This window comes from Lytechinus variegatus, chromosome 14 (assembly GCF_018143015.1).
Source record: "Lytechinus variegatus isolate NC3 chromosome 14, Lvar_3.0, whole genome shotgun sequence".
Classification (NCBI taxonomy): domain Eukaryota; kingdom Metazoa; phylum Echinodermata; class Echinoidea; order Temnopleuroida; family Toxopneustidae; genus Lytechinus; species Lytechinus variegatus.
In genome coordinates this window covers 1,591,000-1,663,088 of record NC_054753.1, presented here as the reverse complement: position 1 = coordinate 1,663,088, position 72,089 = coordinate 1,591,000, and the positions used below count along the sequence as shown (strand labels likewise).

At 38.4% G+C, this 72,089-nt stretch overlaps 3 protein-coding genes across 3 annotated transcripts; 1 reads left to right on the top strand and 2 right to left on the bottom strand.

Annotated features, from left to right (window-relative positions):
* Positions 1–4,012: 4,012 nt before the first annotated feature.
* LOC121427681 lies at positions 4,013–8,928 on the top strand. The gene is made up of 5 exons (XM_041624201.1): positions 4,013–4,305; positions 5,913–6,037; positions 7,143–7,264; positions 7,746–8,067; positions 8,466–8,928. Exons 2-5 carry the CDS (start codon positions 5,920–5,922, stop codon positions 8,669–8,671), a joined length of 768 nt encoding a protein of 255 aa, XP_041480135.1. The 5' UTR covers positions 4,013–4,305; positions 5,913–5,919; the 3' UTR covers positions 8,672–8,928.
* A 3,005-nt stretch (positions 8,929–11,933) lies between these two features.
* Positions 11,934–14,749, bottom strand: LOC121428141 (THAP domain-containing protein 11-like). The gene is made up of 2 exons (XM_041624734.1): positions 14,448–14,749; positions 11,934–12,612 (listed from the first exon to the last, which is right to left on the bottom strand). Exons 1-2 carry the CDS (start codon positions 14,659–14,661, stop codon positions 12,125–12,127), a joined length of 702 nt encoding a protein of 233 aa, XP_041480668.1. The 5' UTR covers positions 14,662–14,749; the 3' UTR covers positions 11,934–12,124.
* An 11,164-nt stretch (positions 14,750–25,913) lies between these two features.
* Positions 25,914–71,178, bottom strand: LOC121427342 (ribosome biogenesis protein BMS1 homolog). The gene is made up of 24 exons (XM_041623684.1): positions 71,077–71,178; positions 62,292–62,519; positions 61,287–61,477; positions 59,471–59,550; positions 59,018–59,206; positions 55,753–55,895; positions 54,080–54,201; positions 52,725–52,924; positions 52,009–52,341; positions 50,738–50,924; positions 49,912–50,013; positions 49,251–49,414; positions 47,819–47,900; positions 46,106–46,383; positions 42,222–42,308; positions 41,508–41,609; positions 39,854–40,034; positions 34,907–34,965; positions 33,508–33,630; positions 32,521–32,668; positions 31,890–32,065; positions 30,661–30,837; positions 29,792–29,890; positions 25,914–26,975 (listed from the first exon to the last, which is right to left on the bottom strand). The coding sequence occupies exons 2-24, from the start codon at positions 62,462–62,464 to the stop codon at positions 26,877–26,879; spliced, it is 3,495 nt and encodes a 1,164-aa protein (XP_041479618.1). The 5' UTR covers positions 62,465–62,519; positions 71,077–71,178; the 3' UTR covers positions 25,914–26,876.
* Between the last annotated feature and the right edge of the window lie 911 nt (positions 71,179–72,089).

Genomic DNA, 72,089 nt, shown 5'->3' with positions numbered 1-72,089 from the left:
TCATTAAAGTTTCGAAAAATAACTGATCGTTTATAGTGAATTCACACTCACCTACTATTCGATTATTTGCATCAAAATTTACTTCGTCTTTCGCATAAAACACAATCGTATCTTTTATTACTTTTTTAATATTAGAAACAAAGTCATCATTTTTCAATAGTGAATTGTTGAATTTCCAAAAACCAGGACCTCTTTTAATCTTATTCAAGTTGAGACTCAGACAAACTAAAGAATGATCTGTGCGATAACCGGAGAAAATGCCAACTTTCTGAAACCCAAGTGATAGTTGTGGGGAATTAATGGTCAAACACAGATTTCCGAACTTGTTTTGAGGGGTTGATATAACTTCTCCTTTCTACAACTTCTACTAAATTCTGTACCCTCATTTGTCATGTTGTCCCAATACATGAATCGTCGATATTGGGAAATTATGATGTCACTCACTATTTCTTTTGTTTTGATTGTTTGAATTATACAATATTTCAGTTTTTACGAATTTGACGATTAGGACCTCCTTGCCTGAAGCACGAAATTTTAAAATAATGGAATTCCACCTGTTCAGGGAGGAATGAAACTTCATTTCACATGACAATGACGAGAAAATCAAAATATTTCATATTTCAAACAATAAAAAACAAAAAAAAATAGTGAGTGAATGACATCATCGACTCTCTCAATTGGATGTAGCTGGCTCGTTCATATAACTGTTTTTGTGAGATGAAGCGAAACTTTGAAATGTCATAACTTTCTTTTTTTACATCCGATTTTGATGAAATTTTCAGTGTAATGCTTGTTGAATTTTCCTCTTTTTATTCAAATCAAGTTTTTGTTGGGGTGGACTTGTCCTTTAAATAAAAAAAAACTGTCCTATTCATTTCTATGGAACTTGACAAATTTAGGGCTTAGAAATTGCGCATAGAATTGTTAATTACTTGGCACCTATTAAATTTCCCGGGGGTGGGGTTCACGGGCCTAAAACATTTCCCATAGACTTTCTCTCTCTCTCTCTCTTTGCTGTGAAACTTTTGTAGACTATTTCCCTCAAGCCCCTCCCCTTCCCATTATACGCCAGTGATTAAGATTGATTAAAATTGTTTTTTTTCTCATACTTTTGTTCCCGAAAGAGGGTCTGAATGAGAGAAAATAATAAAATAAAATTTTAACGAAATGTGACTCATCTTCTCGGAGTTTACCCGACCCTCTAATCCATCGCCCTCCTTTGATTATCAATATGAAGAGCTCACTTGCAATAAGGGTTAGGTCCATTTTTCATCAAATTTGATTTTTATATCTCGATGTAAAGATTTTTAGTAGCTCTATAAGATGAAACCAAAGAAAAGTTGAAATTCCTATTAAAAAGTGAACTAAAATGGTATAGAAAAATCACCTTTTTTCAAAAGGGGTTAGGTCCATGTAAGTTTAGTTGCAAAAGGGGTTAGATCCACACAGAATTTTTTTAGAAAAGAATATCTTAAAAAATATGAAGATTTCATGTAAAACCAATTTTATGTTTTGATGGTAGGGTATCATGAACATTGAGTTTCGCGTAAGAATATTGCAATATGGGAGAATTGAAAAAATGATTTTCTTGGAGCAGACCTAACTCCTTTTGCAACTAAACTCTTCTGGAGAACTCATTTGTCAAAAGGGGTTAGGTCCATTTTTCATAAATATTATTATTGTTTTCTGTCTCTAAACCTCTATATTTTTAGTCACCCTGATGATATCAAAGAAAATTTGAAATTCAAATGAAAACGTGAATGAAAGTGGCAAAGAAAAGTCACTTTTTTAATCAAAAGAGATTGGATTCATTTTAGTTTGCTTGCAAAAGGGGTTAGGTCCACAATGATAATTTTTTTAAGTATATAGAAAAAAAATTGAAGACAGGTAGATTTCTTTTATACCCAATTTTATGTTCGCATGATAGGGTAGTACATCATGACAATATTTGGTTTGTCATAAGAATATTGCAATAAGTGAGAATAAAAAACATTGTTTTTCTCGGAATGGTCAAAAGAGAACCTAACCCGGCGGCCTTTTGCAACTAAACTCTTCATATGAAGACTTCATATAAATTTGGCGTATCGTAAGGAGATACGCATGTCATGACAACAACCCTTATAAATTTTAATGGTATATTTTAATCTAAAGGGGGAAAAGACAAGTGTTTACCACAAAAAGGTAATCGGATATGTTTTTTCAAGACGACATCCGGGTACAACCGCTGATTAAATCTTAAATTACATCCTAAAATAATACCTAAAATACTCAAAAGCGGCTCAAGGAATATTGTAAAGCACGTTGACGCCAAGTGATTATCAATTAAGAAGACAAAATGTGATGCAAAACATTGGAGGGGCTGGATTTTGCTGATAAAAGTGCCCAAGATTTATTATAGGAGAGCGAAGCGAATGAGCGCTTAAAATTATTCAACCCAATGGCCGTAATAATCTGGTTAAGATTTGAAAAAATGCCAGATGTTAATGGACGTTATTTTGATGAAAAACTTTACAGATGATGTTTTGTAGATAGGATATTATGCTGCTAATGATAATGATATTACTACTATCATATTACTTTGAGAACTACTACTACTAATATATACTAATGAGAATAAGAACAACAACAATAATAGTTATACAACAACAATGATGAAGATGATGATAATGGTGGTGGTGATGATGATGATGATGGTGGTAATGACGATGATGGTGATGATAACAGTAGTAACAAAAGCTATAATTCTGTCGTCCATAAAAATGCCAGACCCTCAACATTATATTAATAATATTCTATATGAACCCTCCCCTGTGACCACTTTAATGTTGACTACATATGTTCTAATTCTTGTTATTTGGGTTCCAGAACCACCTGTATGACATTAGACAAGACCAGACATTGGAGAAAATATGAGCTCTACATGTAGGAGCATTTCGGGTAAAAAGTTGGCAACCGGTCTATTTCACACAATAATGTGCTAAATACGATAAGACCGATTTCCAATCTGATTTCTCATGTTTTGACCACTTAATTTGCAAAAAACAAATTGACCAATTTCTATCTTATTCGCTTTTACAGACATGGTTACGACAAGATCTTGTATATTATGTGTACCATTATATTCGTGAAATAAGGTTATTTCTATTTGTGATTACTGAATTCGAGTGTGCAACATACAATTTTATGAATTCGGCTATGAAAAAGTTAATATTTTTTTGTACATGTAGCATTCGCGTCATTATGAATAATATAACCCACTACATGAGTATCAAAGTCAGTGCTTAAATGTATTTTTTTTTCTTGTGTATTTCCCCATTGCTTTGCTTGTTTGTTACGAGATCTGTTCACATGGACCTAGCCACGGAGGATTATCTATTGTTACTGGCGGGAGCTGTGACATTGCTCAGCACGGCCCCCAGTAACATTAGAATAATCCTCCGTGGACAGGTCCATGTCTGTTCAAATATTGATTATCAAATACGGAAATTAATTAATTCAATGAGAAGGGTATTTGTACCAGAAATAATCAACTTTTGTGCTGAATTTATCAAATCATAGTATAATATTGCTAAAATGCAAAATGTGCATAATTAATCAGAAATAAAATCAACAAATTTACAGGAATATCGCACATTATGTAAGCAGGATTCTGCATTTATCCACTTGATCCATATCAATGAAAGCAAAATGATAGAGAGAATCCAGTAGAAATAAAATCGCGGCAAATTGTTGATTTGACAGACTTTCTGTTTGTACCCAATATTATAGGTGGTCAAAACATTAAAAAAATCAACTCTCGAACCGGTCTAAAATCAGATTCAACACATTGTAATTGTGTGAAATAGACCAGTTCCCAACTTTGATACCAAAATGCCCCTAAACGTTTAGGTATGCCTTCTTTTCTATGTCAGGTAAATAATGCATGATGGAAAGTGGGCGTGGTTTATGGGTTCGCGTCTGTCTTAAATGTTTTGCACACGAGACTTTTCTTTTTAACAGACCAACAAGTCACGTCCATTGATGGGTGGAAGTGGCCACTAATCAAATCAATGAATTTCGCGAATTCATATACCTGTAATATTAAAGCATATCTATTTTCTTTACCCGGGATCCTACGGCTTCACATATAGAGTGAAAGTGGGCGTGAACAAACCCTTTACTTTGGTTGTTTTTTATCATAAAAACGCCTATCACAGCGACTCTACATTCATTCTTTGTTAAATTCAGACAGGTTAACATCAGAATAAACTGCTCGAGAAACAACTCATTTGTGTATAAATCTATTAAGAGTTTTCTTCGCAGAGGGTAAGTCACACAATAAAGTCGTAATATACGTTTTATAATGCATTGTTTATTACGATATTTTGTGTTCATACTGTAGCAAACCCTCCATCGATTTAATATGATTCTATTCTATTTTATTTACCACTAGAAAATGATACAAAATGACAACACAGTAAGAAATGATAGAATCGCATAATTCATTGGAGGGATCGTCCTGCTCATCTGAGCTATGACATCACAACTCTTTCTGCCGAGTCCTCCTTCGTTCATTCAACCGTTATTCCTTTATTTTCATTCTTCATACAATTGTTTATTCATTCATGTAATATTCATCTTATTAATTGACTTTATTTGTTTCTCATTCATGTATTTATTTATTCACCAATCGAAATAATAAGTGAACATGCATTTGAATAAATAAATATATAAATATATTGATTATGAATAAAATTAATGAATAAATATTTTATTAACAAATTAATAGATTAATCATTCATTCACGATTTTTCATTAATTTAGTACATATTTATTCATTTATGTATATATTCATTCAATGGTGTGTGGAGGTCTATCTAAAACAATTTTGGAATATAATCTTCTCTCTCTCTCTCTCTCTTGGGGATGGGGTTTATATATCGTACAAAACTTAAACATCCACTGCAAGCATTCGATCTCAACCGACGAATACACTACCCCTAACTATTAAGTGAGGTGCATACAGTAGCGCAATTTAAAAAAAAACTGAGGGGGTCAGATATGGCGTATCTGGAATTTTCATAAAAAGTTGCGTGTGAGCAAAGCGAGAAAGCAAAATTTGCACATAGCTTATTAAAAAAAAATGTCAAATTTGTGAGATAGATTGTGATATAAAACTTAGAAAATAATATCGCATTTTACTCTTCTCTCTTTCCTTTCTGTTTTTTTTTGGGGGGATCGGGAAAAATTTTGGGAGGCAAGCGCCCCGAAAGCCCTTCAGCTGTACGCCACTGAGGGCAAACGACTGTATATGGCAGCCCGGTCTTTTTCCCAGTTTGTTGTATATTGTAGTTTTCGGTGAACACTGTCGATGCAGCAGCCAGCAGTGATATTTTAATGAATTGGTATGATTAATCATTTTTGTTTAAACATTTTCAATCATTTACCCATATATTCAGTTTGCATTACTAATACCTCAGTCACATTTGATCTACGGCGGCCGTTCGCATTCGGCGAGTAGAAAACAGCCATTTTATTAATTTTTATTCAAACCACCTATGTAGCTATTTACAAAAAAAATGTTAGAATGGCTGTTCGTACTCGCCATACGGGCGCAGTAGATCAAATGTGACTGAGGTATTGCCGGATATCAATTGTGATTGAGCTCCTTGAGAGAATAACCTACTTGTATAGGCCTATAACAATACACTAAACCCTCACCCCGAACGCTTATATTTTTCAAACAGTTCTTTTCTTTTTTTTACCGATTAAAAAAACAAGATTTCACTTGCATGGTACTAACACAATATTGAGGACCCATCTTTTATTTTTATTTTTCGTAGTATAAAGAGATTGTACGAGAAACCCACATCTGAAGTCATTTGTCGGAAGGAATATCTGTTAAGTTCTTTCTGCGTCTGTTTTGTTGATAGGACAAAAATGGCATCGAATCTGTGCATCGCTCTGATCTTGGTTATTACTTTGATTGTCAGCACAATGGCCCACGGTCCGGCACTCTACGTTACTGGCGAAATTATTGCGTGCCAATCAACTGCAGGTATCGTATCTTATCAGGGGCGGATCCAAGATGTTCCAAGGGGGGGCAAATTTTTCGGAGGAAAATGTTGACACGCCCCCCCCCCCCCCAAAAAAAAAAATCAACCACAAATTAAGGATATTTCGTACTCCAAAAAATTTGAGAGGCAAAAAAAAAGTTTTCAACAACAAATTAAGGATATTTCGTATCCGAAAAAATTTGGACAAGCAAAAAAAAGGGGGGGGGGGTTCCAGGGGCCACCCGTCTCTTTAAATGGCATTTTTGCTTTACAAATTTTAATTTTCCTTCTCAAAAGGGAGGAGGGGCGGTGCCCCCCCCCCCGGATCCGCCAAGTGAAATCAGTTGGAATTCAACTGGTATAGAACTGGAATTAGCCGCACCATCCAGTTGAATCATTTTTTTAAATCTCGTCTTCGCAACAGTTTTTTTTTTGTTTTTAACTGGTTTCAACTGGAATGAACTGGAACCAGCTGGATCAATTGAAAGAACGGGTCTTCAATATAGGTATATTCAACTGAAATCAACTGGTTTGAACTACATGAAAATTTCAGGAAAGTTGTCAACACTGAATAAATTTAATCGTCAGCTCCGCCAGAGTTTCAGTAAAATATTCGGTATTGCTTGGATGAGAATCACTGGTCTCTGAATAATTACGATGGCCAGTACAATGGTAATTGTCTAATTGTCAGAACTGACACTTTAGTCGGATCCCAGTCGGATACAATAGCGGACTGTGACCCGGAGGAGACAAAGCATTGGAGGGCCACTGTATTGTTTGTGAACAATGCTGTGCCCCCCCCCCATGCTTTGTCTCCACCGGATCACGGTCCGCCACTGGGTATATATACTGACCAGTCTGTGGCGTAACTAGGAAGCAGGATGAAAAGGATGCTTAGAATATGAAGTTTACAAACGTAAATCAAACAAATAGTAATCAGAACTGGAATCAAAATGGAATTAAGATCAGAAAATAAAATCTGCAGTAGGAATAAAAACTCACTCACAGACTAGCCAAAGAAGACTGTAAGAATTGATAAGACAGACGTCGCTCCTTCTGATTCGTTAGCAATATTAACATGCAAAATTTCTTTCTTTTCTTTAACAGGAGACTGTAGTACCTTTGGAACTCCAAACAACCCAGCGTTGTCATGCCAACATGTGAAGGATGCGTGCCCCGATGCTTCCAGTGATTTCTACCATATCGAATCAGCTGGCCTTTACCGAAAGGTACTGGTTACCCTAACTACTGGAGTGTTCCAAGAAAATTGTGATCAATAATTTGTAGGCCTACATCTATTGGGGTGGATTCAACAGTTCCATGACATTTGCCCTGGCGACATTTGCTCTCCAGCAAATTCTACAAAATAATAGAATGACCAACGTAAACACTTAAACCTAACTATAAACCTTCCATAAAACCATATTGCAACCCTAACCCTATATCTTCAACGAATTAAAGCCGGGAGAAATTGTCGCCAGAGCAAGTGTAATGTCACCGGAGTGGTCAGGTTACCATCTGAACATTAGACTAAATGGCAATTAGACTAAGTGGGTAGTAGACAAAGTATAGTGTGGACCAAACTGAAAACAGACCAAATGGGTTTTAGCCTATGTGGTATATTACAAGATCGGAGACGTAGTCCAAGTGGATAAAAACCGCGGTTCAATCACCATCCAATCTTTTTCATCTTGTTATTTTAACCTGCAGGTGTTCTGCGAGATGGACGTCGAGGGAGGTGGTTGGGCCCGCTACGGCCAGTCCAACCAGGGAACCGAATGGAACTACGTCGATGAAGACACCGTCGAGGTCACGCTCGACATCATTACCCCTTCCGAAGTCAAAGAGATGATGGATCTTAAATACAATCAGTTCCTGGTCCAGACTGACGTTGCTTTCCAAATGCGGGCCGATGACAGCGTCAATCCTTCTCGCCTCACCACCCGATCTATTCCTTGGCTTGAGGATACACCTCTGTTCATTCCTGATTACGGCAACGACCATACTCGTATCGAATTCCCATCCGGCAGTGGTAAATACCTTGTTTTTTATGTGAATTCTCCAGACATGTTCCACGGGTGACACTGATAATTTTTGCCCCCCCCCCGTCTTTGTTAATATTTATTATTTTTCATATTGCTACCGGTGTGCTGTGCACATGCGTGACTCCCCCCCCCCAAAAAAAAGCGTTTAAAGGGGTGTTTTAGGAGCCAAAATGTGTAAAATAAAGCCCGTGAAAAACTTCTTTAGGGGTTATTTTGCACACAGAGAAAAAACTTGTTTAGGAGGTGTTTGGAAATAATTTGGTCACGCATGTGTACAGCAGTACATTGGACTCCCCCTCGGGATGTTTCACTTCTTGTTATTTTTCAGCGATGCAATGTGTATGTATTTGAGCCTATTTTCCTTTTCCCCCCTCCCATCCTACAGTTGATCAAGTGACATGCATCCCAGGTGGTACCAGCAAGTGCGGACAGGGAGGGGGGCTACCACCAGCTAATGGAATATCAGGGCGTTTCTTCTTCCAAAGGCTCTTCTTCTCACCCCGGGGTGCAGGTTCATCTGCCCACAATGACCAATGGACTCGCAACAGATACACCTGGAACGGAAGCTACTACTATGTGTATGCCAAGTAAAAGGTTTTGCTTTGTGGCATTCTGACAAAGTTCAAGTGAAATCTATTGTTTGCTTCATATGTTGAATCCTCAAATTTACCTTATGCACACCTAAAAGTATGATATGCAAGGATTACAATTTCTGCTTCATATCACAACATATCAGCTGTAATATAAATTTAAAACCTATATTGGAAACCCTTGATTAAAATTAACATCACACTATTTGAAGCCTTAATGAAGTCATCCATCTATCTAAAGTATCTGAATCTAAATATTATCTGATATCACAAAGTGCCTTTTATTTTAGACATTTTGCCGTTCATACCCATGGCAGTGTAATAATTTCACGTGTTTGCTTTTTAGGAGAAACCATGAAAAGGGCTATTCCACGGTTACTCACGTTACATTTGGAGACAACTTGACTCATACTTGGAGCTGTAACTCCATTATTATTGATAGGAACTAAACATCTCCTTATCACAACAAAGTACACAGTCTGACTATCCTTTGTATAAAAACAAAACTTGGGAAATTCTATTATGCTCCTGGCAAATCTTTGGAATGTGTCGGTTACTCACGTTACATGATTTGGACCAACCTGTGGAATTGCCCGAAACATTTATTGAAATGTTTATTAGTTTGTTTCATACTGTGTAATTACCTGTTGGAAATTGATGGAAATAAATATCATAGGAACCGCAGTTCCAAATGTACATGACCTCACTTCTGCAAAATTTATGCTAAACAGTCATACTTTCTACATTTTATTGTATTACAGTAATGAACAGTTCAGTAATGTTGACATTATAGAGACACGTAATAAAGCAAACATTGAAACAATTGAAATTACTGACTATTCCTTGAGTTACCGGTATATTATTCATCTCAAACTTTGGTTCATTTCTACTAGATGTTCCTTGAATTTTCCGAAAGGGTGTGTTATATTGCGCAAACTGATGCCGCAAGCAATAAAATAATCATCTGTGGGTACTACAGCTCTCAAGAACCAGGTTCGATTACCAAGATGAGAGAATTAATCTCAACCTGCCTACTCTTGCCCCAAGACGCCAAGTCCTGAAACTTACATCCTACTTTAAAGTGGTCGAGGGGTTGGTTCCTGCCCTTCCTGTTGATAAATTTCTTATTAAAGCAAGACCTAAGCGTAATATCAAAGCTAAGAAATTTGTAAACTTTGATGCTACTAATGTGGTAGAGAAACAAGTAACAAATAACTCCCAAGTGTTTCTAAATAAGACATTGTAGCACAGAGCAGTTAAGAATTGTTTTTTGTGAATACAACTTTGGCCTGTAATCAACTCCCTAATGAAGTTGTCAGCACTACATGTACATCACCAGAGGTGTTTAAAGCCAAGATCGAAGTAAGCCACCTACGTTTCGACTAAACTCATTTGCGCCCTCTCCTAACCTGGTGCATTATACCCAATGTAATAGTCCTGCACACTATTACATTCAGATCCAGATGTAATGCAGAACACCATCACTATCCCCTACATGTACACACACACACACACAGTAAAGCATGCATGCACAACACATACCCAAAATAAAGCAGACAAAAATGTCCTGCAAAATCTATAAATATGTTGACAAAAATGTCAATTTACTTTGAACACATTTTATTTTTGTAATTTCGCCAACATGCAAGCCAAAACGTGCATCAGATATTTCCTATTTTGTTAAATTGGGTGGAAATAATATATATCTAAATAAATAGAGTAAAATTCACAAAGCAAAGCACTAAAAACTTCTTCAAAATGTGACAACAATCAACATTTTTATTAAAGGAGAATGAAACCTTTTGGAACAAGACAGCTTGTGTGAAAACAGAAAAATCAAAGAAACGGATCAACGAAAGTTTGAGAAAAATTGGACAAATAATGAAAGAAAGTTTTGAGCATTTGAATAATGTGATCACTAATGCAATGCAGATCCTCAAATTGGCAATGCGACAAAGATGTGTGATGTCACTTATGAACAGCTCTCCCCATTACTTTAGTATATATTTCACTTAATCTGCCTCTTTTTTCACATCTATCAGTAGAGCATACATTCTTTCTATAGGAGGGCATGTAATACACATTTTTAAAGAATACATCATGGATAAAGAGTTTGTATCACCATAAGAAAAAGCAAAAAGAGACATTTTATGGGTATTTTATAGTCCATCAAAGGGAAAGTTGTTCACATGTGACATCACCCATCCTTGTCGCATTGCCAATGGGAGGATCTCCATAGCATTAGTGATTGCAATATTCAAATGGTCATAAATTTCTCATTATTTGTCCAATTTTTCTCAAACTTTCTTTGTTCTTATTCTTTGATTTTTCTGTTTCAACACAAGCCAACTTGTTCCAAGGGTTTCATTCTCCTTTAAAGTTAAGCATTATTTCGTGAAAACAATCTTGAAATATGGAATACATGTATGTATGCTGTGATGGAATGCAGTGGGTTGGCTGATGATGTCGTGTCCAATCTTTCCTTTTTCTTATGTCATTACATGAATAATTATTTTATACTTCCCAGGTTCCATAAAGTGTGTATAATAATAATAATAAAGGTATATTTATCCAGGGAAGCCACTTCAGTTCTGAAAACTGTTCTCCAAGCGGGCCCTGCTATTATTACCCTGGCTTTAGCTGGGCTGCCTTGGCGCTCAAGCAGTCAACAAATTTCTTCCTACTGGGTACCCATCCACCTCACCTGGGTTGAGTGCAGCACAATGTGGAAAAATTTCTTGCTGAAGGAAATTACGCCATGGCTGGGATTCGAACCCACAACCTTCTGTTTCAAAGTCAGAAGACTTATCCACTGGGCCTCTTTTAACAAAATCAGTAGCTAATACACTTATTTTTCAATCTTGGAGGACTTATAGCCAATTGTCAATAGATATTTCAGTGCCGTTGATGATGGTTGCACATTCCTTTAAAACTTTATGAAACAGAGAATTTGGCATACTCACACAAAGTCATCATGACTTGGCTAGTTTATATAAGTCAAGCTGTCTTATTCATTATGTCCAGAACCCGATGAAAACTTTTGAACACCTTGGACTGATGCACACCCAATCCGTAGGCCAAACAAGTTTAGACATACATGTATTTTAATCTCTGAGCTATGTCCAAGAGCACTTGCCTGTATTTCAACATGTAGACCATATGGTGAGCATACTGAACAATGCTAGGGCGGAGCTCTCTTTCGCGCAGGTCAACAGCAGGGCATGCCTCAATCATTTTCAATCAGACACCTTTTGCCCCACTTGTTTGTGATTGTAAGGAAATAGCCCCACTGGTTCTTGGTCCCAAATCCAATTCTCTGAACTTCTGAAGTAACAAAATCAAATAAAATAGGTTTAACCTGACTGGCTACAGAAAGGCAATCCTTGCAATCAATTAAGGATTTAGGTTTAAAATTCAACCTCAAGAGTTGCTGGATTTTTCCCTTGATTTGACATCAGCTGACACCTTGCGCACCTGGATCACTCACACAAAGGTTTGTCCGCCTAGCAGTTGACATTTTATTTTTATGTCTGAAGACTACACGCAGCTTTGCCCTGCCAGGTTTTCTTGAGTGTTGGAGTGATTTGACTTTTTCTCTTAGATCAAGAACTTCAGTTCTGAGTGCAATGTTGTCCTGTTCAATCTGCTTGTACCGCTCATGGATCATAGATACATCCTGGGATGACATGTCCGTTTGGCACCCCCTGTTGACTCTATTGGTGTCATGCTCCTCATGCCGTTGCTTATCATCCGCTGCTGGTTGGGAATTCTGCCTCAATTCAATCAATGCCGATGCGGCGGAGATATCATCTGCCTTGCGCTTACGCTGTTTTGTTTGTTTACCTTGTTGCAAGGGTGAGGAAGCGTTGGAGGTGGTATACCCCATTCTTTGTGTGGGGGCCCAGTCTGGATGGTCCACGCAATGCAGAAATGATGGCTTGCCTGTACAATAGGAGAAAAAAGGTTAAACAATTGTAAGTTAAAAGAACTACAAATAGCTCGGTACATGTACTGGGTACTAGTTTGTAAGAGGAGCAGAAAGTAAAATGAAAATTCAAGGTTACTAAAAAAAAAATCAAATTTTGAGATTGTGACTTGCACTTCATGCCAAATTAGAAAACCCCATCCCTTATAAAGTTTGTAATCACTTCAGTTTTGCCTTCTTTTATTTAAAAAATATGACATACCACTTCAGTACATAGCTATAGGAATACCTAGGCAAGACTCTGAATGAAGGCATGTTATGCCTGTGCATCCAGTTCTACATTTGTCCTCCTTAAGATGGCTGGCTCACTTTCAGGAACAGGTAGGGATGTGTGAGTGTGACCCCAAAAACTGAAATGAGTTGCTTAAGAACTAGATGGCCCTCTGCAAATGGGGGGTGGTGTAGTGACCAGCCATATTTTAACTGCATGTAGACTTTTTTTTTTTCAAAACAAGAGTCAAGACAGTGTTTATATTTTGTTTTTAACTCCATCAGTAAGTCAGCAGACATGCCCATGCATGAAGCCAGTTCCTTTTCTTTTGTTGTTTATTCATTGATTAGGTTTCTTCATTTATGGCAGTGTATCCTATTGCCGGACACCTTTATTTCAGTGCTTTAAAAATGACAACTAGAGGAAATACAATGAAGAAAAATTATACCCTGCTATTCCAAATATTCTGAAAATTATGAATATGATGAAATTATTTCATATTTTCCGTTTTCTTTGCACCGCACTTGCCGCATACCCCTCCGCGAAAAACAATTATTTTCGTGCGTGGCATATTACATCATAATTCCGGACGCGCGACGGACGGGTAAAAATATTCTTGATTATAATGATGTAAGAAAGAGTTGGTGTGATTTTTTTCATGATATATCATCTCATGAGTAAATTCTAAGTTTTTGTTTGCTTTTTTATATCGATTTTGAGCAGATCTTTGTAATAATAAATTGGTGTTTGCTAACTAATTTCATTTTAATTTTTTTCTTTTGATTGCGTGTTCGATATGGCACTTTCCAGTATTAATGCTCGTTCATATCGTGACCCTCAGTCAAGTTCTATCGATGCGCAGACGATCGTTGACGGCTCTCTATCTATCTACCTCGCGCACGGACGGCCGAGGTACATACCTTGAGAACTAGCCATCGACGATCTGATCGATGGAGCGGACGAGATTGAAATTCGGCGAATCAGGCCCGAAATTAGGTCCGTATTGCCATCAGAAAATAGATCAATTGGGATCAATTGTTAATGCAAAACTATGTTATATTTTTAGCATTTTCTGTCAATTTAGAGAAAAAATAAGGTAAAAGTTGGATTTTTCCGCCTTGTTTTTGCAAACTTGTTCTTTGAATTGATCTGTGAAATCGAACTGCAGAAGTCTTACGGTACAAAATTGATTTCGTACGCAGTAATATGCGCGTCCGGAAATATGATAGTGTCCGGTAATACAATACGTGACTATACATGTATGCAGACATTCTTGACCTCATTTTTCAAACATTCCTTGAGCTGAAATGTATCACAGGAAGTTTTATTGTGTATCGCACAATAATCACATACCGGTATTGTCATTAGACAGTCTATTTTGATTTGGTTCGCTGAACTTAAATTAAATTAAAATTATACTTAGTTTATACAAATTATAGAGATCTATTACACCAATCAGAGCTCATCTTCTTACATTGATTAAATCAGCCAATGAACATCATTTTAAAACTTGAATTTTTAAAGAGTTATACTAAGCCACAGTCAATTGAAATTAAATTCATCTAGGGCCTATATACGTACCACTGATGAAATGTACAGAGCATACACGCGAATGCTTTGCCGGTTCCCATCCAACGCGTTTGATGTTGGAAAGCCACTTTTCCCGTCGCTGTTTTGAGAGTTTATGCGAGTGTTCACCTTGATGATGCAAAACCGTCGGTATACAGTAGAAGGACAGGTCCCTTTCCCGGTTACTTCGATTCGAACACCCCGTAACACAGCAAAAATTCACCATTTCAGAAAGATTTCTAGAAGACTAACGGAATTCTTTCGATCAGTTCTGCTCTTGCATCGATCGTCGCTTGTCCTCTGAGTGAGGGCGTACTTCGCACGCTCAAGACGTCACATGCATTTCGAGCCTTCATTCGAGGAGGTAACTTTTTTAGTCTGCTGTGCAAACCCTTCACTCGAGTTAAGGGTCTGAATGTGCAGCCTACTCATGCCTTATGGACTGAAGGCCGGCCCTCCTGAATTGGAACAGCAAGTTTTGTATGTGCTAGTCTTTACGTGGAGACACACTTGCTGATCATAGTTTCAATCAGGGTCTGTGTCTGCAGACTAGTCACTGTTTGCTCCGGTCGTCAGTGGACATTGGCAGAGTAGGCTGCACGCACACCCCTTGAGCCACAGGAGTTGTTCCCCCTCATACTCATAGCCCCCTCCCTCCAAAAAATTAAGGAAAGAAATGAAATTGAATGAATAAAGGAAAAGAAAGAAAGAAGAAAATAATAACGGATTTATCAAAGGAATTAAGAAATTATACAGGAAGCCAAAAGGAAGCAGGGAGACAGAAAAAAGAATGAAAGGAAGAAAGAAAGGAAGAAATAAAGAATGGAAGGAAGGAAGGAAGAAAGAAATAAAGAAAGAGAGAGAGAGGGAGAAGGAAGGAAGAAAGAAAGAAAGAAAGAAAGAGAGAGAGAGAGAAAGAACTTTCCCTAATTCCTATTACTTGATAGGTTGAAATTTCATAGTTGAAACTGCTGAGGTTTTCTTTAAACGATCCCGTAGGAGCGCCGGCACTGCGTAGGCGGGGCATTTAGCAAAATTTTGATACGATCCCAAAGAACTTTGACGGTATAGGACCCTCCCTGTTTAGAACAATGAGCAATTGCCAAATAAAAAAAGATAGCACAATGTCATATCTATAGATCGAGACAGGCAACACCCGCATCAACGTTTGTCAAAACTGTTCATACAGCCAGTAGAACCCGTATAACAAATATGTTCAGTAACTGAATAACCCCTGAAGATAGACAGTCAACTGCCCGAAACATCGAGATTTCTATCATGCCCGTTATACAAATCAACTCACCGACTCGTCAAGCCATGCAGTCTTCTCTCATACACAAGCCCCTCCCACGGTCTCACCTCTCCAACTCAACCAGCCTCAGGCAAGCCTTTTACTCAAGCCTCTCATCTTTGGTTCATGCTTTAATTTCGTCCCGTCTCGATTTTGGTAACTCCCTTTGGTTTAATCTACCCCAGAATCAGTTAGTCAAAGTTCAGAAACTTACAAAATGCTGCCGCTCTCATCGTTTCTCTATCCACCAGGCGCACTCACATTACTCCTATTTTAAGATCCTGACATTGGCTCCCTGTAAAACAACGTATTATGTTCAAGATTTTGTTGTTAACTTTCCACTGTGTCTAAGGCTCTTCTCCCCAGTAACTCATTTCACTGATCAAAAGTTATACCCCTTCAAGATCCTTACGTTCCTCCTTTTCCAATTCTCTTGTTACCCCCAAAGTTTCCAAATCCTGGGGGAATAGATCATTTGTTTACTCATCATCTAAGTTATGGAAAAGCCTCCCTGAAAACATCAACCAGTGCTTGACATCTTAAACTTTTAAACTTTACATTAAAACATTTCTCTTCAATTCTTCTTAATTTCTTTTATAATTTCCTAAAAAGCACCTTGAGCACTCTACAGAGTTGATTTGGCGTGATATAAGTCGAATTATTCTTATGATTATCCTGCCTAAATGTCCTACTGAAGCTGTCCACTCCTGGGGACCGTTGATTAAAACTTTTGCCATAAAAAACTCTGGCAAACAAAATTACGCCATTGAAGATTACACATTAATAAACTCTGGCAAAAAATATTGCCAGTTTTGTATGGCAAAAGTTCTATGCAACAGACCCCTGGTTCAGTCCTTGGACTACACTCGTGGGCTCATAGTTAAAGAAAACTACACTTTCTCGCCTCTCTGTTTCATTTCTACCTATATCAACTCGCACAGGCGGGGTAGCAGGGGGACGGAGGGGGAAGGGGTCCCGTCCCCCCTTAATTTTTGGTTGATAACTTTTTTTATTTTGCTTTTCAAAAAATTTGGGTTAACCTTTTTTTTTGCTTGTCAATTTTTTAACTGTGTCCATCCCAACTTTTCAGGTGGACCCCCCCCCCCTTATTTTTTTTGAATTCCGCCGCCAATTTCCACTTGGTCTTTCCAAGACATTCACTCTTCTGTGTTCATACCACCATGCAAATGTTCAAATAACATTGTAATTGTTCTTCTCATTGATATTTTATGTAACTCTGTATTCTCTATGTATTGGAAATGCCAAATAAAATAATGAGAAGAAAAAAGATAATCTCTTTCATTTTTTAATTTCTTGAATTCTTACTTATATATTCATCAATTTCTTCTCTCTCTTTTTTTTTTGGGGGGGAGGCACTCTAATCTGACACCTTGGGCCTGTTGTATAAAACTTTTCTCATAAAAACAAAACTCAGGCAAATAAACAAAAATTGTGACAAGAAACACATTAAAAAAATGCCTGATTTTTTTCTTCTTCTATGCAACATGCCCCTGTGGAAAATCACATAGAAATAAATAAGCCCAGGAAAATAAAAAAAAAATAGCCCTGGCAAATTCACTTTCACCACAATGCTAAAGCTCCTCTCATCAATGGAGTATATTCAGCCAGTACAGTAGGTTGGGAAAAGTAACACCCCTCCACCTAAAAAAAAATGGGGGGGGGGCTGCCTGACACTGGCCTTAATTGACAAGGCAGGGTTCCCAGTTTTTCAAGAAATCAAAATTCCCTGATTTTTCCCTGATGAAGTTTAAAAATTTCCTGATAATTATGTAAACCAATACCCAGTTTCGCATGTTCTCTAAGTTGATGCAGTGAATTACATGCATTTTCAGTATATAAACATGTATGTAAAACTAATTAGTACCGTCATAACCAGTCATTCGATGGATGTTGTTTTGATATGCAACAAAATATAACAGAGTCTGACTGACTACCGTGCTTTCAACTTTTGGGCCGATCAAATTTCCCTCGATTTTTCCCTGATTTGAGGTATTTTTTTTATCTAATTCCCTGATTTTCCATGACTGGAAAAAAAAAGAATATTCCCTAATTTCCCTGATGGGCTGGAATCCCTGCAAACATGGACTCCAAATTGTGAATATGGACTCTTTGATGATCTGTATGAAGCTCTTACCACAAGAAAATAAAAATCATTGTAGCATACATCTCCTTTGGCGCATACATTCGTAATTCCGAAGGTTCGGTTATTCCGAAGGTTCGTTATTCCGAAGGTTCGTAATTCCAAAGGTTCGTTAGTACGAAAACGAAATGAGGTTCGTAATTCCGAAGGTTCATTAGTCCGAAAAAGAAATGAACAACGAACCTTATTTCGTTTTCGGACCAATGAACCTTCGGAACATCAAACCTAATTTCGTTTTCGGATTATCGAACCTTCGGAATAACGCCACAAATGTTCGGATTAACGAACCCTTTTACGTTTTCGTATTAATGGACATCGAGGTATAGGCAATTTACGTGTTTCGGAATTACGAACCTTCGGAAATTAGGAAGTGTAACCCTCCAGAGGAAACCACAACTACATGAATATCTCAAATATTCTAGCACACTTACCACAATAATTAAAAAGAGAAAGTTGAATATACATGTTAAAGCCCGATAGGTCATGAAAATACTTACCTGATTTTCTTATTTACGAGATAACTCATACATCTACTTGATTTGCTAGTTCAGCCCTCTGGACTGCCATACCCGAAAAGAACTCCCAAGGATTTAAAAAGCGCGAGCGCGCCCTCTCCCGTTCAGGCTTACTACCCATGATCACCGCGCAATTAGCGTCCATCTTCCTCAACTTTCGCAAGCCCATACGTTGAAACATGTTGCTACGCAAGGCGGAGGGTCGGTGGGAGGGTATCAAGTAGATGTATGAGTTATCTCGTAAATAAGAAAATCAGGTAAGTATTTTCATGATTTACTTCAATAACTCCATACATCTACTTGATTTGCTAGACCAACACGGACTCAAACCGTAGGGAGGCATGTTTTCAATTGTAAGCCTAAGAAAATTTAAAAAACAAAAACAACGAAATTTAGGGAGAGGGGGAAAAAGCCGCAGCTGCTTTAAGCGCCGAAGCAGCAAATCTCGCCTCGCTGGACGGGATGTCCTTCAAGTAGAATGAAGTGAAGGAGTTAGTTGAGCGCCAAAAGGCGGCCCTCAAAATGTCCTCAAGAGGAATGCCCTGTATACTCAGGAATACTCAGTATCATGGGCCCTCGGTCTAGTGTCAGGAGAACAGCATCACCTGCTGACTAGAGCGTAAGATTCGGAATTTGTTGAAAATTTCAACAAGAATCGTGATCGGAAAACTGAAGCTTTTAAGGCTCAGTAAGTGATCAATCGACCAATCTGAGAAGGCGAGATATCTCAGAACCACTACAGAAATTTAAGCGTGCCGCTTGCTAGTAACTAGCATGCGACTAGCAGGGCGCTCGCTTAATAAGCGAGTGCATGCTAGCGAACAGTCCCTGCTCGCTAAAAGATCGCTTAACTATTACTCTGCACGCATATCACACGCTTATTAAGCTAGCCGCATGCTAGTTACTAGCATGCCGCAAGCTTGCGCAAGCTAGTCGCACGCTTCCCGCAAGCTTGGAAATTTCTGTAGGGGAAGCCTCCGCGTGGGAGAAAGCGCCCAGAATTCGATATCTGTCTCAAATGCGTGAGGGCAGAAAATCTGCAGAATTCTGATAGAGAGCTGTGGTAAAAAGTTACTAGCGGTCCGAAGGGGACCAGGAATGACGGAGAGTAGAATAGAGCAGTCTGGTCAAAACAGCTCAACCGGGCGTGTCAGGGAAACAGCGCGGTACACATCACGACAAAAGTGTGTTAGACCGAGTGATCGAGAGAGAACTCAGGATCCCCTTTCTCCCATACTGATTGAAGCACCCATCTGAGGGTGCAGTGCCCGCGGTGGAAGAGGTGGCTTGGCTCAAGCCACCATCGCCGAGAGAGCCCGTGAGGCTAGGCTGCGATGGCTGTCCGCTGGGCGGGGGAATCCCTAGCAGCAGCAAGCGTACGCCAGAGGGAGCTGGCGGAAAAAAATCTGTCACGATATTACATGTAAACGACCATCAAGAGATGCTCTAAACGAACAGACATCGCCAGATATGATACCTCAACCGTTACATTCCCAACGGAATCGAATGAGGTAGCAACGGCCCTGTCCTATCAAGTTAGGGACGGAAACTGGCTAAGAGTGTCGAAGTCCTCGCTTGAAGAAACAAGCGAAGGAGACTTGAGGAAGTAATCACAAAATTTCCATCAGTCTGCGGTGATAACCAGTTGTTTATGAAAACAGTCACAAGGCCTGTTTCTCAGGTGATCGTAAGAGCAAGCACCGCCGGCGCCGGTTGCGGCAGCGTGGAACAGTCCGATATCGGTAAGATAAGGAGCTCCAAAAAGCTGCGGGGGGCGGCAAAAATGACGCCCTAAGCAGCGGGGGACGAGAATCTAAATTTCTAAAAGAAGAACTCCAGTGAAGTAAATCACTTACATGGAGAGACTCATCCACAGTCGGCCCGAGAGAAGGCGGGTCGTAGTGATCGTGGTTAGGAAGGCATAAGCATGGCATAAGCATACATCCATCCACTGTTACATCATCCTCGGTCGTGCGGTGACCCTGGCCACATGCCTTGCATGGAAGGAGGATGAAAGCAGCATGCGGGGCGACTCGAGTGTGCCGTGAAAAAATTTCTAAGAAAGAAGCCGATTCGACAAACGGGCACGGTAAAGACATCCACCGTAGACCACTCCGCACAAGGAGGGAACGGCGGAGACGCCCGCAAGATTGACCCACATAGAGGGCAGTCTATAAGATAGACAGAGCTCGACCGATGGTCTGGCGGTGTACAGTTTGGTGTGAACTCGCCGACCCGGTACGGTGGGTGTGCCCAGAAAGTAGGCATAGAATGCCGACAGAGAATCCTGGGGCTTTAAACAAGTTTGAACGCACGTACATAGCCAACAATCTCATGAGATGTACGGCGGTTACTTTCCTCCGAGATGATGTTTACCCAACCGGGAAAGACTCGGGGAACAGCTGTGAATGTCAACAGGAGGGATATCTAGCATATGAAAAGCTGATTCCTTCCACGTATTCGGTGCGGGTGCTGCCGGCGGTGTCCGGGGGGACGACCGGTGATGGCAGCTCGGGCAGGGTTCGTACGAGCCGCCCGAATACGAGACAAATAGGTTAACATAACCATAATGCACCGGGTGGTGAAGGCATAGCGATTATTAAGCACAGGAGAACTTTTAATCGCCGTGACATTCAGATCCGATATACATACTCATAAGCTCGGAGAGCTATGAGATAGTGAGACATACCGCTGAGCGGTGATGGTGCTCATATCAGAGTCGCCCTCTCTTCAGCGGCGATCGCTGGAGAACGGGTGTCTGTACTAGCCCTGACTCTGGCGTTGCAAGGGTAGGAGCTAAGTAAGACAGGGCACCCTTACTTTCGAATAGAAAGTGAGGTTCAGGCCAGAAAAGCGACGGTCCCGTCGCCTGGGCGGACGGTCCGCGGACGTGATAGGTTGCCCTCTCAAAGCAGCCAAACATTCTCACGAGAGAAGTGCGGCATGCGGTATGTAAGAGATTCATACCTCCAATCTACGGGCCCGCTTAGGGGGAAGAATGGAGAGAGTTACCGCTGAAGGAGTCGTCGCCGTATGTGAGCTTGACGTAGAGGGCGAATTCGGGAGTACCTGCATAATAAACGCCCCCCCCCCCTGCCTCTGCCTTCTCGCTAGCCTCGAGAGGCTTGAAAATTTCGAGACGGCGGCGCCGGAGCCTGGCGCTTCCGGGCAGCAGCAGAGCGGGGGTGGGTTTACACCCTCGGAGCTGGCGGCTTCCTCGTCGTAGGAGCCGCCTCGTCTAGAGCGACCCCGTCACTCTCCGAGACCCCCAATTCGGCCGATTGAGCTCGGAGCGCCTGAAGAGGCGGGGCGAGAAAATATGGACTCCCTTGCTTCATCAATACCCCCGCTCGGAGGGTAGATGTGAGGTAGATACTTGTCAAGCAGCGCCTGAGCGCTTACTGAAAAGTCGACCGCGGGATAGGGGTTGTCCTCGCACTGTCCGCCTTCGAGAGACTCCTCGTAAAGGGAGTCTCGCTCTATGGACTGAACCGGGGGGTTGTCCAGTAAGCGCCGGGGTGGCCCCGCGTGTCGGCTGGGACACGTGCTCTGAGATCGACGAAAATGCTGGAAAGCACACGCGATCTTGGGGCACCCGGTTAGTCGGTGCACTGGCTGGCGATTTAACAGAATCGCTCGAGGATTTCCCGGGTGTCTGGTGGTTATTGCCCACTTGTCTCGCTTGATGCTCAGGGGCATCAGCGGGGTGAGTAGACGTCGAGGGTGGGGTGAACCCGCACTACTCGAAAGCAGAATGTAGCAGCATGAATAGCTGTGACATCTGACCACCGACACAAGGGTCTGAAGGAGGGACGCCCATGGCAACAGGGCTGGCCGACCTCACCTTCGACCTCTTCTTCTTCGCGGCCTCCGCCGGCGTGGCCGGGGCAGAAGAAGGCACAAGAGGCACGGGTGATTTCTTACGATTTGCCGCCCCTGGCAGGGCGGCCGTCAACAACGAAACTTCACCCGAATCTGACGGGGTCAGATTGTGGTCACAGTCTGATGTGTGACGCCTCTCGCGGTAGCAGAATGTAGCAGCATGAATAGCTGTAACATCTGACCACCGACACAAGGGTCTGAAGGAGGAACGCCCATGGCAGCAGGGCTGGCCAACCTCTCCTTCGACCTCTTCTTCTTCTTCTCTTTCTGCGGGCTCCGCCGGCGTGGCCGGGGCAGAAGAAGGCATGAGAGGCGCGGGTGATTTCTTATGATTTGCCGCCCCTGGCAGGGCGGCCGCCGACAACGAAACTTCACCCGAATCTGACGGGGTCAGATTGTGGTCACAGCCTGATGTGTGACGCCTCTCGCGGTAGCAGAATATAGCAGCATAACATGTATGACTGTAACATCTGACCACCGATACAAGGGTCTGAAGGAGGAACGCCCATGGCAACAGGGCTGGCCGACCTCTCCTTCGACCTCTTCTTCTTCTTCTTATTTTGCGGGCTCCGCCGGCGTGGCTGGAGCAGAAGAAGGCACAAGAGGCACGGGTGATCTCTTACGATTTGCCGCCCCTGGCAGGGCGGCCGCCAACAACGAAACTTCACCCGAATCTGACGGGGTCAGATTGTGGTCACAGTCTGATGTGTGACGCCTCTCGCGGTCAGGGGCTGGGCGATCTCTCCCGATGCTGTCAACGGAGGACGACTTATACGGCAGAGATCCTGACCTGTGCCGGGGGGAGAGAACCGCACTCTCCCTCCGGACTTCTGGTGACCCGGTAGCCGGTGGGTCGCATAGCCCTATGGGTGCTGCGGCGGCAGGACCTAGTTTAGGCTTGGAAGCCTTGGCTACCACTTTTTTCTTTGTCCGAGACCGTGGCACCACAGTCTCGGCCTTCTCTCATAGCATCCGACCGCAAATTCGGAATGCTGATCGACGCACCCTCATACTCACCGCCGCCGGGCGCTCACCGCGGCGTCCCTCCTACTCGCCTGGAGGTGGCCGACTTCTGTAAACTTGCAATCGGGACGGTCCCCGTGGAGGGCACCAGGTCCTCTGGGGCTGTGTTAGTCCCATTCATCGGTACCTCTCTCTACCCTGAAAAAAGAAAAAACAAGAATTTTTCTTTTTTTTTTTTTTTTTTTTATTACAAAGATCTCGCTTAGATTAAAAGTGGAGACCGGAGTGGTCTTTCCCTCCTCCTATAAGGAATTTGTTTGAGCAAACAGAACAAATCAGGAGGGGAGGGGTAGGGAGGAAGAAGAACCTAAGAATAGTTTAGGTATCTGCCTGTAAGAAAATAGAAAGGAGGTCGGAGACTTTGAAAAAAGAAACTCCTACAAGGTTCCCCTACTATATTCTCTTTTTTTTTTTTTTTTGTGCCCGAAGGAAAAATTTGAAACAAAAATTCAAAAATGAATGCAAGTTCAGAAGAGAACGAAGTTTCCACCTGCGAAGAAACACAAAAACAAGAATTTCAGAGCAGGAAGAAAAGGGATTGAGAGACAAACAATTCCAGATAAGAGAAATTTTACGATAATTTCCAAGAGGAAAAATGTAACCTCCTGTGGAAGGTAAAGCAATTCAGAACAGGAGGAAGGAGGAACGTCTCTAGTAACGATTCCAAGAGGAAGAACGACACAGTAAATCCTCAAAAAGAAATCGTAGAGCCCGCCTGTCGAAGTAAAAGATATATAAGACTAGGAGGGAAGAGGGAATTGAACGAAGAAAACAATTCCGGGAAAGGTTAAAAAAAATTCTTTTTTTTTTTTTTGGGGGGGGATTGAATAACCAATCAATCAAGGTATAATTGCGTAAGCCGAATTAAACAATCCCCGAAGCGTCTGTGAATAAAATATTAATCAAGAATTTTATTCAGAACAGAAAGGAAAAGGAAATGAGCTTTAAGATCCGCCTGTGAATAAAATATCAATCAAGAAATTTATTCAGAACAGAAGGAAAAGGAAATGAGCTTTAGGATCCGCCTGTGAATAAAATATCAATCAAGAAATTTATTCAGAACAGAAGGAAAAAGGAATTGAGCTTTAAGATCCGCCTGTGAATAAAATATCAATCAAGAAGTTTATTCAGAACAGAAAGGAAAGAGAATTGAAGAATTAATCAATCAATAATCAATCGAAAATCTTAATAAATCAATTCCAGAAAGCAAGGAAGGAACAGAGTTGGAGATCCCAACCTGCAAAAAGAAATAACAATAACACCCTCGACAACAAAGTGTAAAGGCTGTCTAGAATTTAATTCAAAAACGGCACCAAAAGCCACCACACTTTGAACGTGAAGAACAATAACCATGGCAGGTGGTGAAGGCTTGCTGCCACGTAGGCAGGCCAAGCCCGGTGCCTCGCGAACGCGCTAGCGATGCGGCGCGACGAGAACTCAAACGTTAGAAAAACAATTTAAGTGTCACCAAAAACACGCTAAAAAGTCGCGCCAGGCGTAAATTCTGAACACAATCTTACACACAAACGGAAAGATTGAATTTAAAAGGGAGAAAGCACAACAGATAAGCAAAAATAATATACCAAAGCTCAAAAAAGATTTGAGCTCTTAGGAGACTTATCTGAGCACGTCTTGACAGGTGGCTTGCCGAAAGCAAAAGAGGAAAAGAGGGACGCTAATTGCGCGGTGATCATGGGTAGTAAGCCTGAACGGGAGAGGGCGCGCTCGCGCTTTTTAAATCCTTGGGAGTTCTTTTCGGGTATGGCAGTCCAGAGGGCTGAACTAGCAAATCAAGTAGATGTATGGAGTTATTGAAGTAAATCAGGCTTTTTATTACAGATTTGAGATTTTTTCTTTTCGTTCATATAAATTACTTTGTCGATTTCTAGAATCTTAAATTGTAACATTTTGTGAAACCATGAAACATAGGCTAGACTAGAGAATGATTATATGGTAATGTCTAGGGATCAATATTATTACTGAAAAGAACTTGGGGTAATAAAAACAAAATAAAGAATTCATATTCGACTTTGAATGCAAATTTGGTTGTCCTGACAATATAAGATTCTTTCCATAGATGAATGGTAACAAATCAGGATGATAAAGACTAAAAGAGTGATGTAGAACCAAGAATGATCAAAACTAAAAGGCCTCGGACTGAATTCAAATGCATATTTGAATGTTTGTTGGACATTAAAAAAATAGCAAAAAATTTGGACACCTGAAATATGAAAATACACTTTCCAAACCTCTAAAACTCCGGGGGGGGGGCACTTCCATTGACGAGTGGATACCATGCACGACCATGGGGTCTCGAAAAGCACCCTAAACACATATTCTGAAAATGCACCCCTTAACAAGTATTGACGTGTGAAACCCTACCCTTAACAAGTATTGGAAACAAAACGATACTTTTTGCAAGTATTCCCTAAATGAATCCCTAAACAAGTACAGCAATATTTTATTGTTATGTCAAGGGCCCGTTGGTCGTCAGTTTTACCTTTATACATCATTAATTTTGGTTTAGTATAAGGCCCAACCTTCCACACCTCGCGAAAATCGGATTCTAAACCGGCTCTAAACACGTAGTGTTGGGGGCAAAAAGGACATCCTATATAAAACAATTTAATTTTGTTTTATCATCCATATTTAGGCTCGAAGTCTGTTTAAGCTCCCATGCATCTGATGGAGTTCCTCAGTTCCGGCCACTGATGACTTCAGGCTCTTTCCATTCATCTCTTCTAGTAGCCTACAGACCCCTTCTTTGGCTGTCTGCTGCCCTTCTTTCATTGTTGTGCAATATCCACCATTCAAGCTGTCACATCCTTATTTCATTCCATTCAATCATTCCTCCTGAATACACCTGGAAGTTCTTTCCACACAATCGTTTCAATTCACCAGCGGTCTGTAGAATTCTCCTGATATCTGTAAACCATTCATCACCCCTTGATTCTTTTTTTTTTTTTATTAATCTGTCCTAGGAGCCTAAAGACCAGCTATCTTCTGCCCTTGGTCCATATCTGTTTAATATCCATGATTGAAGCTGTCCAATTCACATTTCATAAAATCCATTGTTTTTCTGAATCCACATGAGAGTTCTATCCACTTAAAGATAAATGCCAGTTGTGGTAACGATTTCAAAATGAGTTCGTACAGAATCCGATGAAATAACCACCAAAGTGTCTGTTTGCATAAATAAAATGTATGTGCCAAAGGATTCTAGAAGAAATTGTGTAATTGCTGAGAAATTAGCAAATAAGCATGGGATTTGGGTCAAGTGTCGGGCCAACATTCAATGCAATAATAACACTCTGTCCCATGTGCGCTTATCTGTGTTGGTGATCTTCAGTGTGAACAATTTTCAGCGTAGATTTCAGGATTTCACAAAGTTCAGTTTATGTAACTGTACCAGATCTAGATCCTTGATGATATACTGACAATTAAGTCTGGTTTTACTGACTTTCTCGTGACATCAGTGTTTACTGCAACTACTTTCATTTATCTTTAATCCTTTTTTCCATTCACTACATGTAGCAGTCTATAGGAATCTTCTGTTATTCCATTCATCATCACCTTTTATCCTTTTTCTTCATCTGTCCTAGTAACCTATAGACCTCTTGCTTGGCCTTCTTCTGTCTTTCTTCTCTCTGCGCTTCCAGGACCGCCACCTGCAATAAAATTGAATATCAATTATAATAATACTAATACTATAGGATTTGTATAGCACACATATCCACCTTGCTGGGTGCTCAAGGCGCTCCTATATTACCCCGGCTAAGCTAGTCTACTGATCCTGGTGCGCACAGTTTTTTGAGGAATTTCTTCCTGCCGGTACCCATTTACCTCACCTGGGTCGAGAGCAGCACAGTGTGGATAAATTTCTTGCTGAAGGAAAACATGCGATGGCTAGGATTCGAACCCACGACCCTCTGTTTGAAAGGCGAGAGTCAGAACCACTAGACCACGAAGTGCCCAATCTTTCAATTATGAGGAAAGAAGAATGTAATTTTCGCTCTTTTGAGCCAAGCGGACATCTTTGCGTTTCTAGCCGTCTTGCTGCGATACCCAAATGCAGCATTCCATTTGTTAATGTAGGTTAACATGCATCAAAATATTCAGTAGTGATGATACTGCTAACCCTAAACAAGCTCATATAAAATCGCACACTGGATATGAGGTGATGTGAGCTAAAGTCAGGTAGGTAAATCAAGAAGTAACACAGAACTAAAGATCTGCCTAAGCTGCTTGCTCTTGTTCATCGTTGCTTGTCGTTGCTTGCATTTCTCACTGCCACACTCCTTTGCCCAATTGGACTTTGGTAACATTCAGTTGATCTTTTAAAATCTTTCAAACATCAAGGCCCTGTCTTACAAAGAGTTGCGACTGATTCGATCAACCACAACTATGGACGGCCAGTAACGTCAACATCTAAAATGCAAATCTGTTCAAAATATTTTCTAGATATGATGTATATTCATACATTCATCATTCTCTTGAAGATTCAGTGTGATTCTCTTTGTTTACTAAGGAGATTGTGCGAATTTCCTGTAGAAAAATTATGGTATACCCAGTTGTTGGGTGTCTGGACAGGTTGTGTATCCGGACAGTCGATTTTACACAGCCAATTGAAAAAGTTTAACAATTCAAATCTCTTAAATGTTTTAGCACAAAATGTTAGACAATATTATAGAGAACAAACAATGATGATTCAATGCACAGTTTTTATTTAAATTCCAAAGACAAAATAGAAGGCTTCGTTTTTGTTACGTATCCTGACACCCAACCTCCCATCCTATGTATGGATTTCCATACAGTTAAGACTGATTGGATCAATCGTATCTCTTTGTAAGACAGTGGCGCAGATCTAGAAACATGGCCTCTGCGTTAGCCTGCATGTACAACGTATTAGCTCATTTCATAGTGCTTTATTGCAATGTGTTGTGTTAGCCTTCAGGCAACGGGCAGCTTAATGCAAAATCAAAATGCAAAGGTGTGGACCAAGCTTTATGGAACACATTATTCACGTTTCAAATCCACTTGACGTGGGGCCTGTTGCAGAAAAAGTTGCATTTAAACGCAAGCCAAAAAATCAATCGCAAGTCAAAAAATCAATTGCAAGTCCCAAATGCGCGCTGTTGATTGGTTGAAAATCAAGTTGTGCATGATTTTAAAGTTGCGATTGATTGCAAACTCTTTCTGCAATGGGCCCCTGGTTACAGATGGTCTCATTCTAACGCACATTTATTAATAAACTACTTGGACTACTATAAAGTTGGTCTAACTGTCATTTGGTCTAACCATCACTTGGTCAATATTCCCTTGGTCTAAGTCTCATTTAGTCTAACAATCAAATTATCTACTCTTCACTTTGTCTACTTACATTTTTGCCCTTTGTCAAATGACAATCTGATTCACAACAGCTCATCCGGCCGGTGCCCCCCCCCCCCCTTCCCCTTTGAGAGGGATTATCAAAATTTGTAATGTAAATATGCCGTTCTAACACAAGTGTACCCCCCCATTTTTTTGCTCATCAAATTTTTTTCGTGGACGAAATAACCTAAAATTTGGGTTGAAAACCTTTTTTTTTTCTTCTTTGCTTGTCCGATTTTCCTTGGGAAAATGAAAACGTGCCTTCCCATTTGGAAAATCCTGGGGTGTTATTCTGGAACACTGTCATAACTTTTGTCATAAATTTTGTCATTTCTCTCCGAGATGTGACACCGCTATGATTGTCACAAATCGGTATTCTGAACATTGTCTATTCACTGTAATATCTCTCAAAGTTCCTGCCCATCTTTTCAGAAGCAGACCAATCAAAATCGTTAGTTCCCAGTGGGAGTCCTTCTAGCCAATAGAAAGGCCCCGCAACAGGTAGGGCGTATCCCAACACAGTTGTGGGCATTGCGCAATACGCGAATATTGATGCGCTTAATTACAAAGAGAGACAGGAAGCTGTGAAGGATTTTAGAGGAGAATTAGAAAAATAAGGAAAACAGAGAAAAAAAGGAGGAAAGGAGGAGGTAGGGCCTTACTAAATGTAGCATGACAAAATAATTTTGAAAACTGTCATGGATGATGAGTGAAACTAATATCACAATCTAATCTAAAATATTCAGTCGGCAGGGTATCGGGATATTTGGTACTAAAAGATGTGACAAAATTTATGACTGCTACCCCCTGTCATAACTTTTGTCATATCTTTTGCTTGAATGAAAGGATTACACGCATTTAATGCCATGTATTTTATATTTAAACAGAAGAGACCAAATTTATGACAATTTTTGTGACAAAAGTTATGACATCCACTAGAATACCGATTTTGTCATATCTCTGTGGAAAGATAAAATATGGAGAAAAGACAATGTTCAGAATACCGCCCCTGGATCTGCCCCTGAGTACATGTTAAACCAAATGGAAATCATGCAAAATGCTATCATGGGCTAGGGGGCAATGAGACAATATGTCTGAACAAGAAACAGCATACCTTTTTCTTATGTGATTTAACTCTTGTTGCCATGACTTTTCGTTCTTTCCGCTCTCTTTCTTTGTAGAGTGTGCTCAGTTCGTGCATCAATGCAGCAACCTTTATCAAAGAAACATAGACATGATCATCAATACAATTAATAATGCACATTATTCTACTACCACTACTGCTACTACTATTACTACTACTACTACTCCTACTACTACTACTACCACTACCACTACCACTACTACTACTACTTCTTCTTTTCTTCTTCTGCTGCTACTACTACTGCTACTACTACTGTTACTGCTTCTTCTGCTACTATCACTACTAATGCTACTGCTTATATTGCTTCTGCTACTACTTCTACAACTGCTGCAACTACTAATATTACAACGACTATTACTGACTTCTACGACTACAACGACTACTACCATTACTACTGCGGCAGCTGCCATTACAACCAAAACGACACTATCCACAAATCATTTGTAAATAATCTGACAAAATTGAGAAAGTTCACAATTTATGTCTACCAATCCTAGACCTCAGGCTACCTGAATTTACGCTGATTTAATGAATATTGTGGTTATTTTTGCCAATGCTAAATTTTTATTCATACATTGTACAAGCTATGGCACTTGTTGTGTTTAGCACCTCTAAATATCCATTATTATTATTTCAATGGTGTATAATTTTAGGTATTCATTTGACCGTACCTTGGGACACCATGAACTATTCACGTCTAATTTGCTGTATGGAGGTTTCTCATCATGTTCTACCGAAATATGGTCATAAAAATTCTTTAAATGCGCTAAAGGGAAACTGAAGACATAATCTTTTGGTACTCTAAAGCTCACGTTTGTTTTAGAATGTTTGTAACATACCTTCCTCTCCTGTGGTTCTCTGACGACGGCTCTCAGAGCACCCAAGGTCGGACCCTTCTTTGCTATCGTCTGTGTCTTCTGTCCCTTGTTCCTGCTCTTCTCCCTGAACGGAAGTTCCTTCTGCAGACTTCTTGGAACAACCAGAGGGTTGAACCTTCGAGGCTTCCTCTCAACTTTCTGTTTTTGAGATGAGCAAGAAGGAAGCATGGTTTAACAAATCTAAGATATCGTTCTCATGCAAACTCATGAAATTCAAGCTGTTACATGCTTGGCTTGGGAATCAGCTAGATCCATCAGACCTTCGTACCTTCAGTGGTTTCACCATGGGTCTCCTTCCTGGGGACTGCTTCTTCTAAGCTTTGGTCTTACAACAAACAAGCTTCTCCCTCCCCCCCCCCAAAAAAATGGTTTTACTAATGGTTTCTGCTTTCATAGACGTTAAATTCTTCTGGGAAACTCCTTTGTACCAATAAAGGGCAAAATCATCAAATTTTCCTCTAAACTTTTTGACATACAATAAGCAAACCCCATTCCCCTCCCCCAAAAAAAAGTTTCATAAAGGGTTCTGCGTTCCTCCTCAGATTTAAATTCTTCCAGGAAACTCCTTCAGACCAATTATAGACGGTAAATTTTCCTCGAAAACATGCCTTACAATGAGTGAGCCCCATCCTAAAGGTCTCCCTAATAGTTACTGCTTTCCTCCCTGAGTGGCCCCTCGTACGACACTATCCTGTCACTTGATCATGCAGACACTTCCTTCTTCTTCTTCCTATATAAGTACATACCACCTGTGGTGTATTGTCGTACTGTATTGTGGATTTGAATCCACCGTTGAAGTTGTGGTAAAAGAAGCAAACATATACATAATATTTACATATAAATGCAGACTAACATAGTCTGACATGTTGCACCTCACTCTTGAATATATTTGCTGAGGTGCTGTCTACGACGTCCTGAGGTAGATTCCATAACCTGACAGTGGCAGGAAAGAAGGAATTTTTGTAAAATTCCGTATTTGCAAATGGAATCAGGAGTTTTTGAGAATGACCTCTGGATTTGAATGATGAGTGTTTCAGTTGTTGCCGGACGTCTACAAGATTATTAATGATGCGATACATTAGTAGTCTACGCTCTTGAAGGGTTTGCCACTGTAGTTGTCGAAGCATAGCAGAAATGCTGCTTCACAACATGACATTAAATAATTGAATGTATTATATAGTTAAACCTACCTTATAGTTAGAATCTTTATCATTAGGCACAGGGATGTTAGCATCGTGTCTGAGTTGTCCAACTGTCCTCATTCCTGTCCAGTTCCCTCGGTTTTCCGCGGAAAGCAGTAGAGTAGTCACAGGATTGTACAGCTTGGGAATGGCGACTTGGAACCATGTACTCACAAACACAATATCTAGGATAAAACCATAAAATACAATGGACACTCCATGCACATGGTGGCAGTGATTGTGATTTTTTAAAAGATCTAATTGCAAATAAAGCAGAAATGCTTGTAAGCATCAAAGATGTTTGTTTTTAAAGAAATCTGTAACATTTATGGATCGCAATGCGTCGTTTCATGACTATTTTCATGATGCAGTTACAATTCAAGTCAGTTCATAAAGGAAATTCGTTTCAGGATTTACATAATTATTGAAAAGATACATGATGCAACTCAAAATACATGAATGTAACATATATGATTTACGCAGCAATATTTAAATGCAAGTAAGACCAAAAATTGCTCAAAAACAAGATTTCATGCACAAAGTCAAATTATACAAAAAGTGTTTTTTAGATACAAACACATAATTATTTTTGCTTTTATTGACTGCAGTCATTTAATTGGAATCCCCAAGAGATACCTACCACTCCTGAGAATCTTATCCTCAAAGGTGGCTCTAAACGCTCCTGCCGGTGACTTCAACGGTTTCTTGATCTGACCACGGATACCGCTGACCGTTCTAATGGATGCTCCTTCAAACTTGACCACTTCCAAGGCAGTATTGAACATACCCTACACACATCCCACATAAAAGAATTCAATAATGAATAACAGATTTGCATCTATATATAACTTTTTTAACAAATGGGTCTATGCAATGAGAGAGAAGAGTGCCTGTGATTTGTAAGCTGCTACATTTGCAGTATTTGTGGCCCAGTGAAATAGTTTCCAGACTTTGAGACAGAGGGTGTGGATTCGAATCCCAGCCAGCCAAGGCATATTTTCCTCCAGCAAGAAATCGATCCAAATTGATATGCACTCGACCCGGGTGAGGTGAACGGGTACCCGGTACATCCACATTGTCATTGTAGGAGTTGGTCAAATAATCAGGTCGTCAAACACCATCATGGCTAAGACCGTTTTGGCTACTGGCAATTTGGTCTCACTTGGTCAAACTGCCACAGCCACCATCAGAAAATCTGCACTATGTCTCGCTTCTGCTCTGCCTGGGAGAATAAAATGGGAGTCAGGTGGCCAAAAATGTTGAGTATTTCATGGAATCATCCAATTTCTCCATAGACACACTCCAACTGATGAACTTTGAAGGGGTATCATCGTCTGTTTTCATGGGGAATTCGACACCATTAGGATAAGAATCACCCAGAGTATAACAAGATTTTTGACATTATGTCATGCCACTGGAAATTACCTCATAGCAGAGTCGCTCCCTGGCCTAACGGTTGCCATAGGATAATCAGGTTTGGCCAAAGGATGTCTCTGTGGGACACCAAGTTTGCTTTACCCCAAGTAGGTCTCTATTTTCACAATATCTGAGTTAAGCAAAATACAATCCCCCCCTCTTCCCCTCCCATGAAAGCGAACGTCCATATGCTCGTAACATCTGGACTCACCTGTATAAATGCTGTATTCTTGTGGATCTTCATGGGTGTACCGGTCAGCTTGAGTTTCTTAACAATGTTCACAGACTTGTCTAGATCCAGGATCACTCCAGTTGCAGCTATCCTGAAGCCAGCCTGTAAATTTAAAGACAAAATCACAAACAATTTTAATCTAATCCAATTTCAGGTAGCTGCAGCAGATAATAATTCCACTAGAATCTCTTTTTATATAACGGTCAATTGCCACCACATCATTGTAGCTCTTGATCTAGTATGGTTATGTAAGCCATACTTTGTGAAATCATGAAATTTCAGCTGTATAGAATGAAGATCACAAACACAGACAAAGTGGGACAGTGCATTCTTGCTGCTTGGAAGAACACTTTACACTTGGCTGGAATATTACGCTTATTTTGCTCATTTTTCAGCAGTGATAAATTCATCTTCAGAATCATCAGCCAAAATTATGCATATTGCAATGCACTCCTGTTCTTAAAGACCTCCATCGGTTGCCCATAAAGGATCGCATAGTTTTCAAAATTCTACTTTTGGTTTCTCAGGTCATCAATGGATCCGCACTTTATTACAAATCTCTTATACACCACTATCAACCTGCACGCACACTGCGATCATCCCAATCTAGTCTTTTGCATATTCCACTACCTAAAAAATCCTGGGGCAATCGAGGCTTCATTCATGCCGGACCAGACCTGTGGAATTCACTACCACAGGAGCTGAAGAACTCAAAGTCTGCAACATTCTTTAAGGGCAACCTAAAATTGCATTTTGTTCACCAGCTGGTACTAGGTTTGAAGACAGACATTTTTCCTCATTTGTAATTTACCCTTTCTTGTACTTCTCTTAATTCTCTTTACTTTTATGTTTTGCTCTGTTCTAAGCACCTTGAGCATTTAATCAAAATGGAAAAGACACTATATAAATCATATGTATTATTATTATTATTATCAATCAAAGCTTGGGAGGACTTGGGATTTTAGGTGTTAAAGAGAAATTCCAGTAGTTGCAGTAAACACTGATTTCATGAGAAAGTCTGTAAAACCAGGCTTAACTGTCAGTATATCATCGAGGATGAAGATCTGGTACAGTTACATAAACTGAACTTTGTGAAATCTTGAAATCTACGCTGAACAAACGTTCACACTGAAGATCACCAACACAGATAAGCACACGTGGGACAGTGTATTATTATTGCTGGAATAAAGACCCGACGGAAGTGACCGAATCCGCGCTTATTTTGCTTATTTCTCAGCAATTACACAGTTTCTCCCAGAATCCTTTGGCACATATTTTTTATTCATACAAACAGACTCTTGGGTGGTCATTATATTAGATTCTGTAAAAAGTCATTTTGAGATCGTTACCAAAACTGGAATTTATCTTTAAAGCTCACCATTCTACCAGCAACAGACTGTACAGCCAAAACTCCAGTGCCCTGACGTGTAATGGGACCTGCAAGCAAAACGAAGATGTAATGTGTCATTTGGAATTTTGTAAAGAGTTTGCTTTTTGGTCCTCTATCCCATCAAATTCAAAGATCACAGCTCCTTTAAAATTCAGCTTCACAACTCGTAACACAAAGAAACAAGTACCAATATCCCAAATCTCAAAAACTTACACTGGCTACCTAACCAATCCCACATACATAAGAGTACTTTTATTAGCCTACCAAAGGTTATCAGCGGCCCCCTTCTCTCCCTTGTAAAACCTAACCCCAGGTGATGGACTGGCAGTGCATGTTTTCTGGAGTGAATTTGGATTGACTACACTATGGGTCCCCCTCCCTCCACCCCAACCTACCAGTCACTATAAAACAAAACATCATTTCCTACCCTAGGTGATGGACTAGCAGTGCATGTTTTCTGTAGTGTCATTGGATCGACTACACTATGAACCCCCATCCCCCTCCATCCTCCATAAAACAAAACTTCATTTCCTACCCAAGGTGATGGAAAGGCAGTGCATGTTTTCTGGGGTGTCATTGGATTGACTACACTATGAGCCCCCATCCTCCATAAAACAAACGTCATTTCCTACCCCAGGTGATGGACTGGTAGTGCATGTTTTGGGGTGTCCTTGGATCGGTGACACTATGAGCCATGACGAAAATCTCTCGTTTGAGGGCTGTATACCCCATTTTTCCTTATCAACAAATATCTTCTCCCAGTAATACAAATCCTATTGCCCTCAAGAGATTAAATTTAAGTATAGAAACACCTGTTTCTTGACCTCGGTTCGCGAAGATAATTCACCCCAGCATCTACGGTCACAGCAGGGGGCCACACACGATGGATTGCAATGTGTGTAGTTGCGGCGAGCGCATGGCCATGGATGTATACACGCGTTGATAGAAAGTTTTTTCTTTCTTTCTTTCCTTCCTTCTTTCTTTCTTTCTTTCTTTCTTTCTCTCTCTCCCTTCGTTTCTTTTTTTCTTTCTTTCTTTCTCTCTCTCTTCCTTCCTTTCTTTCTTTCTTTCTTTCTTTCTTCCTTCCTTTCTTTCCTTCTTTCTCTCTGTCTGGCTGTCTAGTTCTTTTCTTTCTAGACTTATTTTCTTCCTTCCTTTCTTTCCTTCTTTCTCTCTGTCTGGCTGTCTAATTCTTTTCTTTCTAGACTTATTTTCTTCATCCACCCCCTTTTGATCTACACCTCTAAAGAACGTGCATTTGCCAATCATATCTGTAGTAAGGCCTATGAATGTCCTTTTCTCAAAGCTGAGGTGTAGGCCTATACATAGAACATTAAAATACAAAGACCAGCATTATGAATCACAATGTTTGGATAGCATTTCAATGTTCTATTCATATCTATTCAGAACGTTTTCTAATTCACATGCGTTATTAGCAGGTGATCTTCTTTATCTCCCATTATTGTTCTTATTTTGTAGGCCTATAGCCTGTGTATACGGTAAACCTCCCTCTGAAATACCTTTCTTGGTTTCATGTTTTCTTTCAGATTTGTTTCCACCAAGGCGTGCCGGAACACTTTCAGTTTTTTTTTTTTTTTTTGGGGGGGGGGCAAAATCCCGAAGGGGGCACAATATTTTTGAAAGCGTGAGATACGGAAGCGATCGAGCGGGAGAGGGTGTGGTTGAGGGTGTAAAAATTGAGTGTAAAAGTTGCGTTTCTAAGAGCATTCAAAAATAAATTTCTTGAGAATTAAACAGTCTTGGGGTTCTTTTTGATCCTGTTTCCTCCCTTCTGACCCAGACTGGTGTTTCTTCATGATCAGGGTCGCAGTTCCAGCAAATTACGAGCCTTATTGCAAACTCTATTGTTTTAAACCAATGTAATATAGGCCTTTTAAAGACTTTAAGATGACAAACATGACCGTATGCATCCGGGGACCACCGATCGAGAGGGCAAAATTCACCCAAAGTGTGCACGAAATCTTTCAATTTTATTCTAGAAAATGCAAAAGCTCCCCCATCACCATGGGCGGAAATCCCAGGGGGACAGGGGGGACGCGTCCCCCTACCATTTTGGAAAGGGGTACATAATATCAAATGTCCCCCTACTATTTGTGCTCTTTTATTATGGAAAAAATACATAATTTCAAATCGAAATTATATCCTCGAATTTCGAAATATATATAAACAGATAGTTTTTGTTAAGAACTTGGTTAGGAAAAGAAAAGGCATACCGGCCCAACTATTCTCCAACTCTCATCTAGCCCTATATACCAGCCAAAGAGTGATGACATTGATGACATCGATGGCCATTGTCAATTTCATAACTAATAAAAATGATGAAAAAAGAAAATCGCCTCTGAATTTAGTGCATAGACGGTTAGACGAGAATGTTCCACACCCAGTAAAATCATACCTTTGTTAATCCAATTCACTTTCCCTTTATTCCAAATTTACTTGGAATATACTGAGAATATTTTCATTGTTTGCGTACTCAGTATAAAGAATAGTTTTCATGAGTTATGATTAATCCTTCACAATGAACTTTAACTATGCTTTATCCCCAAATTTGTTTTTAAACACTCTATTAACGAGACTTATACTCCATTTTTACACAAAATTCCTGCCGTGGGAGGGGTCATCATAGGTAGATCAAGGGGCGAAGCGGCGGAAGGTGAGGCGAAAAATAAGAAGAAAGATAGGACCGGGAAGAAAGTTGAATGATGGAAGGGAGGTGAATAATTGGGAAAAAAGAAAACTTTCAGGACATGTTATAAAAATAATAAAATCGCTTGCGCTTTGCATAAATACACAGCCATCTTTTTATTTCAAAACGTGCTTGATTTTTTTTCACTTTTTTGGATCGAAATATATAAAATCAAATCATTTATCTAAGAAGATATCCATCTTTTTCATAATTTGTAGGTTTAGATATTAAAGAAAATTAGCTTGCCATTCGGTTTTAGTCTGAAATGTATTCATTAAAAGGTTAAACGTTATCACACTGTAATAAGATGGAAAAGGGGCTTTTCAAAGGTATGTTTCACAGAGGAACTGTTCGTCAAAAGACGCCAGGCTTACTATGATAATGTAATTGCCCCGTCAGGGGCAAAATTGTTCATTTTTGACAATAGAAATGACAATTTTTGGGCATAAAAGTGCCTTCATCGTATACTTTTGTCCTTTAATTATTTAATAATTTATCATTTTTCTACTTTCAGGGGGGCACATGGGGGGGGCAAAATCTCGTTTTGCCCCCCCAAAAAATTTATTGGGGGGGGGGCAAGTGCCCCCCTGCCCCCCTCGCTTCCGGCGCCCTTGTTAAAGATATATAGAGGGAAATAGAGATGGGGTGGAAATTCCACCCCATCTCTATTTCTCTCTCTCTCTTTCTCCCGACAAAAAGGACAGGGCACTAATTTTAATCACCTCATATTAGCAAAATGACAAATTTTGAACATTTTGACTTACAAAAAAATTAGCACAACATACCTAAGTCAGACATTTAATGGTGGAAACTAAAACGACCCAAAACAAACGGTGGAATGGATGCAGCGCACATGGGCAGTTTACCGGAGAACCACGTATGGTGCAATAATACGTCTGCGATTAAAAAAATAGTTACAGGCATAGTTTGTATTTAAATTATGAATAAGACTTTGGGGTAAAAAAAATAATGATTTCATATTTTTGTGCATATCAGCAGCATGATTATTATACTTTGTATGTTGGTATGCCATTACTACTATTTTTCGAACGTTAAGACTGTATCATTGCGCGAGTGAACCCATTTTCTTGCTGGACGGACAGAAACTATGCATGCATCGCGGTCCTTGCATGCTAAGCATACCGTAATTTTTATTCGCTTACTTTCCTTATTTCAAGGTCGATTTTCTTCGTTCGAAATTGAAAATGGACTAGCATTGGATGTCTGAATGTAATATGCCTTTGAAAACGTGTTTAATATCGAATACAATAATTTCATTCCGAAGATCCTTCTACAGGCAGACAAGTCTTACGTAATAGCACAGCGTTGTTTATCATTTCGTCCTTGGCTCAACGCTCATTTAGCTGGCCCGTGGTGGTGAAATTGAGACAAGGGGATTACCTGGCCAAGATGGGTTTATCGGGGTTGGAAAAGTTTCCAAACGCGAATCGGGGTATAAAACCGCAGTTTGCAGTCCGAAGTGAGGTCGAGAATCAAACGGGACATTTTCGTAATGCCCCATCTCCCTCCATCCTTCATAAAACAAAACTTTATTTCCTACCCCATATTAAGGACTGGCAGTGCATGTTTTCTGGGGTTTTATTGGATCAACCACACTATGAGCCCCCATCCCCCCGGGGGGGGGGCACTTACATTGACGAGTGGATACCATGCGCGACCAAAAAACACTTTAAAAAACGTCTTTTTGAAGTTAGGGCACGTTACGTACGCAATGTGATAAGGGTGTCAAAAATAATGAAAAAAGAGTATCTATTTCGCTAGGAAAGTTACGTGCTCAGGGTCAAATTAGTGGAGATGATAAAACAAAATTAAAATGTTTTATAAAGGATGTCCTTTTTGCCCCAACACTACATGTTTAGAGTCCGATTTGCGCAAGGTGTGGAAGGTGGGGTCGTACTAAACCAAATGATGTGTAAAGGTAAAACTGACGACCAAGGACCCGTGACATAAAAAAATATGGCTGTACTTGTTAAGGGGTTCATTTCAGGGAATACTTGCCAAGAGTATCGTTTTGTTTCCAATACTTGTTAAGGCTAGGGTTTTACACGACTATACTTGTTAAGGGGTGCATTTTCAATATATGGAAAATACGTGTTTAGGGTGCTTTTCGAGACCCCATGGTCGCACATGGTATGCACTCGTGAATGGAAGTGGCCCCCCTGGCCCCATCCCCCTCCATCCTCCATAAACAGAACTTCATTTCCTACCCCATATGATGGACTGGCAGTGCATATGTTCCGGGGTGTACTTGAGGAGTCTATTGCGTCCATTATGATCTTGGATGGAATAGAGTGGTATGGTCTGGAAACGTCTCCAACCCACTGATAAGATGATAGGATCTCTGGTCTTCAGGATCTTTGGATACCATCTGTGCTTCTTCAGTCTCATCTGAATGAGAAGTCATTCAAGAAAGACATTACATTTATTTATCTTTTATTCATTAAAACATCTTCATACAGGATAACATGTTCAGATAAAATACACTGTTTTTCAACACGGTCCTGTTACATTACAAATATCAAACAACAATGCATACAAATATAAGTTAAAATACTGGGTATGCTTAATTTACAATAAAAGTTGCACAAAATATAGAAAGAGCAGGAAGATAGAGAGAGGTGAGATAGAGATAGTGTGGTTAAGTATATGGCAGAAGTAGAGAGAGGGGAAAGAAAGGAGTGAAACAACATAATACAAAATTAACTATAATTACACAATAAAATATGGATAAAACTCAGTCTACTGCCTCTTGAAATATAGGAGGTTAGAAATATTCTGGAATTCCTTTGGCAAGGAGTTCCATGTCTTTATTGCACTATATTTAAAGGATTGCTCGAAACTTTCAATATTTGGCATAGGTAATACAGCATTCAGTGAATAAGCATTACGTGTATCCATGTCTATCAATAAATAGTTCAATATCATTACAGAGGGGCATGAAACTCAGAATACAGGAAATCTCCTTCCACAGGCCTATGTAAAATATGTGAATTAGGATGGTCTTGATACACATACCCTTCATCATACAATTGGAAATATATTGTGATTTTTTTTTAAATAATGGACATTTGATATCTGATGAAAAAAAAGGATTCTTGGAATGCTAGAGCATAAAAAAATCTTATTATTTCTTGTCCATAGATATTGAAAAGATTAAAATAAAATTATTCATGACTGTAGTGAGTACATTCAATAATACTACAGATTGAAATCATGCATCTGGGATAAGAGGATGTTTTGGAAGTGGCTATGGAATAATGGGTTTATTGTCTAGCCGACTATAACGGCATGTATTTGGAAAGTAAGAGTGGCTAAATGAAGACGTAATTATTGCGCCCTTTCTGATAATTTATCAAAGAAATAATAGTACTAATACTATGCATTTATATAGCACCATCTATCTAGAAATATTCTACTCTGAGGCGCGATGTTTTTATTATTATAACACAGCTTTATCTAAAACTGCCTTTCAGCATTCAAGGAATTAATCCTGCCGGGTACCCATTCACCTCACCTGGGTTGAGTGCAGCACAGTGTGGATGAATTTTTTGCTGAAGGAAAATGCGCCATGCGCCATTTCTGGGATTCGAACCCACGACCCTCTGTTTGAAAGTCAGAAGACTTATCCACTGGACCTCAATGCTCCACAATATATAATTGATATTTAAAATGCAGTACTATAATTTTTTCTCTTCTAATTTTATTTAAAAATTGACAACCTTTCATTACAGGATTACCATACTTGCCAAAACACTGGCAAGTGGGAGTCCATAAGAGTGTAGACTACGATTACTTTCACCCAATGCTGGGAAAAAACCCGATCCGATAAATCAGAATGCTTATCAAGGGTGGCATATTTACCTGCACATACCCTACTGCCTCTTCGCTGTTGAGCAGACCTCCGAGAATTATGGGATACATCGGGTCAAAATTGGTCACAAATTCACAAGGTACGTCTGCAATCTGCCAAATGAGAGAAAACAAATTGTGATTGCATGAAAATTCATGTACGTCAAGGCTCACTGGTCCGTATTCTTAAGTCTTGTTTAATTCAGGCTAATGGTCTAATTGTGCTTAAATTTGTGGAAAGCCTATAAGATGTTACAGAGCACACATTTTGTATAGAATTATTTTAAATGCATAGAAAATTGAGATATGATGCCAGGGCAGCGTTTCATAAAAAGGCTCGTCATATATTCTATTGATTTTCGTTTCTTCTAAACCATTGTCTATCTATGGCGCCATCGCTTGGTCTGCTCAAAGTGCCTGCAAGAAGGGTGAGACACAAGGGAATTTTTTCCACTCTCTGCCCTGGTAGTAAATGGGTATTCGTTAGGTGTGAAAGCCTTTTTAGTAATACATATTTTGAGATTTTTTTTCTCATTCACCGTTTATTATCTTGCATTTATATTTAACTGTCAGGAGCCTTGAGCATTCCTTGGAGTGGATATATGCGCATTAAAAAAGTGGTTATTATTATTATCATAATTTAATAAGCATGTTTTGCAATTGAGTTTTGGAATACTCCACAGGGAGTGGAGAAAGTGAACGCGTTGTGTGCGGGGTGGCACTAACCTCTACTCTGACATACATTCCTGAGCGGAAGCCCTCGTATTGTGTCCTCACTTCGTCTTCCATGTCAGCAAACTCACTTCTGTTCAACTGAAAGAGAAAAGCCAGATGGGGATCAATGTTATGACTTCTCTGCTCTGTTGTGCGTTAGGGTGGCAGGATTATTTGTACGGGGATGTGGCTACCCAATTAATAGTGATGATTTACCAAAAAATCTAGTGTATTATTATCACCACTATAATTGATATTTGATTTTTAATACTACTATCATTATTATCATTATTTGCAGATCACTATCACCATCATGAATGAATGTTGACATCAGTATCATCCCCATCATCATCATAATTACTATCAATGACTATTACTACACGTACAAGATTCATTACATAATCATAATTAAAATTATCACTACCATTATTATTTGCAGATCTTTACCATTATCATCAATTTCATCTTTATCATACCAATCACCATCAACCACCATCATCATAATAATAATATTCCGCATTTATATCGCGCTTAACACATCAAACGACGTATCTAAGTGCTTTACAGATATATTATTACACCGGTCATTGGATCCTTGCATGCACGCATACAATGTATGCACCTTCTCCACTCCCTGGGGAGCATTCCAACAAGAGTTCAAAAACTCAATTGCTAGGCATACTGCGTATAGGCTTTCGCATCCTACCGGGTACCCATTTAACACCTGGGTGGAGAGTGGCAAATTGTGGATTACGCCTTGCCAAAGGACGCTAGGCCATGGTGGGATTCGAACACACGACCCTCTGATTACAAGGCGAGAGTCAGAACCGCTACACCACGGCGCTTCCACATAATCATCCATGATTATTACATGTACATGAATGATGTACTACTAGATTCATTAAATCTATAATAAATATTATCACAATGATCATTAATAGTGAAAGTTGTATTTTACAGTAATGTATTATCACCATTTTCATTAATTATCATAATCATTATCATCATCAATATTCTCCCCCTGCTCCTCCTCCTCCTCATCATCATCATCATCAATATCGTCATCATCATCATCATCTTCATCATCATCTTCATCATCATTAATATCATTATCATGATGATGATGATGATGCACAGCATTTGTATAGCGCCATGTATCTGTCAAAGACATTCAAAGGCACATTGGAGGAGCAAGCCAAGAAGGGCGCGCACACAGAACTGTGACCCGCAGGTCTCTCCTCCTGATAACTGGTGGGGGAATGCAGGTGGACCACTACACCGGGGTTTCCCCCTACTACTATTCGAAAAGTGCAGTGGGTTCTTAACGTGCAAGGGTGGTGGTTCTCCTCTACACGGGGCCTCCATTTAACGTCCTATCCGAGGGACGGAGTGTTTTCCACTGTAACATAGCCTGCATCTATGAAACAGGGAAGAGACGTTTACACACATCATCATCATCATCACTACCAATGATTATTACTACTCGATTCATAACATCTAACATAATCATAATTATCAATAATAGTAATAGCTGTATTCTACAGGCATGTATTATGACCATTTTAATCGCTTCTGTCAGTCGTTATCATCTCCATCCTCAATGTGGTCATTATCCGTATAATTGTTATCATCATTGTTGTCGTCATCATCTCAATCACCATCATCATTAGTTCATTGTCATCATTATCATTCTTCATCATTAGTTCATCTTCATCATCATTAGTTCACCTTCATCATCTTCAGTTCATCTTCTTCCTCCTCATCATCATCATTATCATCATCATCATCAGCATCATCATCATCATCACCATCATCAATCACCATCATCAATCATCATCACCATCATCATCATCATTAGTTCATTTTCATCATCTTCAGTTCATCTTCTTCCTCATCATCATTATCATCATCATCATCAGCATCATCATCATCATCACCATCATCAATCATCATCACCATCACCAACATCATCATCATCAAAATTATCACATTAAGGTCATCAACAGCATAATCTCAATCTTTATCATTTTCATCATTTACCATTATTATCATTATCCATCATCAATAGTTCATTTTCATCATCATCATCAATCATCATCACCATCACCATCATCACCATCATCATCATCATCAAAATTATCACATTAAGGTCATCAACAGCATAATCGCAATTTTTATCATTTTCATCATTTACCATTATCATTTTCCATCATCAATAGTTAATTTTCATCATCATCATCATCAGTTCACCTTCTTCGTCATTATCATCATCACCATCATCATCATCAAAATTATCACATTAAGGTCATCATCAGCATTAGCTCAATCTATATCATTATTTACCATTATTATCATTATCCATTATCCATCATCAATAGTTCATTTTCATCATCATCATCATCATTAGTTAATCTTCATCATCAGTTCATCTTCTTCGTCATCGTCATCATCACCACCATCATCAAAATTATCACATTAAGGTCATCATCAGCATCAGCTCAATCTACATGTATATCATTATTTACCATTATTATCATTATCCATTATCCATCATCAATAGTTCATTTTCATCATCATCATCATCATTAGTTAAACTTCATCATCAGTTCATCTTCTTCATCATCGTCATCATCACCACCATCATCAAAATTATCACATTAAGGTCATCATCAGCATCAGCTCAATCTACATGTATATCATTATTTACCATTATTATAATTATCCATTATCCATCATCAATAGTTCATTTTCATCATCATCATCATCATTAGTTAATCTTCATCATCAGTTCATCTTCTTCGTCATCGTCATCATCACCACCATCATCAAAATTATCACATTAAGGTCATCATCAGCATCAGCTCAATCTATATCATTATTTACCATTATTATCATTATCCATTATCCATCATCAATAGTTCATTTTCATCATCATCATCATCATTAGTTAATCTTCATCATCAGTTCATCTTCTTCGTCATCGTCATCATCACCACCATCATCAAAATTATCACATTAAGGTCATCATCAGCATCAGCTCAATCTATATCATTATTTACCATTATTATCATTATCCATTATCCATCATCAATAGTTCATTTTCATCATCATCATCATCATTAGTTAATCTTCATTATCATCAGTTCATCTTCTTCGTCATCATCACCATCATCATCATCAAAATTATCACATTCAGGTCATCATCAGCATAATCGCAATTTTTATCATTTTCATCATTTACCATTATCATCATCATCATTAGTTAATCTTCATCATCAGTTCATCTTCTTCGTCATCATCATCATCACCACCATCATCAAAATTATCACATTAAGGTCATCATCAGCATAATCGCAATCTATATCATTATTTACCATTATTATCATTATCCATTATCCATCATCAATAGTTCATTTTCATCATCATCATCATCATTAGTTAATCTTCATCATCAGTTCATCTTCTTCTTCATCATCATCATCACCACCATCATCAAAATTATCACATTAAGGTCATCATCAGCATAATCGCAATCTATATCATTATTTACCATTATTATCATTATCCATTATCCATCATCAATAGTTCATTTTCATCATCATCATCATCATTAGTTAATCTTCATTATCATCAGTTCATCTTCTTCGTCATCATCACCATCATCATCATCAAAATTATCACATTCAGGTCATCAACAGCATAATCGCAATTTTTATCATTTTCATCATTTACCATTATCATCATCATCATTAGTTAATCTTCATCATCATCAGTTCATCTTCTTCGTCATCTTCATCATCACCACCATCATCAAAATTATCACATTAAGGTCATCATCAGCATCAGCTCAATCTATATCATTATTTACCATTATTATCATCATCCGTTTTACATACCTGTGCTTGTTGGTTCATTTCTTCTTTCAATTCATCAAAGTATGATTCTCCTCCTTTATTATCGTAGTCTGCATTAAATAACTCCTTCATTTTCCTCTTCTTCTCAGCCCTCTTCTCGGCCAGCGTCATATCTCTTTTGCTCTTCTTCTTTTCTTCCTCGTCATCATCATCTTCCTCATCATCATCCTCATCGTCGCTGTCGTCAGCATGGGATTTGGAAGGCTCCGCCTTATGCACCTCGCCCGTTTCCAAATCTTCAAAGTCCCCATACAGTTCATCTTTATTCCATAAAATAATGCAATCAGAATATCAACATTTGTGTAAACTTTACAAGAATACTGTGTTTATGGCATTCTTCACCATTTCCCGACCATTTTCCTTTCAATTAACTTGATTACCATTTGGCACATATAGTTTAGTATCAGTAATATCCATTCCAGCTGACAAAGTAGTTAATACCCAGAGGGTTCATTTTTTTTCCACGATAGACCTTAATTTCTATGAGCTTTAAAGAATAAATGTAAATTACAAAGAAGTTAAATATTTGGTCTTCAAAACACCTGGTAATTCATTTTGTGTGTTCACATCCACCTTAACCAGAAAAAGTTCCCATACTAACACATGCATGGGCTAAGATTTGTGCTAATAAGCCAGTTCACGGTTAGCTCATGATCAACTTTTCTCAAATGACCTTTGTGATTTTTCATTAGGATAAGCACTATCATTTTCAAATGTAGATGATGCGTAAGCTTTACCAGTAGAGTATTCAAATTCTAAGAACAAAAGGCATTGTATAGACCAGGTGACTAGAATAGTACATCAGGAATAAAGTTGGAATTCTGTTTTATTGTCTGCCTTTGGCACATTTGACTATTGTTTAGGCTACTGTCAAATACCAGTGATTATGAAGGGTCTATATATTACTCTTCAGCTTGGATGTTATAAAATGAATATTTTGAAAGGAATACATGAATAATCATCAAATCACAAATGCCTATGTCAGTGAATTTGAAAGCCACCTTCATGGTTTATCTCAAATGACCTTTTTCTGCTTGTGCGCAGTTTACAACCGTGAACGGGCTTATTTCACTACATTGATGAAAATCAAATGCTGTTAAAAATGTACAATTGCTGAGAAATGGACAAGATAAACATGGTGTTCAAGCAAGGTGTCTGGTGTTTTTCTAAGCAATACCACACTGCACCACATATGCTTATCTTTATCATAGTGATCTTTTTCCAGCTTAGATTTCATAAATTATAACCTGTGATATAATATCCGGTGTGTTGGCTCAGTTGGTATTGCATCCGCCTCACAACCGGAAGGCCTGGAGTTCAAACCCCAGCCGCATCAGACCAAAAGACATAACAATATTTTGGTTGCTGCTACGTTGTTTAACGGTCAACATTTAGGGATAGAGCATCGCCGATCCGGCACTGCACAGTGGCTGCCGGGCCCACCATCAATTGGACAAAATGAATTTTCAGAGTATTTCTATTTCAGAACTTAAAATAAAATAAGGATTTTCAATTTTCATACACTGTATAAAGCACGTATGAGGCACTATTTAATTAATTGGCTCTTCAATGGTGCACTATATACATGTATTAACCTTGCTTTTAAAGACTTTCTCATAAAATCAAAGTTTGCTGAAATGCAGGTATTAATGGTGGTAACATTCCTGGAGAAAGAAGAAGCTCATTTCAACTCACCATCTTGCTCTAAGAGAGTCTTTGCATCTTCTTCTTCACCCCACTTTCCTGTCACCATACAATCAGCTATAAGGCTCTTCATCTGAAAAAAAAAATAATAAATTCAGCTTCAACGGCAGACCTGTCAACCTCTTGGAATGAAAAACTGTATTCTGTGATTTAAATAAAATGTATTTTCCCCAAATAATAAAATGCTTGGCGCACTCACTCATCACGGCGTTCAAGCTACATGCAAGCTAAAATGCGCACTGCTCATGCAGATGAAAAAAAAATTGAAACATGTGTATATCTCACCCTGGTTTTAACAAAATGATTGAAAAAAAAAACAAGTTACCTGAAATTACATCGTGCAACAGGCAAGCTATGCAAAACCACTTGTTATAAAGTGAGGTGAATTGATATGAAATCCAAGTTATGATTGCAACTAAAAAAATAATAATGCAATAATTTTCTTTGCATAATGCTAAAATTAGATGCTCTCTACATTTATAATGATAGAGTGAGCGAATGATCCGATCAACCACAACTATGGAAAGTCAGCAACGTCGACATCTTAAATGCATATTTATTCAAAACATTTTCTAGATACGCCGTTTATTCATATATTAATTGCTTACATGAAAAGTTAGGGTGATTCTCTTTGCTAACAAAAGGCATAGCACAAATTTCCTGTAGAAAAAAAATATGACACTGATGGATTTCCATACATTTAAGATTGATTGGGTCGATCAAAGCTCTTCATAAGATGGGGCCGTGAATTTAAGCTTATCCAGGAAACATCTCCATTTTATATTTTATGAGTTTGAAACCATCTAATCCAACATCCCTAACCATCTGCACAGGAAATGAAGAACAGTCGGTATCATTTATTGACCTTGATATGATTAATCAACAAAATAGTGTCATGTACATGCAGTCTAGTGGTTAGAGCATTGGACTCATCCGTGCAAGGTTAGGGGTTCGAAACTGTGCTCTGCCATTGTCTTAACTTTGATAAAAAGACCCGAGAGTAATTACCTGATACCTGATTAACTTAGACATAAAATGTTTCCTATGTAATTTTTTATATACCAGCTTGGTGTTTACCAGCAAAAAGCTGTCCTGCCGAGTTCCTATGGGAGTTACCATAAACAGAAACAGTGTCACATCCTTATAAAAGAATCTTTCCCCCAATTTTTTTCCTTTCGATGTTTAGCTCATGCACAAAACATTTCCATCCTGCGTATTAGTAGTTTGAATCCCACCTCATCAAATCTCTAACCGTCTGCACAGGAAACGAAGAACAGTCATTATTCATCGCATTGATATGAATGGTAGACAAAATGGTGTCACATCATTTTGATAGAATCTTTCCTCAAAAACTTCACACAATAGTTCTATCTGATATTAAGCTCATGAAGAAAACATCTTCATTTTGTCTTTTGAAACCCACCTCATCCAATGTCCAATCTCTAACCGTCTGCACGGGAAACGTAGAACAATCGGTATCGTTCATCGCTTTCCTCATTTTCTTCTTGGATTCCTTGGTCTTGGTGAGGGTGAAGAGTCCACCCAACTCTGTACTGTCTTCCTCATCAGAAGAACCAGCCTCCACAGCTAATATCAAAATGAAAGGTCAGAGGTCATACAAGATTATGTGGCAGAGTTAGTATCAAAGTGATATCACATTCTTTTGTGAAAGCTTGTCAGCCATAACAGCTTACATGAAAATCAAAGGTCACAAGATTTGTAATGAAAGTCAAAGGTTGTGCTAATATATACTTGAAAGTTCAAAGGTCATTAAATGGATTAGTAACAGCAAACAAAAGTGATGTCACATTTTTTTTGTTCAATACTGGACAGCCATGGCTGTAAGAGTACATTTAAATCGATGCTGTCTGGATGGTGCTATATACTTTACGAAATGGCTTAAAATTTTCATGTACACCTTCTCGGGTAAAGACCCATAATGCATCATGCCTATGGGAATGTATGTCCCTATTCACATGCAGTTATCCAGAGTGTTTGGGTTGTTTCTTTTCATACCATCCCTATTTGGCAACACTTAGAAGAACATGTATGCATGTGGGTGGATGAATGCGTGCATAACTTACCGGTACCGTAAACGAGTCTCCTTAGGTTTGGCGTTTCTGTTTGCTGTCTTAAGAAGCTCTCAGCCGCTCTTTGCTTGAGGTTCTCCTTCCATTTCAACTGACCTACAATCATTCAAATCATTATACGAACCTCAGTTTAGGTATACAAGATTGATGGTGAATTACAACAAGTGTATTTCATTTTTATTTAGCTGAACACAGAGGTACATACGTGTAGCTTTCCTTAGGTCAAAAATCAATCTTCTTTAGTCCTCAAATTGGCAACAATCATTAACTTTCAGTCTATTAATTTCATACTGTCATATTGGCATTGGTACAGATATAACTTGAGTTACCAATTCGCATGTTTCAACAGTGATGTTCTTACTTTCATTGCATACTTTGAAAAAAATTATAAAGCATGGATCCATATAACTTGGGTAAAAATCAATGATAGAGAATGATTTTACAATTTTTTTTTTGACATTGATGGCTTTCCATATTGTTGAGGCTAATCTGATCAATCGCAACTCTTTCTGATCAATCACAACTCGTTGTAAGACGGGGCTAGAGCTGCCAACCTGAACAAGAGCATTTCAGAATTTTTAAAGATGAAAATCAGTATTTTCAAAGAAATACCATAACACCACACATAAAACTAAAACTTGAGAAATCAGAATTTTGCATGAAACCATCAGTATTCTTCTCATTTTTCGGTACTAAATACTGAAAATTCGTACTACTTGGCAGCTCTGCGGGGACAATGTGGGGCTATAAAGGCTGCTAATTTGCATGCCTTTAAAAAGCTAATATAAAAGTTGGATATCTAAAGCTAAACCATTCTTACCCGATTGTTGGGCATCTTCATCATCCTCCTCCTCCTCATCATTTCTTCCTATCCCATCATCCTCTTTGGTATCCTCTTCACTGTCTTCCATTTCATCGTTCTGTAGGTCATCTTCGGGTCTCGATTCCTTCTCAAGTTCTAGCTCATCCTCACTATCTGCAAACGCAACGTCTCCTTGGGATGTACCCTAGAGCCACAAATAATAGAATATTTACAGCTGGTTAATATCATTTTACACATTCAGGACAATGTTTTATGTCATTGCTTCTTGTTGGTCGGTCTTCAAATTGGCAAAGCAGAATCAAATTTTTATTGCTGCATTTTTACATATATGTAACTACAATAGATGAAATAGATGAATTAATTCTTTCTCTACCAGTATATGTTTTATCTTTGATAAATTTTTAAATAAAGCATGGAGAGAAAGAGAGATTTCATTGCATTGCCAATTCAAGGAAATTAACAATTAGATTCTTTTGAAAATTTAACATCAAATGAAATATTGATCAATCAAATCGGTTACAACATACTGTGAGGAATCCTTGTCCTTTTCTCCTATATTTTCGTATGCTTGGTATGAAAAGTTATCAGGCAAAACTATAAACTGATTGATTTCAAGTTTGGTGCTGACATTTGGTGTAAGTATTGGGCCGATTCTTGCACCAGCACAGCACCAAATCTGAAAGGAGGCAGGTGCTCGGACTGACACTACCAAGTGTTAAACTGTTAATGATGCAGTACAGCATTGATGTGATTGGTGTAATCTTCATACACCAACATTAGGTGTTGTAGATGGTGTAGGCAATCTGACATGCACTTTCAACACCAACACCCAACACCATCAACCAACTTGAAATCACCAAATAAGTCATTTTGTCCAGAGCAGTTGAACACATCCAGGACAATATGTTGTGAGTACATGGGAAAACAGCAGAAAATAATTTGGGTAAATCACATCACCAAATACGGGTCGTGTGGTCCAGTGGTTAGAGCATTGGACTCATAATCGCAAGGTTGTGAGTTCGAATCCCAATTCTGCCATTGTCTCCACTTTGATAAAAAGGCCCAAGAGTCATATCTGTCGTCTATAACGTCAGCCATTATGACTGATTAACCTAGACGTAAAACGTTTCATAGGTAATTGGTTATATATCAGCTTGGCGTTTACCAGCAAAATGCTGTCCTGCCGAGTTCCTACGGGAGTTACCACAAACAGAAACAGAATTTTGAAATTTTACAAGGTGTGACAAGTCATTAACAAACAAACTTACTTTATCATCAGCTAAATTCCATTCTTCATCCTCAAGTGCCTCCTCCTCCTCATCATCATCATCGTCATCCTCCTCATCGTCATCGTCGTCTTCATCCTCATTATCATCACCCATATCTCCAAGATGAACGGCTCTCCTCCTCATTCTCGACTTCCCATCACTGGAAATGTCTGCCTCTTGCGATGTAATGCTTGTATCCATGGCAACCTCTTGTGACGTTACTGGTTTAGAGTCAGCGAAGAGCGTGAGTTTACTGGCAGCCATCTTGGTGTCAAGGGTCTTCTGAGAACCAATCAGGTTACTCACTAGTTCCTTAGTTGGCCCCTCCTCTTCCTGATGCATAAAATAAGAAGAAAAAAAGTTTAAATATTTCTCAGGTAACAAAGGAAAAAAGGATTTGACAACATAAATCTAATATCCATTTTTTCACAAGGGCATTGAATATTTTTCCTGGCACAATAACCAAACAGTGCTGGCCATACAGAAACACTGTTAGCCTAACAGAGAGCTAACTGTAAGCCCAGTCATATTTTTCGGACTGTGAAGTCCAAACATTTATTTCAATGTATAAGTATTGAATTGTTGTAACATAAGGCATTGCTGCCACACACTATAGTTTTTAAACAATGTGGTATTAGAAGTACACCGACTGGTTGTAAACAAGTTGATATAAACCTCAGAATTAATGGTAGTCCATCTTTTTTAAGTTAACCTACCTGGACGGTCTGACTATGAGCTTTGTGGCTTCCCAGCTCAATATAGACGACATCCTTGTCATACACGATACCTCCTACCCCAGACATTGGGGCGTAGATAAGACGTTCCTTTTCATTCAGCGATCGTTTCTTCTCTTTGTCCGGTAACGGACAGGGATCCGAGAGAAATGACACATCCCTGATGGGGAAGTCTCCGCAACCTGATTGGAAGAAAAATATCAGGTATTATTATTCATACAGACAATTTTAGAGCCCAAATACAAGTGTTATTTTGTTGATGCACTCGACCCACTTAAAAAAGTTTGTTGAACTCGCCTAATATTTTTTTCCGAGGTGACACAATATTGAAAATATTGGACGACTAGAAGGGGAATTCCCGAAGTGTACGCACCACTCATCGCGCGCGCATGCAGTTTTCAATGGCAAATGCGCACTGTGTGTGGAACTGTGACTGCAGAGTGATGAACAATTAAATTTTTTCTACAGAGGCTGCAGTAAATCTCTAAATGCAGAGAAAACCAACAACTGTTAGGAAGTTTGGAGTTATATTCGCTTTAATTTCATTTTATCCTATAATAATTTGAATATATTTTAGAAATTGAGGCACAGGAAATACTATTTTTTTGCATGATAAATCGAGTGTGTAGCTTTAGGACCCCTTCTACATCGGGCGGCGAAATTAAGAGGTTTTCGAAAAACACGACGGGATTTTCGTATTAGTGAGTTTTGTGATATTTTCTACTTGGTTAATGATCTTTAGAATGTTTGCCACAAATTAGTGAAATATAATTTGTTGAAATATTAAAATTGGGACAGTTTTTATTGTTTGAAAACAAAGTGCGTAGCTTTAGGTCCCCCCCCCCATCATACAGCAGAGTCTCGGGGCGGGAGGGTAAGTTAAAAATTATTTGCTAAAATTCTCTGTATGAATAATAATCATAATACTGGATGTCCCATTTTTCGGTCAATACAAGGAAATATAGGACTCGCTTTGCAAAATATTGGACTCGTCTTCGACTCGTCCAATATTTATGCAAAGCTCGTCCAATATTTCCTTGTATTAACCTCAAGGCCATCCAATATTATATAATTATCAAGCTTATCTGTGACAATGACATGCATTTATATAATGCCCTTTTTTGACCCGCTATTGTTCTTCAATATCAACTACATCAACACTAACAGAATGAGATGCTATCACATGATTTGTGACAATTATTTACAATCACAACAAAATCAGATCATCAGAATCTGAATCAGAGTAGATCAGATCAGATTGGAAAAAATCAGATAAAATCAAATCAATTAAATCCAAACCAATTCAAAATGATGAATGAACTTAAATTCATACTGACCTGGAATATGAATAGAACTGTTCTGCTTGAGCGGTACACCTCTCACATAGCCATACAGTGAAACTGTTCTGTCACACTTTGAATTCTGTCTAACCAGTTCTAGACTGGTCAGGTCTTCCATTCTATCAGAAAAAAGACATACAACATTTCTAAATCAAACTTCTTTCATAAACTGCTGTCTAACACCCCCATCTGTCTCAATCTCACATTTTTCATGTTATACAGGCATGAATTTGATTTGAGGAAAAAATGGCTAGCTCTGCTTAGTCTGCAGTCACAGACCCTGATTGAATTTATAATCAATAGGTGGGTCTTCGCACAAGAATAGCACAAATACAACTTGCTATTTTTATATGGAGCTTTCTGTACATTTAAGTCAATGTCAGGCATCATATTCAGACCACTTTCCTTGAGGGAAGGGTTAGCACTGCAAACTAAGCTTTATCTGTTAATTTGTGGTTATGTCTGTAAACCAGGGGCAGAACATATTTTTGAAATGTCAAATAAACATATAAACTCCTTGTAGTGTCTGTAGATGAGGTTTTCATGCGGCACACAGATGATAGACGAAGGATATGTCAAAAAGTGGCACAAAGTACAGAAGTTGTATTTTCAAAACATTGTCGAACCATCAAAGGTTTGGAAGTGTTGCAAGCATTGTTTTTAGTTTGACAAATTTGTTTTTTTCTTGGCATTTGTTATGAAAGCTCCTTGAATTCTGGGCCTTTTATGATTCTGCACTGATATGTGCAAGTCCTTCTTGACAGGGAGACATACAAAGTTTGCAACTAGATCACCTGACCTCAATGCAAGGCACATCCACTACACCATCCCACTCAAAACAGCAAAGGAATTCATGCTATGGAAAATACTGATTATCATGAATTGCCCCTGCTAATTTCAAATTTCTAATTTATACTTTCTAAGTTAAAGGACAAGTCCACCCCAACAAAAACTTGATTTGAATAAAAAGAGAAAAATTCAACAAGCATAACACTGAAAATTTCATCAAAATGGGATGTAAAAGAAAGTTATGACATTTTAAATTTTCGCTTCATTTCACAAAACAATTATCTGCACATTTCAGTCGATATGCAAATGTGGGAACTGATGACATCACTCACTATTTCTTTTGTATTTTATTATATGAAATATGAAATATGTTTATTTTCTCATCATTGTCATGTGAAATGAAGTTTTATCCCACCCTGAACATGTGGAATTCCATTATTTTAACATTTTGTGCTTCAGGCAAGGAGGTTCTAATTGTCAAATTCGTAAAAATAGAAATATTGTATAATTCAAACAATAAAAAACAAAGGAAATAGTGAGTGAGTGACATCATTGACTCTCCCATTTGGATGTAACTGGCTCATTCATATAAATATTTTGTTAAAAATAAGCGAAACTTTGAAATGTCATAACTTTCTTATTTTGCATCCGATTTTGATGAAATTTTCAGCACTGTGCTCGTCTGATTTTTCTCTATTGATTCACATCAACATTTTTCTGAGGTGGACTTGACTTTAAAATTGATAAAAATCAATCATGAAATCAATATATCATACATAGATCAAATCAATATACATGTATAAAAACAGCAGCCATTTGTTCTGCAGAGATTATGAGACCAAGGTATTGCCAAAGAAGCAGTCTACAGTCTTGGATTTTACCTGTCAGCTATAACATAGGAATGCATACTCCGCCAGACGAGAGGTCTGAATTTCATCACAGAGATGAACCGTCCCAGGTTCAAGACCTCTCTCTTCTGATAATCACCGTAAACCATGCCGGACAGGTAAAACAACTTGGCACCCTGTAGGAATATAAAGAATTAGCATTATGATGGAAATGTACTTCAGAAAGGATGCCAAAAGTGAGCTTCCAACTGTGTTTCACAATAATCTCATAGCGCAGCTGAATATATTCATATAAAAGCTGCGTTTACATAAATTTATGTTTATCCAGAGCTGCCAACCTCAAAAAGAACATTTCAGCATTTTGATGACATCAGTATTTTCAATGAAATACCATAAGACAACACATAAAACAGAAACTTTAGAAATTGGTATTTTGCATGAAAACATCAGTATTCTTCTTATTTTTCAGTACTAAATACTGAAAATCCGTACTACTTGGCAGCTCTGGACTTATCATTAAAGAATTAGCATTATAATGGAACTTTATATCAGAAAGGATGCCAAAAGGGAGCCTCCAACTATGTTTCACAATACTCTCATAAGAATATATAGCACAGCTGAATATATTCATATAAAAGCTGCGTTTACATAAATTTGTTTATTATTATATGTTTTTTTTTAAATGGTCAACAATGGAGGACTGGTGTTCCTATCCCCACATATTCACAGAACTAAAATGGGATAGTACTTGTCTGTGTAGTCCCATAAATCCGTTTCTGCGAGGGGAGCATTTGACTCCCATCAGAGTTTGAGTGAATGTATTATTGTATGGTGATACTGTACAGCAAACACAATAATCAACAGTTCCAAATTATTTTGAGCAAGATAAGAAATGATATTCCTTTTGAGGGGTCACTTTTTCCGCATCATAGTGATCGCCGATTTTTTCTATTTATTTTTTTTGGGGGGTATTAATTCTTTTTAATTTAAAGGGCTACTTTTTTTTGCAACAATCCATTTTAACATAAAAGCATTTCTCATTATTCTACTGTATGTAGAACATTGATTTTGTAAACTTCATGAATACTGTTTGGAGGAAATCTTGGGGCAATTTCAGAACAAATGGTCTCCCGTAAGTCCTAAGTTTGGGAAATTTTTATGTAGGATTCAGGCTCTCATGACGGCCAAATCCCTCGTGTGTTTCCTTTGCTAACTTCGAGGCAGTTTCTCATAAGAGGGGTGTTTCATAAAGCTGTTCGTAAGTTAAGAATGACTTTAAGAATAACTGGTGAACCTTACTTACATGCTTAATCACTAACGAACATTTAATGGTGGTTATCATTAGTGCTGTTGTCGATAGGCCTCATATCGACATTGATGTCGACATACGAAGGATTTTCAATGTTTCCGACATGTCGACATGCACGCACCCACATCGACATGCAAACATAAAATAAAAAGGGGTCTAGCCTAAAGTCACGAGTATAAAGCTTAGCTGAAAAGTTGGAAGCTTTTATCCACAGTAAGTGGCGCGATTAAAAGGTTTATTCAGCTATAAAGCGGCACGTTAAATGAAAAAAGAATACCTGCGAGCTGCGCGGCAGCAGAAATGCGTCAGTGCCTGAGTGTGGGCCGGCGCGGCCTGCCCGATCGAGCTGGCCCCTCGACGATCGTGAGCGTAGCGTAGCCGTAGTAGCTGCCCATCCATATGTACCCATCGCTATTCACCGTGCTTGATAATACGTTGCTCCTCAATGCATTACTTTTCACATAAACGTTTTTGTCAAAGTTGTGACCGCCGCAATTGAGCGCTTAATTCAAATCACGAAGTCACAAAAAACTTCCCTTCCTTCGTTTGGAGATCGTTGCACGGATCGCCGCGGAAGTGATACTGAAATTATCGGTCGATTTTCATTATTTTTTACTGCCAATTTGAGGAGCTTGCGTTTGCAGCACATGTGTACCAGCGTATAATATGCAATGATCATTATTGTAAATGGTGATTCTCAAATTAACTCCGAGTGTTATTGCGCAATGCTTTCGAGACCGGATCGTGGTACAAAACTTGATTCTCCAGAAAAAGATGTGGATTAAATCGGTGATTTTGAAAGTGAATTCACTCTAGCTTAGTGAAAATATGTTTTCCCGAACTGAGCCTGTATTTATATATAGATCTAGATCTAGTGTGGGGATATTCTTCGTGTCAAGGTGAATACGTTTGATTGAGAGTGTTATGTTCCACGATCGATTGATTTTTTTTGTTAAGGAGCCTAGGCTAAATTACGGTCCCTTTTTCATGTCGACATTGTCGATGTCGGGATTAATTTTTAAGAGACATGTCGACATGGACTTTTGTTCCCGACAACAGCACTAGTTATCATTTACCACAAGGAAGGATCACCAGTCATTCTTAAACTCACTCTTAACCCTAAAAAGACTGGGGGGGCTGATTCAGCCCCCCCTCGACATTTTTCGCGATAAATCCGCTGCGCAAAATTTTTTGACCGCGTCGCTCGCTGACTTTTTACTTTCAAGTCTCGCGCAACTTTTGAGACCAAAATTGTGACCCCCGGGTACACGGTTCCAAAATTACGCAACATTTCGTAAGTGCATGCAGACCCAAAATTACTCAAAAACGTGAATTTGTGTACAAATCAAATGCAAATAGTGTTCTTAGCCAAAATTCATAAATGTATCATTATTTTTCCTTTTACTGCTCAAAATAAATTAATTTTATCTTGTTTATGGTCAAAATAAAGTCCCTGACAATTTCCATTGAAAAAACAATAAAAAACAAAAAGTCGAAAAACAAAGAAATACATAAGAAATTTAGAAAACAATAGAATACATAAGAAAATAAATTTGATTTTGAATTTTTTTTTAAATCAATTTGATCAGATGCCTATCTAGAGTATGTGAAACAAAAATTAGCATTTCAGGGGCATTATTTTATTAATTAGAGCAAACATGATTTTACGCATAAATTAGCATAATTAATGAGACATGAGATTTTTTGCCGAATTTGATGTTATAGAGGTGTAGATAATGCCATGGGTAACGCATGTGCCAATTTTCGTCGCGATCACGCGATCAACAGGCGAGATCATTTTTAGGCTTCGAAATAGCCCAGTCTATTTAGGGTTAACTTACAAATAGCTTTATGAAACAGCCCACAGGACTGAGAGACCTATACAGAAAATGATGCCATCAAAGAATAGAATATTTTTCAAGTAAAATATGGCAATAATTGATTTTGATCAAGTAGATCCCTCAAAATTACTTTGAGGCCAGATCTCACCTGGTAGACTTCTGTCCAGAATCGATGTTTGAGTCGTTTCTTTGTCTTCTTCAACGCCTTGTTGTCCTTCATCATGTCAAGGTGAGTGAGAACACCCATGATACGAGGGAATCCGTGCACTTGAGCAATGTTCAGGAACTCAAACGTCTCCATCTCAAAACCAAAGCTAGCATCGACCAGAAGTAACACCTACAAAGCAGGGAAGAATAACAACGATAATAAACCAAAACAGAGGGAAAATTAACACTGTAACCTCAGCAGCAAACATAAATTTTAGCATTCTGATAAAACCTTGCATTTGAGTATTAATACTGGACACTGCAGAATGAAATTTTCACAGAAAAATTTGCCCCGAGACTATCAGATGCAAAGATTTTGGTTGTCAATAACAATTATAGTTAGTGACTTTTTTTTCATAAAATGCCCCCCCCCCCCTTCCCAGATAACACTTACCAAATCAGCAATTTTAGCAATATCAATCATACTGCTTATGTCATTATTGCACTCAAGGAAAGTCAGCCTCCTTTTCTTTCCTGAAATAAAAAAAAATACAACTTGACTTCAGAAAGTTTACATATTTATTGAAGTATAGATGGAGAGCAAGGGGGTAGAGAGTGGGATAAGGGAAAGATAGGTGTCTTGGTGGCTTCTCATTAAAGAAATCTTGGTAACTAAATGTTTGTGCTTGTTCATTCTGAAGTATGAGGTCAATTATAGAAATGGTTCAATAAAAATAAGACTTGAAACTAATTCAAATATCTGTCTTCGATGAATACTTCAGATCGGGAGAGAATGAACTGGTGTATGTTTTTGTATTTGTCTCAAATATCAATTCTTACGGCAACAGTCCAATGTTGGTTCATATTTTAGACCTTGATATTTTTCTCTTATTGATAAAAAATTATATTATGCGCATGAGAGGAGTTGTCTCGGATACATAGTCAGAAACTTTTGAGAGGCAAGAGAACACGGTTCTATGATATTTGTTCCTGTGACAATCACTCCTCCAGAAAGTCAAAATAAGAAGCCATGGGATACATAAAACCTAACCTCAAGACCTAATCCAAATGCTTCATCAAGGTGAGGTGAATAGGTACCTGGCAGGAAATTATTCCTTGAAATGTCGAGTGCGTAAAAACTGCTTGAGCTACAGCCAGGGTAATAATATCCAAGTCCGTTGGAAGCGCATAGAGACGTTATTCATAATGTGTTATGAGCTATACAAGAACTGACTATTATTTTTATTATCCTAATATACAATTCCCTTATTCCTCTTTAACATTGTTGTCACGTTGCTATTATTTGATAATGATCTTAACCCTTAGATATTTTATAGTTTTAGACATGCATTTATAACTGATTGCAATTGTTTCACTTGATTTTCTATAATGCCATAATCATTTAATTGTTCAGTGTTTTTATCAGTGAATAAATTATACAATTAGTAGATTCATAATTAGTAAGTGTTCCCTTTTGATAACTTAAAATATTTTAGTTTGATTCGTATTATCATTTAAGTAACAATATTTGTTTATTTATGTTACTAAGTATTGTTATTTTTGACTTAGATTTTGACTTTATTTTCATGTATTATATGATGATTTATGTTGTTCTTTGTTTTTATCAGGTCATTGATGAAAAACTTGAAATCACCCCCTTGAAATCACCCACTGTGTATGAGTGCCGCTCGAACTCAAACTCTGACGAGACACTGAGAGAATGCGTTTATTTTTCTCTGAAAGGATGCTTTAACATGCATTGATCATATATGGACATTCCAGTATGTATGGAGTAGTTTTGGGCTGCATAAAATTACAGGTAAGTTTCGCTGTATTTTCCCTCTGATGATTCAGATTCTTTTGCTCTGGTCCCACTAACTGTAAACTGTGCTGTACTTTCACGGTGACCGAACTGTTATACTCGTGCCCACTAGCTGCAAAGCGTGCGGGAGTACTAAACATTTGTTACCGGAGCTAAGACTTGAGTTTAAACGGCTGTAACGTGTCTGTCGCTGCTACATCCTACCTATTATATTACAGACTTGTCATGTTTTTTGGTGTTTTGTCACATGAGACTGAGCTGAGTCGACTAGTCAAATGTCTAACTTTGTCAGATCTAAATCTAGTATGTCCGACTTGACTACATAAATATAAAGACTAAAGTTAACTTTCTACATGTTCAATGCGAGTGAAATATTTCATTCATCAATCATGGCAAACTCAACACGGCAAACAGCGGCGGTAACGTGCCAAGTTCCTGATGATTTTACCTGATACAATTGTAACAGGTCCTTGGATTGTGGCTAGGTTCTGATGAGTAAAGTTCTTTACGAGGCAGCGGATTAAAGTTGTCTTCCCCACCTTTGGAGGACCAACGACAGCCACGACAACAGGGGGTGGCTCGAGTGGCGTGCGATCAACGACCGGAATATGATGCTTCTTCTCCTTTATGTCAAGTGTCCTGAAAAGAAAGAAGAGTTAATTTAAAAAGTTTAATTTAAAATCTAAAATCTAATATTCATAGGTTAAAATCACAATTAAATATTTCGTTCAAAAAGTGTATTAAGATGTTCCATATCTTTCTTTTAAATGCATTTTCTTTTTGGCACACAACCAGCTGTGAGACATGGCAAGAGGCGGAATTTTTAGGAAAAATATCTTTGTTCATAAACAAAATTCTGTTAATGTAAACATTAAGTTTTCAACAAAAAAAAGAAAGAATTGATACAACCGAAAAATAAAAATCATACAGCTTCAGTGTGAGAAATGATATAATGGTCACATGAATCATCCTGTAGTGCAACCTAATTCTTATTATTGATCCTTATTTGGCTGAATTTCACTCTTAGATTAATATGAAATATGGTAGATGTCTATTTTGCATTTATTTTCATCAAGATCTGAAAAGAAGACAGTTTGATGAAGTGGTTTATGAGATATAGACAAATTTTGAGGTCTCACTAGTAATAAATTAGCACCATCATCAACATCATCATCACCATCATCATCACCATCATCACCATCATCATCATCATCACGATTATCAACATCATCACCATCATCACCATCATCATCATCATCATCATCATCACCATTATCACCATCATCATCATCATCATCATCACCATCATCACCATCAACATCATCACCATCATCACCATCATCATCATCATCAACATCATCATCATCATCATCATCATCATTGCCACCATCAACATCATCACCAATTTGTAGCGTTGGTTTCACGAGTGCAGCTGCAGCACAAGAAAACACACCTGCGAACTTTGCGGGCCGTCTTATTCACAGACTGGATGGCAAAAGCCTTAGGGTTACGTTGACGAGCGGTCATGTTTTCATCAACGGGTTTGGTCCTAGCTTTCTTCTTCTCAAACTTCCTCCCGGCTTTCTGCTCTCTGTGACTCTTCTGAGGTCTCTGCTCGTCCGCCATTTTGATTTTTGGTCTGTTGAATTCTCCAAGATGTGATCAATAATGGCAGACTGGTCTACAAAATAAAAGGGAAAACACAAAGGGAACAGAGTAAGATTCAGAACCAGTACCTGTTGCATAAAAATACCATTATGGGACTTTTCCATCCAATAGTAACTTGCATTGAATCATTTTGATTGGCTTTTGATCAGCATTACCATAGGATGGCAAAGTTTGAAAGTCACCATAATAGTAACTTTTATGCAACGGGGAACTGGATAATTAAAAAGTCAAAGTGGGGTAATAACCCCAAAACAATGGTGCATATTCTGAACTCCAGTCTGAATCTAACTCTGGTCGAAATTGTTGTTCGACTATGGAAAGCTAATTGTGGCACATATCAATTACAACACAGATTGAAAATATCAGATCATTATTACATTATTACAACCCAATACATTGCAAACGAACTGGCCTCCTGCCTGTGTGAGGCAGGCTAGCTAGGCATGTAGGATTGGAGCAAATTCTCAGTGCAAACAATGACGTGATAAACGTTTTTCCCACCAAAATAATCACAAATAATCGGCAGGAAATTTGCATAATCATATTATGGATTCTCAGTTTACTGATTTGGAGATGTAATCGGAGGAACAAGTTATTTATTCAGAACTAGATCTAGTTGTTTCGGCTTTTGTTTTGAGTCTTGTTGTGTATGATGCCGCGATGTTTCATCTAATTATCAAGTTGACAATGTTTCAGTGCAAATTTTATCTTTATTTCCTATCTTTCTTTCCTGATCCTTCCTATCTCTCTCTGTGTTCATTTTTCTTTCTTTCCTCCTTTCTCTTATATCTGCCTTCTTTAATAAATTTCCTTTTTTGATTTCCTTCATTCTTTCTTTCCTTAAACTTTTTTGGCTTCCTTCTCCCTTCCTCTCTTATTTTTGTTCATGCTCTCTTTCCATTACCAGAATTTTCCTCTTTTTTTATTCTCTCCTCCCTTCATTCTTTCCTCCCTCTCTTTCCTCCTTTCTTTGTTTATTTTATTTTTCATTCTAATTCATTTTCCTTACTTTCTTTCCCTCCCTTCTTTCCTCCCCTCTCTCTTTCATGTTTTCTTTCTTTCTATCAAAGAATGAACATTTTTTTCATTCCTTCATTCTTTCTTTCCTCCTTTTTTTATTTTTTTCTCCTTTATTTGTCTTTCACACATTTATTCATCTTCCCAGTGTTTCTTTTTCTTTCTTCTATATTCAATTCAAAGAATGACAGAAAACTTTTTTTCTCTTATTTTCTTTCTTACATCCTTCTATTCTAACTTTCTTTTATTCATCTTCCCTTCCTTTCTTTTCTTTCTATATTCAAGTCAAAGAATGACAAAAACCCTTTTTATCTCTTTTATTCTTTCTTTCATCCTTCTTTTATTTTCCCCCTATTTTCCTCTTCATTTTTTCTTTCTTCTCAATTCATCTCTTTTCTTTCGTCTTTTCTTTCTCTCCATCATTCTTTCGTTCACCCTCCCTCGCTTCCAATTCTTAATATTCTTTCACAAGTGTGGCCTTCTTTGTTGATCTTTTTTTATTTTCCTGTATCACATATTTCATTTTGTGAAATCTGGTGACTCTGGTCAACCTGAAGTGACGTCAAGTGCCATGCCAACTGCCAAGTCTAGGCACGACCGTAGTCACTAGATGGCGCTGTCGCGGAAGTGCTAAAAATTTGTACGTAAGTTTCGTCCGCTTTTCAATGAGTGAAATCGCATCGCTATGCGATGCGATATCGTCAAAATTAAGCCCCTGTCAGCGCGGATGAATATGATATTTTCTCTTTGTGATTGTCCTCCCGTGCGATGAAAAATATGTCATCGTAATGCATAGGACTTTCGCGAGCTACCGAAGTCATTTTCGTGCCCCAAATTCCATGAAATATTTAAAAAAATAACCATGGAAGTGTCGGTAAGTCAAAAGTGTCGTGAGTTGCTCTCAATTCTTCCCTTATTTAGTTGTATTTCTTGCAAAATGGGTCTCGAAGGGTTCTGGATTTTCCGTTGATTGTGAAACTTGAATTGATTTCCTTTCTGTTTCTTGCAGTTAAATTGCAGCGCGGGGAATCGCAAGGGCTGTGGAAGCCCTTCTCAGTGAGGTTTACAAGCTGAGCTGCCCTTGAATTTGGTCGAATTTCGAGCCATTTTAATCGCGCGCACGGGATGATTAATTAACATAACAATGAGCAGATTAGAGATCAAGATTACGTCACGTACGTGCGTACGTGTGATACACAGAAATGAAACAGAACTTGAATCACACGGAATCACAGTCAAGAAATGCTTTGTTTTCTTTCTTTGCTAAATGATATCCTGAATTTAAAATCATGAATAAACACCAGAGTAATGACATGAAGGAGATAATCATGGTCATATGAGGAATAGCTAAATATTTTCTGAAAACGAGTGAATATGACGGGGCGCAGTAATGTGCATGCACTGGAAAATGAACATTCACCTCACTGTCAGTGCCGTGGTGTCTGTCACTCAGACACAGTGCTTTACTGCTTTTTACTGGCCTTTTCTTTGCACTGCCGCCGCCACTGTTTTTTCTTTTGCCAACTAGATTAAAACTCATTTATTAATATGTTTATTGCAATTTTTGAATAAATGGTAATACAAATGGGGAAAAAAATGAAGATAAAAATAATTGTATTTATGCACTTTTTTATTTCTCATTCTTTCTGCCAGAATATCAGATGCCATCATGAATAACCTCACCACCAGATTGAACTCCTAAACATCTTGACAATGACTGAGATATATATATATTGCCTTCTAAGTTGAGATTGGAAGTTTTAAAGGGGAATCCAACCCAAATAAAAACTTGTTTTTATAAGGAAAAGAAAAATCAGACAAGATGATTGGTGAAAGTTTGAACAATATTGGACAAACAACAAGAAAGTTATGAATTTTTAAAAGTTGTAGATATTGGTAATCACTATACCCATGGAGACTTCAAATTGGCCGCATATGGGATGTGATAGTGATGTAAGGCAAGGACTACTCTTCCATGTACTCCAATACACATTATGGCTAAAATGTCATTTTTTTCCCAAAAGTTTTATTTCAAATTATATTTTTCTTTCATGAGGACATAAAACAATATACTCCCTGGGTTATATTTAGATTACTGCCCCAGGGGAATGGGTACTTAGGAGAAAACCACAAATCCCTGATAATAAAGTACATGGCCTATGGGAAAGTTGTCCTTGCCCCTTGTCATAATTTACTTACTAAATTGCCAATTTGAAATCTACATAGTATTAGTGATCTCAATTTTAAAGCAGCTATAACTTCCTTATTACTTGTCCGATTTCTTTCAAACTTTCACCATTCTATTTAATTTATTTTTCTCCTTCCCAACACAACTTTTATGACCAAGGCTGGATTCCCCTTTAAGTTCAAGTCAGAGTGACCTAAGGCCCTGGCCTACTAACAAGAAGAATCCAGATTTACATAAAAAACAGATCCCACGAAAGATACAAACTGATTTTACTCTTAATGTGTAGTGTGTATGTGAGACACTGTGTTTGTGTTTATTTTGAGGAGGACCTCCTGTCTGTTTTTATTATTTTATTGACTGAATGAATGATCAATACCTAAAAGTGAGAACTGATTTTTGAGGAGAGTACATTAGTGTATGGTTTTGAGTGAATTTGATTTGAGTAACTGTTTTTCTTTATTATTTTTCTCATAATTATTATTTTGCCTTTTATTATATATTTTCAGTTGTATATTGTCAGTTTATTTAAAGGGGAATGAAACCTTTGGAACAAATAGGCTTGTGTAGAAACAGAAAAATCAAAGAATAAGAATAAAGAAAGTTTGAGAAAAATCAGACAAATAATAAGATATGAGCATTTGAATATTGCAATCACTAATGCTATGGATATCCTCCCGTTGGCAATGCGACAAGGATGTGTGATGTCACTGATGAACAACTTTCCCTTTGGTGGACTAAAAAATACCCTCAAAATATCTCTTTTTGCTTTTTCTTATGATGATACAAACTCTTTATCCATGATGTATTCTTAAAAAATATGTATTACATGCCCTCGTGTAGAAAGAACACATGATCTATGGATAGATGTGATAAAAGAGGCAATTCAAGTAAAATATATACTAAAGTAATGGGGAGAGTTGTTCACAAGTGACATCACACATCTTTGTCGCTTTGCCAATTTGCTGTCTCATTATTTGTCCGATTTTTCTCAAACTTTTGTTGATCTCTTTCTTTGATTTTTCTGTTTTCACACAAGCTATCTTGTTCCAATGGTTTCATTCTCCTTTAACATTAAGTTGAACTTCCAAATTTGATCAAAGTGTTCAATTCTTGGGATAGAATTTTATCAGGTAATAAAACTGAGTTTGATAAATCTAAAAAAGGACACTGAAAAAATATGAACACTTGGAGATGCTCACTAAGAATAGGAAAAAACATGAAAGGAAATGGAACTTAAGTGGATGTTATAGCATGCCTTTCGCAGATCTCCAAGCACCAGGAATCATAGGCGGCGGAAGTGGGGGGGGAAGTATCCCCCTAAATTTGAGGTGGGGAGGGGACGATTCCATCCCCCTCAATTTTTTGTTGATAACCTTATTTTTTAAATTTTTTTGGCTTGTCAATTTTCAATTTTGTTTCCTGTGTCCCCCCCAAGATATTATTTGGTCACTATCTTTTTTTTTTGGGGGGGGGGGTCAGAAGATTTTGGCGGTTCCCCCTAAATTTTTTGGCTTCCCCCCCCCCCAATGCCAGGAATGTTGATGTTCAACTGAGAGTTGCTGAAGTGGCATCTCCGTTTGTCTGTGAACTTGTTATAGAGAATGATTATTCCAGGACAAGTTAGATGATATTACCCAGCCCATAGCATACATCCCAACAATGGAATGGAGGCAATATACCCCTGTAATACATGAAGTATCATATTATCTTTAGGTTGGTTTGGAAAGTAAGTCCTCTAGTCAATATTAATGTCTGCCCAACAAAATGGTACTATCTGGCAATTTGGTGGTTCAATCACAAGCAGAAAAAGTGAGTAAATTGACACTAGTAAGACAATTAAACAAATATAATACAGCCAAACTGTCTGACCCCTTACTTGACTACTGACTTAACTAATTATTGAAAAATGACAAGGGATGCTTAGGCCCTTTGTAACCATTTCATTGGGCAGACTGAAGCAGATGACTAGAATTCATACTTTCATGAAGATGAAGGAACATCAAAATGATTATTACAATTTAGCAAATATGAATTTATAACACTGTCATGGTTATAAAAAATAATGAATTTCTATCAAGTAAAATGACAATACAATGTAAGACATAACTGCAATAAAGTAATTTCATTTCCAAAAGATATCTTCCATAATTTAATCACCAAATTTCTCAAAATAATATTTCTTCTGCACAAAGTGTATGAAATGCTCAGTGTAAATCATGCTGTTTATAAATCTCTAGGAATTTTTTTTTCAAAATGAAAATACATGTAAACTTAATCAAAACCAGAGGTGGTGGATCCAGGATTTATCCTGGGGGGGGGGCACATTTTCATGATGAAAATTTGTCAAGCAAAAAAGGGCCTTATGGGGGGGGGGCATTTTTGATGAAAATTGCATATTTTTATTACATCTTGACTAGCTCTCAAAGGGGGGGGGGGGGTTGAACTAGATGTGCCCTCCCCCAGATCCACCAGTGATAAAAATCAACATTTATGAAAGATTGCATACCTTATATTCTGAATTGGTAAATTCAATGCATATGTCTACAAAATGAAACTGACATGTTTGGATAAATTGCTTATTTTTGTTTCAAGAAAGAATTCATCAATAACAGCTTAGAGTTATTGAGAAAACATCAAGAAAAAATAATATTCTGATATGCAATAACTATATATTTTATATATGCTTTTTTTCCAAAAATTCAATCCTTGACATGGGGGGGGGGCTGGTTTAGTAGTCAAATTCACCCCCCCCCCCCCCGTTAAGTAAAATGCTTTATCAAAATAAGATTATGCTATCATTTATAAATTACTGCATTTTGGAGCCCATTAAAATTCAAAATGAATCATAGAGGGCAGTGCCACACCTTATTCACTGAAATTAAGGAGGGGCATGCACAGCTGAAAAACTATCAGCAGGGGCAATAATTTTCACTGCAATATTAGATATCCTAAAAAAATCCTGAAAACACATAATTAAAATGAAATTAAACTCCCAGGAAGTGCCCCTGTATACTATTACAGCCCTTGATCTGTATATTCCCAAGGGGTTCAATAATTCCTTCTCTTCCCTTGTAGAGTCGGTTTGGGTGCGAATGTGTCTGAAAAAAATAAGTAAAAAAGGATCATTAGTAAAAATTGTAGAGAGAACAGAACATATCATTTTTAAAAAAATTAGCAAGCAAAAAAAAGATTGATCTGGCAGTGGAAAATAAAAGGAAATTAATTAACACCGCCCCCCCCCCCCCCCCCCGTTTCAACATTTTTTTTTGTTTGCTTCTGCTTACAACTTTATAAATTTACCCGATACACCTTTCAAAACTTTTGGCTCCATTATCATGATTATGCCACTGTTCAAGTATTATTTATTTGGAAACCAATGCTAAAACTATAAGGTGAAATGAAATTATATAAAGAAAAAAATATATATTTCACAAAGTATAAAATCATAATGATGTAGGTCATGTTGAAATTAGACCCTGGACTGGACTCAAAATTAGATCAAGTGTAGTGTAGACCAAATGTAAATTAGACAAAGTGTAGACCAAATGGCAATTAGAATTTTTTTTAAACCAAATGGGTCAAGCCCATTTGGTATATGTATAAAGACTAAAATATATGTATATAAGTTAAAAAAATATAATTAAGTAGCCTAGGTTGTGCTGAAATTAGACCAACTGGACATTTCACAAAATGATAATTAGACCAAGTGTAGACCAAATGGGTTAAACCCATTCGGCATTAGACTAAATGAGAAGTGGGCAAATTGCATGTGAACCAAATGAATATACATATTTACAATGTGGAACTGCATGATACAAAGCCAATTTTATGTACCAGTATTTGACAAAGTAAAAAAATATATAATTATGTAGGTTATGCTGAAATTAGACCAACTGGACATTTCACTAAATGAGAATTAGACCAAGTGTAGACCAAATGGCAATGTAGTAGACCAAATGGGTTTAGCCCATTTGGCATTAGACCAAATGACAAGTGGGCAAACTGCATTTAGACCAAATGAAAATACACCAGAAAACACATTTCACAAGTTGGGACTGATATAGAGAGCCGTAGCAGACGACGGAGATGGGTACATGATCTGCGTCCGCAAAAAACGCGCACGCATCTATGTACTAACATGAAAAACAGCATATGGGACGATCTGACTAAAAATCGCACATGCGGGGCTATTTGAGAGTCACAGCAGAGGACGGCTAGCAGACGCCGACGGGCGCGCGCATTTAGCGAGCACATCGTGATCGTTTAAACTATCGATAGTAAGGACAGTGCATTAACCAGTAGAGGCGCTGGTCAGAAAATTGGGATCGTCCCAGTTTACAGGGACTGTCTCAGTTTATAAGGATTTCTTCACACAAGAAATCTAGGAAAGTTCATTCACCTGTCAAGTGCCGACACCAATCAAGTGTGCTAGTCAATGTAAACATATCAGGTTTCATAACAAGATTATTGGAAGACGGTAAGTCATGAAAAATAGACGGTGAATTGGGGGGAATTAAGGTCACTGAATCTATTTTTAGCACTCTCATTTTCCGTAATTGCCGTCTTTGTCCCGTAGGGGGAAGTGAAAAAAAAACGTCCCCATAAACAAGGACAGTCTCAATTTATCAAGACATGATTTGTCTTGGTTTATGAGGATATCCTTGTTTTCTGGGACAATCCCAATTTTTGGACCAGCGCCTCTACTGTTAACAGGGACCCGCGATGTCTATGACTTTTTCGACCCATGTTGGTGCTATAAAATTGCTCTTTTTTGCAGTTTAAATGAATTTTACGTAAGTTTTAAGTGGTTTCACATGACAAATTAGATATTAAGAAATTTTTTGATATCATTCTTGGGGACAACAAACACATTTTGAAATTCTTCTTGTCCTGCCTACCAAGTCCAACTTCCAAGATTAATCATGAAAACACAATGAAGCATGACATTAAGTTTGACTGTGTGTGCCAAAATTTACATAAACATGATAAATACAACTTCTGTGTGGGAGGTTGGGAAAAAGCAAGCATGCAGATGCAGTGAACTGGGCCAGGTGACTTTTAAACTAGAATCTACGTGAGTCGTTATCAAAGTTGCGTGATCGAGTTTCGCACAATCCCAGCGAAAGTCGAATCGGCAGTCCGCGGGCCTTGCTGGCGAGAGTACGGTGCGGGACCGTTGGTCTCCACACTGTTTTTGCGAGAATGAAAACTGAGGAAAGCAATTCTGTTTAAGAAAAATTCTAAACCAGCAACGCCACTTCTACATTCTTTCGAATTAAATATCCAATTCATCTTAAGGAAACAATCATTACTAGTAAATGGAAATCTAATGGAGAATAGAGTACTTCAAAACAAAATAACTTACCGGAGTTCTTAAAAATACACGATCTTCCACGCACACGTGTGTAATTACAGTGTATGGTGTCTTGAAATCGCAACTACATCGAAAATCATCGCTGTGATAAGAAATAAGGGGGCATTATTGGCTGAGTAGAGCTGGAATGCCATATGGGGGTGATAGGGGGGCGATGGAGGGGGGGGGGGGGCAACGTACTCTCACAGTTAATAAATGGCTAATAAATTTCAAACCATCATGTTACTTACAGTACCAATGACCTTCCTCTGATCATGCGCAGAATCTTCTGATCATGCACAGAATCTTCTGACTATGCACAGAATCTTCTGTTCTGATCATGCCGAGTTAAACCACGAACTGGCTTAATGGAAAGCTGTGTAACAGTGATTTCTTATCACAGCTAGTTTGAACTGTCCTCCACTGTGACATTGTAAACACTATATTCTGGTGCATTTTATTAAGGTATGGAAGATGAGACAGAGATGGTCATGATCAGAGAATGATATGTTTATGTTATTGTCTTCGTTTAGGGTCCATTATAACGGTTCATGATGTGAGCCTGGTATCCACCATATTAACTTTCTGAAGGGCGCACGTTCCACATTAGTGAACCAAAAGGGATTGAATATAATGGAGCCATATACATAAGGGGCCTCATTCGCCCTTAGTAACTCAGTCATGTAGTAAGTTGCAAGCAGTTTTGCCATATGTTGTGCATAATAATTTCTGTGTAAAAATCGATGAGTGCACTGGTAAAATTAATTTCAATTTTCTGTGAAAATAGTTCCATAATAGAATTGATATAGAAGAGCAGCTGCTTGCAATGTGACATCAAATAAATCACAATTTTCAAAATAATCAGCTGCTATACAAATACATTTTCACTAAATCTTCAATATGTTCCTTTGGTTTGTCAGCTTTTATTGGGTGAATTGATGCCGAGATAAAAACGGGGAAGTTCACTCTAATGTTCGAAAAGCTTGTCAACATACCCGAAAAAATAATACAAAATATTGACAAAA

Coding starts and splice junctions, on each gene's coding strand:
- LOC121427342 (XM_041623684.1), bottom strand. CDS start 62,464: ATGGCGGACGAGCAGAGACCTCAGAAGAGTCACAGAGAGCAGAAAGCC. Junction 50,014..50,737: donor TGAAGATGCCCAACAATCGG/GTAAGAATGGTT, acceptor GAATGATTGTAG/GTCAGTTGAAATGGAAGGAG. Junction 46,384..47,818: donor GACTCTCTTAGAGCAAGATG/GTGAGTTGAAAT, acceptor TATGGAATAAAG/ATGAACTGTATGGGGACTTT.
- LOC121427681 (XM_041624201.1), top strand. CDS start 5,920: ATGGCATCGAATCTGTGCATCGCTCTGATCTTGGTTATTACTTTGATT. Junction 6,038..7,142: donor TGCGTGCCAATCAACTGCAG/GTATCGTATCTT, acceptor TTTCTTTAACAG/GAGACTGTAGTACCTTTGGA. Junction 7,265..7,745: donor CAGCTGGCCTTTACCGAAAG/GTACTGGTTACC, acceptor TTTAACCTGCAG/GTGTTCTGCGAGATGGACGT.
- LOC121428141 (XM_041624734.1), bottom strand. CDS start 14,661: ATGGTGAATTTTTGCTGTGTTACGGGGTGTTCGAATCGAAGTAACCGG. Junction 12,613..14,447: donor CTCTGTACATTTCATCAGTG/GTACGTATATAG, acceptor CCTATTGTACAG/GCAAGCCATCATTTCTGCAT.